Source organism: Centrocercus urophasianus, unplaced genomic scaffold, assembly GCF_019232065.1.
Source record: "Centrocercus urophasianus isolate 14NV4802_14NV808 unplaced genomic scaffold, USGS_Curo_1.0 seq_20, whole genome shotgun sequence".
Classification (NCBI taxonomy): domain Eukaryota; kingdom Metazoa; phylum Chordata; class Aves; order Galliformes; family Phasianidae; genus Centrocercus; species Centrocercus urophasianus.
The window spans coordinates 13173846-13245016 of record NW_024884756.1 but is presented as its reverse complement, the minus strand read 5'-3'; the positions used below and the strand labels follow the sequence as shown (position 1 = coordinate 13245016).

General features: G+C 41.0%; 2 protein-coding genes across 5 annotated transcripts in view; both read left to right on the top strand.

Moving 5' to 3' along the window:
- LOC122162162 (cytochrome P450 20A1) overlaps positions 1 to 6343 on the top strand; it is a 20099-nt gene extending 13756 nt beyond the window's left edge. The window contains exon 13 of the mRNA XM_042822223.1: positions 1 to 6343. This exon is cut by the window's left edge and continues 699 nt beyond it. The gene's annotated coding sequence lies outside the window, so the exon portion shown is untranslated.
- Positions 6344 to 14838: 8495 nt separating this feature from the next.
- ABI2 (abl interactor 2) lies at positions 14839 to 70777 on the top strand. Of its 4 annotated transcripts, XM_042822087.1 has the most exons (11): positions 14839 to 14992; positions 37469 to 37636; positions 45428 to 45604; positions 55559 to 55656; positions 56401 to 56547; positions 58016 to 58140; positions 59091 to 59270; positions 59973 to 60131; positions 63287 to 63373; positions 63701 to 63874; positions 64755 to 70777. In XM_042822087.1, the coding sequence occupies exons 1-11, from the start codon at positions 14876 to 14878 to the stop codon at positions 64928 to 64930; spliced, it is 1608 nt and encodes a 535-aa protein (XP_042678021.1). In that variant the 5' UTR covers positions 14839 to 14875; the 3' UTR covers positions 64931 to 70777. The 4 variants fall into 4 exon arrangements, with proteins under 4 accessions (XP_042678021.1, XP_042678019.1, XP_042678022.1 ...); XM_042822085.1 differs by lacking the exon at positions 59091 to 59270; XM_042822088.1 differs by lacking the exon at positions 63287 to 63373.
- Positions 70778 to 71171: the final 394 nt, after the last annotated feature.

Genomic DNA, 71171 nt, shown 5'->3' with positions numbered 1-71171 from the left:
AAGAAAGTGGGGTGAGAATTGCACCATCGGGTCTCATGCTACATATGTAATCTTCCTGTGCTGTAGGATTGCAAGAGGATGGATGGCTGAAAAATGCTAGTAAACGAGGAGGAATAAAATTGGTTTGGCCCCTGAGAAAGCAGAAGCATTAGTAATAACATAATGAAATGAAATAAAACCACAGAACAAAGCCCTGGGAAAGGGATTCTCCATCCTGACAGTTCAGAGAGCAGCGTCTAATCTAATCAGCATCAGAAATTGATGACAGGTGCTTGCAATTCATTCGTCACTCGGCCAGCAATGAGATTGGTCATGCAAGTACTGGAAAGGAAGAGTGCTGATTTTATAGGGCTCTGAATTAATGTTGTGGTTAATAAGTTAAAAGCCTTTCAAAGAACCTTCCTCCTCCTCCAGAACAAGTGCCAGCCAAAGCAGCATCACATGCCACTCATTCACGTGCTTTTCTGTGCTTCTTTCTTTCTCTCCTGACTGTGACAGATTTTTGAGCACCTTGCTGAATAGCTTTCAAGGCAGGGGCCTCTTACCCCTTTATCTTAGTACTAGTATTGCCATCTGACCTATTCAGGTTATGTTTCTTCTATTTCCCATTTTATATAGGATCACCCTTTATCTAATCTTGATCTTTTCTCTGTAAATGTAACTTCTTTGTTAGCACCCTCCCCACCCAAACGCTGTGTTGTGTAGGTGAATTGTTACTCAGCCTGCAGCTGTGTATGCCTGAGCTGTTTTGCACAGCTACTGATGCACCCCACAGGGAGGTTCAGGGATGTGTAGCTTCCATTAGAGCTACTTTCTACTGCCTAAGCAAACAGGAGATGCTTCACATAGGGACATGGATGTTTTATTTATCTGGGTAGTTGCAATCCCCAGTGCAATTCCCAAGTGCAAACATTGTTCCTTTCTCTGTCTCTTCCGGGTCAGGAAATCAGCTGCTCTTACAAAAATGTTTTGGCTGTTGGATTCCTGCCAAGTGCTGTTCTGAATGCAGTTCTGTCTGCTCTTGAAGGGTTAACATTTGGTGCCAGCCTCTGTGGGCACCAGACAAAGAAAATTCTGCTTTTGGGTTTAGTATGTCAGCTCTGCTTTTGGTGAAGCCATGGAGATTCAGATTCTCCCCCCACAGTGCAGCGTGTGTTGGGGGAACAGTAGGACATAGATGCTGTTGTGCTGTTTTTTGTCTGCTGGGCAGAAAAAGGAAGGTTGTGCAGTTCATCTTGCTGCCTGTCTTGCATTGATTTTTATAATGAACTGCAAAAAAGCTCTTGCTAATCTGACCTACATTTAACTGAAGGTTGGTCATTTCCCCAGATGGCAATTCGTGTTAGCCTTTGCTTCGCTGCTTATGCAAAAATGCCTACTTTTCTTGAAGATTGCAGATGTTTTTTAGGCCTTGTGGAGAAATCTGCGTGATAAAGGATTTTACTTTAAAGCATCCCTAGTGTACAGAGGAAGCAAAATGGAAAGGAAAATAATGGTAGAATAGCACTGCCCTGCTAAGAACCAGACTAGAAATTGCTGACTTGGTCACATAACAGATCTTGGTCACTCAATTTTCATAGAGCCATCTGGTAGGAATGAAGCTTTCAGACACCAGAAAAGCTTCCCAGGGGTGATTGTTCGTACTTCTTTTAACAGTATTTCTCTGCCTTTCTGGAGCTATATGGGCCAAGTGCCTTGCAGCAGTTGCAGGAATAAAAGGGAATAATTCTGTATAATTTGCTAAGAATTTTCAGTCTGTACAGGTATTGCATCCTAAAAGACAGTACTCAGTCTGGGCCATGTTTCCAAACATGCTACAGGAGTCTGTGGCTGACAGGAGGGAAGAACGTGGCCCAAAGTGGTGGACAAGGCCAATGATCAGTTTGTGTTTGCTCAAAACTGCTGCAGTCAAGAAAAGGCCCTGACTCATCATTTCAGGTTACGTTTTGAGCTTTGGAAGGAAGGAGAGAAGTGAGCATCTATCAGACGTTCCTTATTCATTGCTCAGAGTGACACCAAGGACATGGCCATATTGTTTGCTGCAGTCTGTAAGTTTCCATTCCACAATTTGTGACAATCATTTCCGACAGCCTAACTATCAAGGTAAAATGCACTGGTGATCAGCCAAACTGTAGCTCCTCCTATTGTGCAACAAAGACCCTTCTTCCTATGGGAACGTTCATGGATCAGTTCTTTCTCATAGGGTTTTAGTATGTTCCAGCTGGAAGCTTGAAATACTGGTTTTGTTCCATTTCTCCCCTCACCCCTTGTCTCATGTCAAGTGGTACTTTTTTGGCCTCTTTTTCTAAGGAAGATGTAGTCAGGTTTGCCTCTCACCCTACTTACGTCTGACCATTTTCTCCTTTTCTCCTTTTCCTACAAGAAGTAACTTCTAAGCCTTTGGATCAAATTAGCTGCATTTGTCAGGAATCGGGGTTTGAAATCTCAACAGAAATTTATCATATGCATACATATATAATACAGGGGACTTTTGCTTTTAATGCTTCATATCTCTACATCAGAAAGCTACTTCACAACTTCCTCTGGGTGGTTTTGAAGAGCATACAGCGAAGCTGTTATTTCATTCCTTGGACTATTACTGCAGAACAAGCTTTAACAGAAGGCTGCAAATTAATGGAAGGCAAGAGGCTAAATATATCTCGGTGCCTGTGCAACCTGCTGCTATCAGAAGTAGGCAGCCAGCACGGGTGCTGGGAGCAGTCAGGCCGTTGCAAATTGACTCTCGTGGTTAACAAAGGTTTGTTAGCCTCATCTTGGTGGCAACTGGTTAAACAGTTAACGTAACTTTGTGGAGTAGACAGCTTGTTGAGCTAGCTTCCTACTGCCTCCAAAATAACCCTGAGTGGCGTTACATCTAGGTTTTAATTAACCTGGGCTGCATGTAGAGCTGTTATTGCAAAGTAGTAATATGTGTCTCCTTTTCCCAGCAGTTTAAGGACTTGCTGATAATGGCAGTGGCATGCAGTGTAGGGCTGAGGGCTGTACTTTTTATTTTGTGCCCTGTGGAAAGGGTGGTCTTTGCAACTTCTGTCCTGTTTGCTGCAAATGTAAGTGTTGTTTGTTGGACAGAGTGGACATTTGGTGATTTAAAGTACCTCCTTGGGGCTGCTCTTTTGCCAGCTCCCCCATTAGCCAATTACATGAACTAGGGGATGCTGGCAATGCAAAGGTGGGGAAACTGCGTATTTATCTCACTGCATAGTTCATTCATCAGCATTTTGGTACTACTTGGTCCACAGTTACTTAGTATTGCCATCCTGCTATCTCAAGTGCTGTACACATTCTCACTGAAAAAAGGTCGTCTTACATCTCACTGGGGCCATGGCTGACCTTCCCAAAGTTTGTACTCTTGCTACAGGAAGGGCTTCCTGGCAGGCATCCTTGGATATGGATGTGTCTTGGTCAGCAGAGTGAAGTCTGCAGATTACTGGCTTACTTTATGTGCTTGGATCCTTTTGTAAGGCACATGTAAGTGGGTAGAGCAGTACTTTCATAAAAGTACTGGGAGCATACAGGACTTCACCCATTTCCGTATCAAGAGTGAGAGGAAAGGAGAAAAAAGATCTGTAAAGAGAACAGAGATGTTCATCACCAGTGGGTCATGCCACCAACAAGTGGAACTGCTGTAGTTACCATGGCAGCTCGTTGCTACTTTCCTCTTGTCCAAAACAGAAATTGCTGGAAAATATTACCGCCACCTTTTTCTGTAGCATGAGAATGTGCACCCACTTTGGCATCTCTCTCTAGATTAGCTCAGGACTGTTTCTTAGCAGGCAGCCTTCAACTGAACAAAAGGCCTGTTTGACATCTCTTAAGATTTGATGCCAGTTTTTTGGTGATAGCAGACGGAGAAGAGGAACTACCACACACAGGGGAAAAAAAAAAGATGAAAATGTTTCTCACATATGGAGGGTGGGGAAGGAGAGAAGATAAGGGTTTCCATGGCAACATTCCTTGAAGATAAGTATTTTTAAATCTGTGTGAATTTTAGCATTCAAAACACAGTTGAGTTTCCCACAAAAAGATTTAGAGGAGGGTGGAGCGTAAAGAATCTTTTCCCATATTTTTCAGGTCATTCCTTCTTTTGCTGAGGAGCCTGATCCCAAGATAAATGAAGTATATGCAATTGCTCTGATGTTAATGCTCCTGTTAAAGGAAAGTCTTTCCAAGGGGCGAGAAGTATTGGTCAAAGTTCTGTATTTGCACTGGCAACTCTGGCCAAAGCATTTGATCGTCTCTTTAATAGGAAAAGTAATTTAATTAGATCAGTGCTAGGCCAGTAAGAAGCCACAAGGACAAATTCCGGGTTAAATGCTATGTAATTCAGAGCATGATCTACACAGATGACTCTCAGCTCAGTGATAGTGATGATAGAGTGATAGAGGTCTTGGCCAAAGACGAAGGGATGTAGCAGAACTGAATGCAGAGGAGCCAGACGCAGTGTGTCCCTGGTGAGTGCCTTGTCTGCAGCAATGACAGTGAAACATCACTGCAGGTAAGCAGCGGATGTTCCTGTGACGCTATTAGGCAAGACATGTTTGTGCTGTTTATTGAGTATCAGTGCTGGGGTTGCTCCTTGAAGCTTTTTTCTTCCATCTCCGCGTTATTGAGCTCCTTGTGGGCACTGGCATGCTGTGCTCCCACCTCTCTGCTAACACCCAGGCAGGTCAGCTCTGTCACAAGCCTGGCAGTGAGACAGACAGCCAGTGCTATGCCTGCTTGGCTGCCAACTTTCTCATCTCACCAAAAAAGGCTTTTTTTTTTTTTTTTTTTTTTTTTTTTTTGACAGTCACTTCCAACTCAGTAATGACTCAGACACTGCAGCAAGGGTAAAATGATCATCTTCCCTTTCAGACTTTTACGGCAAAAGGCCCTGGGTGGCCTCTCTGAAAAGCCAGAGCTTGCTGGGCAAAGCTGTTGGCTGGATTCAGTTCTTTAATTTAACGGATCGAACTGATGCTCCTACAGTGCTGTATATCTGCTGGCTCAGAGTCTGTGCTTCAGCAGTAGACGAAATGATTCCTACGAACTATTTGTGTTCAGCAGTCTTGGGGAGAGGTGGCTGGGTGGCAAAGAATAGCTGCACATAAAGAGAGGGTGCTGTTAGCTCTCAGGCTCTGTCCCAATATGCCTGGCCATGAATCGAGGAAACAACACTAAAGAGGAAAGCAGTAAACCATGTTTGGGCACTTATTTTTTGAGGTAGCGAGGGGAAGCAAATAAGAATGTCTGAAAAAGCAAAGTTCATTTTGTCAGACTATGGAAATCAGCACCTCAGTATTGTTTTGTTTTGTCTGAGACCTTGATACAGAATGAACTCAGATCTAGGTAAGGCAAGTTATCAACATCCTTACATCTTCATTGATAAAGCCTAATGGGCAGCGTGGAAAAATCTGAATTTTGTCACTCTTGGATTCTCTATTGGAGTTCAGTGTTATCAAGTCAATTATTTTCAATTTTGGAACAAACATTCATGCCCTGATGTCAGCACTAGCATGACGATGCATTTGTAGTTTCTTGGACTGAAAAGCAGCTGACTTGCTGATGCAGGAATTACTAGCTGCAAGTTATTGATTAAATATATCATGTTTATTCCTTTGCTTTAGTTAAGGCTGCTGTACCTTTTGTGCTATACTGGTGCTCTTGTTCCACGCATTTGCCTTACAGCTGAACCCTGGAAGATGCAGAAACTCTGGAATATCTAAATAACAGAAGTGCAGGAATTTCAGTCCCTGCTCGGCAATCTTCAGCATCCAATGTGTCACAAGCTGACTCTTATTCATTCTCAGTTGCTTGTAAGTTAGCCTATTACAAAAATGGGTTTCAGGACACCATGGGCAGTAGATGGCTGTAAATGGATTGCTGCTGTGCCAGGGAGCAGTTCTCTTGTTGCACCACTTATGAACGTCCACACGTAGCTCTAAGCCCCACAAATAGAGTTTCCAGGCAAAAAGCCCTTCCTTTAGTCAGGCTGCCTGCTTGTGCTTGGGGAGAAAGATTGTTTGTTGCCCGCTGTGTGGCACATTAGCTTCTGACCACGTCCTGGCTCTGATGCGGTTGTCCTGCTTTTGCAAGCTCTTCCAGGAGCCTGAGTGGAGGAAAAGTGCCTTGAGAGAAGAACGAAGTGTGTGAGTTAATGGGAGCTGACAGGGATGCCTGCAAGAATACACCGTCGCGTATTATGAAAAAGCAGCTGAACCAATGGTTACAGCTGCCCCACGTTTACTGGTGAGCCGGGTATTTGCTAACAGAAAGTATTTGGAACACTCAGCATTTCCACTGTGCAGAATTGATATTAAATTTGTAGGAGTGTGCACCTTGATTTTGTGGTATTCTTCTAAAAGGAAGGAGCAAACTCACTGCTTGCTATCAGTTTGCTCTAAATTAACCTCCGGCATGGGCCTGAGCCTGCAAACCTTTGTATGACTGTGACTGTTATTTATGCTGTGTGATTGCACTGAGGGGCACTGACTATTCATATGTTAGCCTAGCATATAGCTGTGACTTTTACAAACCAAGTTTTTGAAATTGTTTAGGTGTTTGAATTTTGAATACCCCACTAAGCACTTGTCTGGCTAAGTGCCTAGAAGTCTCTGCAAATCCAGTATAGCAACAACGGAAAGAAAAAGGGGATGATATATAGTGGTTGCTGGATCAGGATTCTGGTTTGATATCCCAATAGCTGCATAGCAGCAATAGCTAGCTAGGGCTTATTGCTGTATATGCCACAGTTTGTAGCGAACCTCTTTTATGCTTAAGGAAGCTTGATGGTGACTTCTGCACAGTAAAGGTAAAAATACTGCAAACCTACATCCTGCATTAGCCTTTATGTATTTTATAGCTGTACCGTTCCGGTGTGGTAAACTGAGCGGAGCAATCACATTTTCTCAATTACCCTCAAGAACTGGAAATCCTTATCACCTCCCTGTTTCTTTCTCCCACTGCTGTGCTGGTCTCGAAATTGTCATCAGAGCTAAAAATCTTCATTCTGTAAATTCAACCGTGACTTAAAAAAAAAAAAAAGGTAACAGTGCAGCTTCCTCATAAAACTCCACCAAGTCTTTTGCTGATGTGACTCATTCAATTACTCATTTGGGCAGAAGTTCTGATAATAAAAGTAGTTAATGTAAAGCATTGAGAAATACTGCTGGTACCTGAGGAGGCAGGGGAGCAGGGAGGGAGGGAGGCCACTGTGGGCATTTTATCCGAAGAGCTGCTGAATTCACCAAGCTCCCAGACATTTATTTAAGTGAAGAATTTCTCTGTTGGTTTTTTTTTTCTTTTTTAATAGCTTGAAAAATCAAATTGGCTGTAGAGGAGCAAAAGTACACCAGCTGTGTATGTGTGTGTGCTCCTGTCCTCCCCTTCCTATGTACTGGAAATGATAGCCAGTCTGTGCCCCAAATCAATCTCTTTATCCTAGCAATGTATATACTTAACACTCAATACTCAGTAATGAGCTTTGGATTCCTGAATCAAGGAGCACAGCTACCAAGTGGCTAAATGAGCCCGTTGATTGGAGATGTTACCAAGGACCAGATTTTTCTAGCACAAATAATAGGCCACTGAGGTTTGGTTGTGTAATACTGCTACCAGGCAGACATTTCAGTGGATGTACACTGGAGGAATGTGGCATCTTTTGGAGCTGTTGGGACAGGAAATTATTAAAGAATAGTGAGATACTACATGAATGTGGAAGCAACCTTATGCAGTGAATTCATACTTGTCTCCTTGAAACCATCACACAGAATTAAGCCAAAGCTAGTGTACTAGTGGAAGCAGACAAACTGATTAGAGCTGGGGACTGGCTGGCATTTGCAGAACAGCCAGAAGAATTAATTTTTCTGAGGCTGCTAGATAATTGAGGGGGATGACACCCAAATGGCTGTGTGACCCCCTTTGGACAAGAAAGATGTGTTTGAAAATGGAGGGTACATGAGGATGTGCTCATTTCTCATGCAAGATGAGGTGGGAGGGAGACTACAGCTTGACTTGTAAGATAGAGCTTCTGGCACAGAGAAGCGTTGCATGGGTGTTGAGGCTGTGGACCTGAGTAAGTAAGCTGTCAGATTATATTTAGCAGATATGCACTGCAGAAAAGCGCAGAGAGAAGGAGGGGAACTAAAGCATAGCTGGGCTCCGTGGGTAAGCGAGCACACAGAGCAAGGAATGAGGCTATTTAGAGAATGAATTGCCTTGGTGCTCCTGATTCAAATAAATCTCTGTGTGAGGCCAGGGTTGTGCACAGACCTGTATGATGTCCCTGAACAGCAGAACTCAGCTTTGTTTATCCTTCAGTAATAGCTCAGCTACAGACGCTTAGATGAAGGGTGACCAACCCATGGCCTTTGAGCCGTTCACCTCTAGCCCCACAGGAGGGTTGTCTCCTGCAGCAATACCATTACCTGGATGTGGAAGCAGTAGGGGCTCTTGAAACCAGTGTTGCAGCTGCTGTACATCTCAACTGCTCACAGCGCTAAAGAGACAAATGTGGAAAAAATAAGTATCTTGTATGAGACAGATTAAACCCTATATGCTGGTTGATGTGTAGTAGTTGGTTGTTTGGATCCTGTTTTGTACTCCAGGACTACATTTTGTCCTGAATCTCTGCCTGCCCATGAGGTGATAGCACCGGTGCAGTAAGTTGGCCTGATGTGGGCTGCCAAAGGAAGGGAAGGTGTGTTTTTCTTGGGTATGTCCATCATAAAATCATAAATAATGGAGCTTTCTCATGATTAGACTCCTGCTTTCATCATGGTTCCAAGATGCAGGATTGCATGCACATGACTTCAGAAATCTGCTCATACACAGGGAAGGAAAAGAACTGCAGAGAGACAGCTTGTCTCATGTGAGAAATTTGTGCCAGATGTGTGCAGTGACCCTATGCTACCTGAGAATCAGGTCACTCCTTTAACTACGAAAAGCAACCTTATGCTGATCTGCAAGTAATGTGCAAATCACACCAATGCAGGGTGGTGCTTTTAAGTGCTCTGGTGGAAAAGCTGGAGAAACATTTTTTTTTCGTAGCTAGACAGGTAAGCTGATTTTGGTGGGGTGATCAGCTATCCACCAGTAAGGCTACATGCCCACAGAAACATTTAAGTTTGTATTCTTTTCAAAGAGTTAAATCTGAGCTCCTGTGCAAGACAAAGTGGTGGAAAGAGGAAATGTCTTCTTGGGACCTCAAGTAAAATGTTTTTAAGCCAACATACAGATGTCAGCTTTCATTGTGCAGTGTCCTGATCGTCTGTGGGAAAGGAGATGTGTGGCAGTCTGCAGCCAGAGAGAGGAGGACGAGGCAGAGGAGCTGTGTTTTGATCAGTGCCTTGTGGTTTGAGAAACAATGAGTCCAATTCATGAAACTTGAAAAGGAGCAAAACGTGTCTGCAAGTATGCTATTAAAAAATAATAATAAAGAAAATCCCGTAGCCCAACAAATAGAAAACTAAGTAGAGCTGTGAAACTTACGTGGATGAAGTCAGAGTTCCAGGGTAATAAGTAAAAATGGTTAGGTGGGGAGAAAAAGTTCACAACTTAGAGTTGTGGGAATGGTTTTTTTTGTGTTTGTTTTTGTTGTTGAAGAGTGCTAGTGATAAGGCTATTGTTGGAATAGCATGCGTATTTCACTTGTGACTGATGTTTGCAGTGCATCTGTCACACGATGTGCCTTGTTTTGCACTGCTATCAGCCAAAGCAGGCTGGCCGGGGGAGAGAGAATATCTCATTCTCATGCATTTCGTGTCTTTCCTGCATGCCCAGTTAGGAGCCCAAGTCCCATCAAACCAATGCCTGAACACTCAAAGACATTAACAAGGACAAAATTTCATCCTCGTAGTCTTCAGTGGGAGATTCAAATGCAGAAAGCAGAAATGGGTCATCCTCTACCTTTGGCTCTGCCGGCTTACATGGGGGAAGAATTTGGCCCCTTGTGTTCAAAATGATTTAGATCTGAAATACTTGTTTTTCTGCTACAGCTCAGCCCTGTGGGGATGCATGCTCTCTGCATGACTTGCCACATAAAGGCACAGAGTCTAGGGTACAAAAAAACCCCAGAAATCTAAAATGTAGATTCTTTCTAAGAGCATAAGAAGTTGCATCCCTGTTATATTTTTTGAGTCTTCATGAAGGAAGGAGTCAGAATAGATGTTAGAAGTGGAAAAAAAAAAAAAAAAAGATGAGAACAAAATTCTACTTGCAAGCCTGTTCCATGTAGCTCTGGATCCGTTTCGGAGAACCTGGAGACTGGTGACCAAGTGTTTTCTCATACAATGGAGAAAAGTTGGGCAGTGGTGGTCACCTGTGTCACATTCCTCTCAGGTTTTCCATAATCATGTGTGTTAAAGCCCCTACTGGACGATTCTTCTCAACTATGTTTGTAGATAACTGTAATATTCAGTCCTTTGTTGTACACGCATTCAGAAATGTCACTTGCAATAAGCATCATCCACAACCTGTCCCTGAGAGAGAGATGTAGAAAGAGATGGAGAGAGTGGGAGAGAGTGTGTGTGTGACATGATATTAATGAGCTGACAGCTATACAGCTGAATTTGCCTTACACCAAATCAGTATCAAACCTGCCTTAGTTGTAAGTCCTGACCCTTTGGTGTCTGCACCTTCAAACCAGACAAAAAGAGCCACTTAACAATATCAGCCTCTTGCTTGGCCCTGTCCACTGTATCACAGCCATGTTCTTCATTGCCTGGGAACTGTTGTTGTTCTTACTTCTGTTCAGCAGAACAAACCAGGGTGCTGACCTTGTGACTCTTGACTAGTTTGTGACAGGATGGGGATAGCTTAGACTGTAACTCTTTACTGCTGGAAACTCACTTGTGATTCAGAGATGTCGTGGATTTTGAGATAAATGAATTCTTTATGCTCCCCCTCAGAGACGACAACATGGGAAGGCCTGGCTGCCTTCTGCATATAAATGCTCTGTCAAACCAATTCCAGGCTGAGGTGGGGGAAGCTGATGGGGCGCCATCATTCTCTATCTCCTGTTAGTACTGCATCCCTGAGATGTGTGCTGTTACCATACAGTCTAAGGCACCTGTGGGTTCAGCAAGGGCTGGAATGATCCCTGGTGCTGGCTGGGGGCAAGGGCAGAAAGGATAAAGATGGAGGTGCAGATTGATGGCAAACAGAAGCTGTGCAAAGAGGAGCTGCCTTCACAGATAGTGAGAGTGCTTGACCAGATGTGTGATGGAAGCAGGAAGGATGGCTTCACAGATGTGGTTTATTATCCTTGCCATGCAAAGCAGTTATGCTCATTCAGATACAACACACGGTTGTTTGTTGGCTCCTATGAATATAAAAATCCCTACAAACTTTTAAAAGTGATTTATGTGGTTAAAACATGATTACAAACAGGACAGGATCAAAAAATCTCCAGGGGCCAAGTTCCCGGAGTTATGTGAGTACCTAAGAATCTGAACTTTAATTAAAACCAGGAAGAAACTGAAACCTCCAAGAATGTTTCTAACTATAGTAGCTGAAGAGGAAACTTGCAAGTATGAGGAGAGCGTAAGTAGGCCAGTAAGATCTGATTGAGTCTGTAGCAAGCTTGAAACAATAGCTGAGAGAGGGTGATTTTTCCCATGCACTGCAGTGGAACATTAACTGTATAATCAGCCCTGTAGGGTCTATCTTCTCAGTAGTCATGTCAAATGGACCAGGGGAATGCCACAGGGGTCAGGACAGGATGGAAAGGGACTGAAAATTGGCTTGGTGTCTTTGAGAAGGAATACGAGTAGGAAAGAAAAACAAATTGGTACATTTTTTTCTTTCCCTCCTTCTCTGAGTGCTTTGTTCTTTGAACCTTGAAAGGGAACCTGATGATCAGCTGTGCTTTGTGCTGGCTTGTCTTTGAGACCATTTGTTGCCTGTGTTCTTTTAAAGCTGAAATGTTAGGAAGAGATCATTATTTTTCCTCTTTAGCTTGACCTCTTCCTGCCTTGGAGAGTTTCTTCCCATGTACTGCCTCCCATCCTTCTCACACAATGCTATGTTAAAATAACGTTAAAGAGAAAACTTGAATTCCTAGGGAAAAAAAGCTTGATATTTAGAATGAGGTGAGTCATAGAACAGAAAGACAAGAGTGTCTGCAACATGTCCTGTGCCTCTCTGGAGGTGCTGTGAGGTGGTGGATGTCAGTCACACACTGCCTCTGTTTCTGAAATAGTGATGTTAGTGCAAACACTTCCATAAGATGTGAACTACCCCACGGGTAACTTGTGCCCTGTAAACAGTAGGCACTTTACCCGGCAGCAGTTTATCATGAGTAGAAAGGTTATCTGTGGTTACGATCTTGATTGCCCAGCAAATTGCTGAATGCCTGGGGAATTGGAGGAGAATGTGCAGCTGTAGGTTGTGTGGGTTCTTCACTGTTTCACAGCAAGGGCTGGCAGCTGAGTGCTTAAGATGCCACAGGATCCCAACAGTATTTGTTGCAGGCACTGGATGTATGAGCCTCATTCTGTACCAGGCCACCTTGAGGTTGTGGCATAGCCTGGAGTGTTAAATGTGCCGCTGTTCCCTTTGGGTGCTCTGCATTGTGAGGCTAGTAAAGATCTGCATCCAGCCAGAGGCAGATCAACGCTATCTAAACTAGCCAGGATGGCACAACTATGTTTTTATTGAGGGAGCAACAAAGTACATATTTCAGTTACAGATTATTTTTTTCATTACTCCTGTTTTCGCTCTTTCCCCCATCCCTGCAGTAAATGCTACCTGCCAGCTAAAGGGCATGGGCCTATTTATATGGTCAGTACACATGACCACCTGTTTGGTGTCAAAGTGCTTTGCCCTTTGTGCAGCTGCAGATCTGCTTGGCTCCATGTGATACAGTGGTGCAGGGATTTGAGGCTTTTGTTTCTGCTGTTTACAAAACATGAAAATTGTGTTGTTTTTTTTTTTTGTGAAGGAAAAAATGTTCAGAAATGAAAACATCATAAAACTATATCAGAGCTCCTTACACAAATTAAGTGAAATCCTGCAGCATGATGTGTCAGAGGTCCAACCAGGTCATCTGTCCAAATGGGATTAGGGATTGTGCCATTCTGTCTTCCATATAGCACGTTTAGCAAAGAAAATAGAAGAGACTTTTGATTGCAATGCCTTCCCATGGTGCCAAAAATAGCGGCCTCCAAGCTATCCCGTTATTACTTCTCTCTAATTAAGAATTGGTAATTCAGACTGTAGTATGTAGGACACACAGAGTGCCCAGCTGCGAGATTGCACATGACCAAATGATTTGCTTGTCTGGGCAAGTTTTTGTGCACAGGGACTCCCTTGGGTGATGGGCAGAGGTAAAAATCTGATGTGTGTGAGGGAGCTTGGAGTAAGCTAAATGCTTTCTTTTTCCTAGGGACTGTTTTCCCAGTGTGCTTAAGTGGAAAATACATTTACTTCCCAGTCTTGAAGCTGTTGTACCAAGGGAAAATATTGCACAAAAGAATTTTTAAAAATTGGAGAAGTTAACGTGGAATACTGTAATTGAGGCTCAGAGAGTGTAAAAACTTAAAATTAGTTTAGCACATCACTTGGCAGATGGGAAGTCGATTATGTAAATCTAGGAGAGTGGTAGTTGGATTTGGTTGGTCTAATTTAAATGCTGCTTCTAATCATTTTCAGTACGTGTACAGAGAATTATAGGATAACCATTATTCTGCCAAGAGGGCTCTTCGTATTTAAATTTAAATCCACGAAAGAGTACCCTATTAAACTGTAAACATGCTGTGATAACAAGCAGCTAATTATGCGGGCAGGTTAGTCCAGCTGCTCTGCTGGGCAGCTGTGTACACGTACTTCAAATGAGGCCTTTTCTCATATCCTAGAAGTCACTGGCAGGGTCACTGCGGGGTCAGGGGGTGCCTGGGCTGCAATGGGAGCTCCTGTGACTCCTGCTGATGCTGATCTGTGAGCAGGTGGGCGCTCACACGTTTCTGGTGAAGCCAGGCCCCGACAGCACCAGGAGCACAGCGTTGGCAGCTCTCCCCTTCCCTCAGCCTGGTTGTCTCCGACTGAACCGCAAACTCTGAGCAGCATCTTTGGAGAACCTTCCTCTTTGTATCTTGACAGCTTTCCTGTTTTGCCAAGAGGAAGATCATAGGGGAGCTGCCTAAATGACAGCTTGGTTTGATACCTGAGCAGTAAATGAAGGGAGAAGGGAAGCCTCAGCCTGGCCCACGGGAGCGTGGGTGTGAGCAACTGCTGGGGCTGTGGCAGGCGGTGTGATGGGGGCAGGAGGGAGATGGGGCCTGGTACCCGACGGTGGAGGTGGCACTCACCAGCAGGAGGCCATTTTAGTAGATGTGAGCCCCGTGCTGCCTAGCATCACTTTGCAGGTTGATGTTGGTTGGCTTTTCTTTCTTTGCAGCAGGGGCTCAGACCGTACCTCTCGAAAGGCGCGTTAACAAAGAGCAGGAGGACCGACGCCTAGGCTTTATTCCTTAAGTACAGCACAACCCGCGTGTTTGGATGCGGAACTCCTGCTTTACAGACGCTGGGGTCAGGAGGCACAGGCTGCTGGAAGCGCGAGAACAGCACTCGGCAGGCGCGCGGCCGGAGCTCCTACCCCCAGCCCGACCTGCGGCCCCCGGTCCCGCTCCTCTGGGCCGGAAGCAGGCGCGCGGGGACGGGAGGAGGGCGGCCGGGGGAGCGCGCGCATGCGCAGGAGCAGCAGCCGGCCGCGCCCCGCCCCCGGCGCGGAGGGGGTCTGGCGCGCTCCCTGCCCGCGGCGCGAGGCCGGGCCCGGCGGCGGGGAGCGGCGCGGAGGAGCGGCGCGGCGGGAGGGCGTGAGGGAGGGCGGGCGTGCGGCGGACGGTCGGACGGTCGGTCGGGGTGAGAGGATGTGAAGATGGCGGAGCTGCAAATGCTGCTGGAGGAGGAGATCCCGGGGGGGCGCCGGGCCCTGTTCGACAGCTACACGAACCTGGAGCGGGTGGCCGAGTACTGCGAGACCAACTACATCCAGGTGCGGCGGGGCGGGGCGCATAACGGTCGCCGTCCGCGCGACGCGGTGCTGAGGCGGCGGGCGGGCAGCCGAGTGTCCTCCCCCGCTCGGCGCCGCAGCGGGCCCGGGGAGTCTGAGGGCGGGGGAGCGGGCGCTGAGGGAGCGGGCCGTGCCGCCTCGTGCCCCTCGGCCTCGTGCGGCCGCTAACGGCGGCTAACGGCTGCGAGGCGCCGCGACGAGCCCAGGAGGCAGCGCTGTGCTGTACGTTCGGCGGCTGCGCTCCTTAGCGCTCGGCACGGCGACAAGCGCTCGGGTCGCGATCGCGTGGCCGAATGGAAGAGCGTCCCCCGATGCAAAACGGGATCAGTAACGGCCGAGGGTCGTAACGTCGTGGATTTGCGGTGTCGGTGCTGAGCCGAGTGCGAGGGCTCCCGGCGTTTGTGCATTCCGTCCCCGAGAGCGCTCGTGTGGCGGCTGGGGGCGGGGGGAGCGGCCGTGCCTGGGTGGGCGAGACGAGGGGAAGAGGTGTGCGTGTGGGGAGCGCCGGCGGTGTGCCGGGCGGGCTGCTGGGGCGCCGACCGACCGCTAGTGAGACATCGCTGCGGATCTGGGGTCATTCACCAAACACAGGGATGCAATTAATAACGTTTCAGCGTGACTTAGCTTAACTTACGTTCTGTAAGAGAAACGCAGTGAAGTATTATTGTCATAAACGGACATACGTGCATTTAAATTTGTGCTGTTTTAAGAAAAAGGGAAGGGATCTTTTTCTGGAAGCGGAGCATGAAAGGCAGAACTGGATAGGAAGAGGTGGATTTAGCTTGTTGATTTGCTCTTCCCATGACCTTTTATATTCCCTTCTTGTAAACCAAAGACTATAAAATCTGTATTGAACAGCTCCACTTTTATTGTTTCAGTAAAAACTGCAGAGCAAGATTCCGTGGTGTTTTATGCAGAGAATGAAAAGAGAGGGTTCTTCCCACAGCCAGCATACAGCCCATAAGGACAGCCTGAGCTGAGGGCAGCCAGTTGGTGAGGGAAAGCAGGGAGTGAGGCTTGGTTGGTCAGCCCACTGGGTTCTGGCTGCTGTACAGCACTCCGCGGTTGTTGGCAATTTGTCCAAGCATCACTGCAACACAGAGCTGTAAGAGGGAGGTGAGAATGGACGGCAGAAACTGTGCTGTGGTGCTGACTGTGAGGTGCTGTATGGGATCACAGATTGGAAAAATAAAGATTTTAAACAAATGGGAAGCGGATGATCGTAGCTGGGTGATAGCATTGGCCTTTGGAGTTGGCAGAGTCTGCAAAGTGACGTTGTTGCAGAGGAGTCCAACTTGAGGGATTTAGTGACATGAGCGTCCTTGTAACAAATCTGATGGAGAACTCACCCCACATTCTCCGTGCTGGAACTGCATAAACTCTTCATTGGGATAAATATCCAAAGCTGTTTTGTTTTCCTTCTGCAAGAGTAGAAATAGGTAATACAATTAACATCACTGGGGATTTTGTTTCCGATAATAGTAATTCCAAAAATCAATGTACCCAATTAAGTCTAAATTGTGTATTTTTAAAAAGCTTGGATTTAGTGAAGATGTGCAGGTAATTGCTTGGAGATGCGTGGGAGGAGTAATGTTCCAGAAAGTCAGAAAATCTTCCAGAAGATTGACTAGTTCTACTGTAATCTGTTCATGTTCCATTGTTGACAGAAGGTCTTATCGTGGATATTCTTGAGGCCTCCTGGCAGGGGCTCAGCGTATGACTGAGATCTGAGTTTGATCTGCTAGATGATAGGCAGCGCAGCAATCAGGGCTTGCAGGAATTGCATTGGCCTGTATTTGTCAGTAGACAAACCCATTTGATGCTTTGAGGTTATTTTATTGTCAGGTACATAAATTGTTGCAAAAAGCAGAGGCGTGGGTCAGTTTTTTAGAGAATTTGAAGTTCAGCGCTAAGGTGAATGTGTTTTATCTCTGCCTCCATTAACAATGACATAGCAGCTTCAGAATAATGGAACAGGTAATCTCTTACGTGTTGGGACTGACAGGCCATAGTCAGAGAGCTGTGGTGGTCACAACTCATTTGATTTCTACTTATGAAGTGAAAAATGTTCCTTAAATATTGGTGGTTTATTGTAGAAATTGTGATTGATACTTAGAGAGCTCAGTTACTTTAGCAACAAAAAATGTTCAATGAATTGTTATGGCTCTCTAAAGTCTGTGATACAACAGCATATCAGTGCACATCAGCTTAAAATTTTGTGATTAGTCACTAGGAAATATAGCAAATATGTAGTAAACAGAACTGCAGCAATGAAAGATGAAAAGCTACTTGTTTGGATTTAAAAAAAAAAAAAAGCGCTTTTTCATTCAATATCTTTCAACAATCAGTGTTCCTTTTAAAGCTTCTCTTGGGGTAATTCTGTCTCCCAGCTCCCCAGTCAGCCAGCTGCCTTGTGATGTATTTATCAACAGGCACTATCCAGAAATAGGAAAATAATTTGCAAGAAGAAACTTAAAGAATGGTTGTCACCTGCATAGTATAACAGTTAGTTCAGTACCTTTTCTGTGATTACTTTACTTTAAATAAGAATATCAGTATGTATCTTTGGAAAGTTTTAAGTGCACAAATCAGACAGTTCAATCTGCTTCTGTTACTACTAATATCAAATAACGTTGCTTACCAGGTAGCTCTTCTCATTACTGTAGAAATCACAGTTACTTCTCTGTGTACTTCTTAAGGAGGTGGTAAATATGCATTTTTATTTCAGAAGAGATTTTTGTGGGAATTGATACAATGTTAATTATAGGTTAAATTGTATACTGTTTGTATTTGTGTACTAATGCTGTATTCTGGTACTGAGTTCTCAGTGTAAACTGCAACAAAGTAGTTCTATAAAATCTGATTATTTGATGCACTTGTTGCTGTAAAAACATGTTTACAGTCTGTATCGATTTATGTGTCTTCCATGAAAAGCAGGAATGACTTAACGGGACAGTGCTCTGTGCTTACAAGATTTTCGTATTCCTGCATTATTTTTGATCAGGACTGTCCTAAAGAAAGTGTCTGGTTATGATGAAGTAAACGACAAATACCCTTTTAAGCACTGGTGTGACTTGCTTGGTTTATTACTGGTATACCAGTGTAAGTTCCAGCGCTGCATTGGCCTTTCCACTTTCTTTGAGCTTGTTCTGAGCAAGTCTATTTTGGGCTTATCTCTACCTTGTTTCTAATGATTGGAACTCTTGAAAATGAAATCAGTTTTTCACTTAATGCATTGAACTTTCTAGAGTAATGGAATGCTTGTGCCTGAACCCACTGTTTTGAAAGAGTCAGGAGGAATTCCCAGATGACTGTTTTTTGGCCACTGGATATCTGGCAGGACCAGATTCAGGGTGGTGGGAAGGCCCAACAGAGCAAAGCAGCATGCAGAGCTGGGTGAAAAGCTGTGCCCTGTCCGGCTTGCAGAAGGTGTGTGTGCTGTGTTCTCCAGATTCTTCAAACAGGACCTGCATTTCTTAGTCTTTCAAGACTATTGTGCTTTGTCTTCTGAAGAGGAAGAAGGAACTTCCTGTTTCCCCTCACTTCATGGCCCTCAGGTTGCTGTGGATATTGAGTCTTGTACATAGAAATACCTTTCTCGTATTTGGAGGGGAAAGGCTAGGAAAAGTATTTTTATTCCTGTTCTGAAGTATTTCATCCTTCTAGTATTAGAACTACCTGCTTTCAGACCTGCAGATAGCTGTATTTAAATAAACATAATGGTGAGAATTACCTGTTTCTCAGTAGCTTTATTATAGTCCACAGGTTGGTTGGTTTCTTTGTTGTTTTCCACATGTCTGTTTATTTTACCTGGTCCTGTAAAGCCAAACCAAGTCATTGTATCTTTAACAGCATCTTCTAGTAGGGCAAAGAAGAGAATGGAACATCCATTAACATAGAAGTTGCACTTTCTGTAATTATGACAGCTTGAGTCCCAAAACAGGAAACTTCTGTTTCTGTGAACTGTCAATACCTTATATACTTTTTGAAGTTCTAGAATGACCTTTTCTCTCTTGAGATACATATCACCTTAACAAAAGGTCACTATGCTGAAAGTATTAAAAAGTAACAGAAGAGCACTGCTTATGCATCTTGAAGCTGAATTTTCTCAAATAAAATTGTCAGGCAGTAGTTTGGCACACACTGTACCTTCCTGGGTTGCAACTATATGAAATGGTTGCATAAACTTCTCCAGCACCTCTCTGTGCTCAAGGCTTATGGAGTACTTGCTGGGAGGTTGGTGTGTTTTGTGGGTTAATCAAAGCATAGGATCAATCCTCTGAGTTTTCTTCTGAGAGTCAGAGTAGCTGCTAAGGTTGGTGAAGGATTTATGTCACTACTTCCACCTGCTTTTTGCTGAGAAAGCAAATTTAATTCATTTAATAGGGTCACGAGTTCAAACAGGGGCTCGGAAAGAGTGGAATTGATTTTTTATTGAGTAGTTGTGGTAATAGGGTGAGCCATTTTATCAGCAGTAACACGAGTTATAACAGTAACACTGCATGTAGACAGACTAAAACTTATGAAAGACAAGTTGCCATTAAGAAGTAAGTCTTGTATCACCGTTAGTTACAAGTTGTGTTTTTGTAGTTCTCTCCTACAGCTGGTTTTCTGATAGTAGTAATTGAATGCCATTAAATAAGATTGAATAAGAATTGTAATTCAGGGTAACAGTCTCCTGCATCTTGCTGCTAATAAGTTTGTTGACACTTGTTTTCTACTGCTTGTGTTTGATTGGAGTTTGCAGCCATTAATCTTTGTGGCTTAGCACTGTAGTTGTTAAGGACGAAGTGGTGTACCACTGTGGGGATGTACAGCAAGACCTCCAGTCAGTACTTGAACAAATGAAGTCTTACCCACTTATATTCAGCACATTGTTTCATCGAAGAAGAAAACAGATGAGTTTTATCTGCTGTGCTTTGTAACAAATGTTCAGTAGAAAGTACATGCCAAACCCTCATGGCCTGTTTTAGTGGGCTTTTTTTCCCCCACACATTCTGTTTTTCCCTTTAACTGTGCACCTGAAATTAACACATTGGTTAGTAAGCAAAGTTCTGTAAGTTTTGTTCAGTACCCGTGTTCTGCTCCCACCCCCCCCAAAAAAAAAAAAAAAAAAAAAAACCACACAAAAAAAACCAACCAGTTGCTTCTAACAGGCTTTTGGTGATACTAGGGAAAGTATTTACAGGTAGAGCAATAGTCCTGTTCAGAAAGAATAAAGGCACTCACCCAGCTGGTGAAGGGGCTCCTGGCCGTGCAGCACTCCTTAGTAACAGCCCAGGTCCAAGGGACGCCCTCCCTTCAGTGGCTGGCTCTTATAATGAGCCCAGGGGCTCCACCTGTGCCACCCCTCCTGGTCAGCTGGGGAGCACAGATGCAAACCATCTGCCTGTGCTCCCTGGGCAGACCCAGCCCTGCACCAGGTGCTCCATCACCACTTCAAGTCCTGCCCAAACTGGTTCCCTGCAGCTCTTATCTGGAATTTTCAGTGCTTGGACTTCTCGTGCTTTGTGAAGCAAAGCTGTGGATTGGGTAATGGCACATGCAAGGACTGAATATTGAATTTGGGTACGTTTCTTCCCATAAGGGCTTTCAAAGGTTAGTCTAGCAATTTTTTTTTTCTTTTTTTTCTTGAAGTGACTAAACTAATGTGTTCTTGCAAATGAATTTTGCCTGTTTTAATAAAAAATTTTGATTTTCTGGTTTCTAAATACAACTGACAAGTTCTATCAAATTTTCAGCAATATGCTCTAAACATAATTCTACACGTGTTTGCTTTTTTGTATCTTATTTCCCAGTGGGTGTCGTTGTAATATCTACTCTTAATGACCTTTCAGTTTGAAATACACGTGCTTGTCTTTTTTGTACTGTTGGCCTGCTGTTACCATTGTGAAGGTGTGTTATGTTCAACGAATTTCAGGGCGAAGGATGGAAGTTAGTAGATTTGGGGCTTTGTTAGCCTGCGTGTCTTGGTTATGTATACTGTCAAAGCTGGTTTTGTGCTGAACTCATGAATCAAGCATGTGTTTTTCCCTTAAAGTTAAAAAGTGTTATAAGTAGTTATGAATGTTGGTATTAGGATACTTTGTACTGTAGTTATGAATTTACTGCTTGAATTTGTGTGAACTCTGTGGGAGTTCTTGGAAATAACTCTTGGGCTTTCTATCTGTTCTTGAGCTGGCTGCTAGTTTAGCAAAGTTGATTTATACTGTAGGTTGTACCAGGTGTTTAAAGCTGTACATTTAGAAGATCAAACCGTGGCCATTAAATTGCTGTTGCAACAGATTTTAGGGAAAGCTGAGATGGTTTTGTTTGAAGATGCTAATTTCAGTCTGCGTGCCGTGATTATCAAAGTGCTTTGAGTTTGTTCCTTTCAATTTTCAAACTGATATTTACATAAATACTATTTCCTGTATTGTGAAGTACTGTTCTTTTGTATCTGTATGCCATCTGTCATATTATGTTGGGATTATGTTGGAAAATAGCAATAAGCAAGCTGATGGCCCTCTCCTTTTTTTATGTGTTTTTTGAAAGAAAATTGTTAGGCAACTTACTGGGAGGTTGATACGATTCATTAGATATTACATTACTAGATGCTATTTTCTGTTGTTTTGGCCAATCTTTTTGGTGAAGTATTAGGATAAACGTTGCAAAAATTTCTGTGAGGTTTTGTATTTTGATGTTAGTATAAATAGATTCACTGTATTCAGTGAAGAAAGCGGTTTCAATTTGCACTTCAGAGTTGAAGAAGTCCTTACTACCTAGAATGAAGTAAATTTTGCTTCAGAGTGGCTTAGGAGAGAGAAGTTTGGGGAATGTATTTACTTGCTTGTTGGTGTTGGATTCCGAGTTTCCCTGATGGAATTGAGGGTTTGAGACTGACTGCCCCGGTCTGTCCAGCAGTGGAGGGCAGATAGCAGTTCTCTCACGGCTCAGTGCATTGACAGCTGGTGGTGGCCCTGCGTTTTGTGCTGGGGGCAGGAATACTGAGAGGCTGAGGTTTGTGAAGGCGTGCCCTAGGCTTGTCCAGTTCTGAAGTGTTGGGGTTAAATAGGCTGCCTGTTGGATCATCGTCATGAAAACTGAGTAGCTGGGGCTGAACCTGTTAAACACGGAAGGATCATGGCGGATAGCCTTTAGGTTGTGTGTGACTTTTGAAAGCAGAATGAGGGCTTGTCCTTGTGTACCAACTGTGTGATAGAGCAATCTCAGTCTTCTTGAGGTACTGAATTTGTATTCTCGAGTCAATTTCCGAAGAGAAAATTTTAGTCTCTTTCCCAAACAGAGTATGCAAAGCCATTTACTAGTGAGAAGCCTACTGTCAATTCAAGGCACACTAGTTTGTTTCGATTTGGGTAAAGAACTTATAAATATTGTGTGTTTACTGAACGTACAGTGCTGATTCTCAGAATGACTTTGGAATGTGTCCTTTCAATGCTGTGAGTCTGAGAGATAGTGGATATTGCCATCTTTGCAATTTGTGCTGATTTTTGTAACTAGGTGGTAAGTTTGTATGTTAGTACAAGAAGTGGAGTGGTTTGTCTTTTGCCTGAGCAGAAAAGCCATAGGCCTCTGCATCTTGTGGGAAAGGTAAGTATGTGAAATATCCCTAACTGAATAGCTCTCTTCTATCAGTTAATGTACGTGTATCTGTCTGGAGAATGAGTTGAGGGGGCACGAGTGCAAAGTGCTTAGCCAAAAATACCCGTTATATAGCATATTACTAAAGATACCGTGCCATTATGGAAATTGTACAGTGTTGGTGGTTGTAAATTTATCTAAAAGGAGAAGTGGTTAAAACAAAAACCAACCTCTTATTCCCCACGCTGGTAGCAGCAAAACAGGAGGCTGAGGTGGGTGACACATCAGAGATGTTGAAAAACATCTGTGTGAATAGCACCTGTAAAACAGGGCAGTTATTTTAGACATATAATAAATCAAGGAGTCTGATTATAGTAATATGCAAATAAGCTTGTGAAGAGTATGAATATCGTACACTGGTTTTCCACTTTTCTTGAGTAAAGTCTCGGCTTGCGGCTTGGTTTGATAGGTAGTGAGTGCTGCTCAGTGTAAGCTGTGGAATTACTGCTACGGCTGAGGCGTGGTGTTTAATGGGATTCCAAAAAAATGGTAAGACATCTTAAATTATAAATAATAGATCAGAATAAAAGCAGTTTTATCTTTTGCTTCTGTATGTTTTTACTTTGTATTTGCTCTGACTTTGTCCACAATGGAGCTTTATGCCCATTATATGAAGTGTTTGCTGTCCACTGTAATCTCTTTGTATCTGATGCCCATCTGTAAGCAAACAAGTCTGGGTAGCAGAAGGTAGGAAGGTATCTGTGGACTGTGTACCTCTGTTACAGTTGTCTGCTGGTGGTGAAAGTTACTTTAAACCATCTCCAACTTGGGAGCACTTCTCAAATCCCTAAGAGACTTCATGGAGTGAGTTAATAGAACTGTTGTGATCTGCTTAAAATTTTAATATTGCATGTCTTTTATGGATATTATTTACATTGATTTTAGTAAAACATTTTAAAGAGACCTTGAGGTTTGAGGGGTGTGCATGTGTAAACCTCATGAAGCCCATCTGTGGCATATTTTGAAATAGAACTGTGTCTTACTGTGGCATTTCTTGAGCGGATTTGACATCAGCGTTGGGCCTTCTTGGCACTAGCTCATGATAAATGCTATGTTAAATGAAACTCACACGGCTAAAATTCTGTAAATGACACCTGTCAAATAGATAAATGTAGGGTGTTAAGCTGTAGAGATTGAAATGTGAGGAGCTGATTTTTATTTCTGATGAATGCTTAGAGTCTTTTGTGATGCCATTTCATTCCTTACATGCCTCCTCATGCCAAATCACAACTTGCACAGCCATAACTGGAGCAGTCTACTTTTTATTTATTTTTTTTTTTCCCCCCTCCACAACTTCCCACCCCCAACAGCTTTTTAGACTGGATCTTATATGCACTTGAGGCTGTGTTTGAACACAGTCCTTTAAGGATTGTTTTCATGTTTCTTCTAGGGAATGGGGGGGGAGGGAGGAAAGAACGATATTTTCTGTGTTTTAGGGACAAGCTGTTGAGTAAGATGGTTGGAAAACAGCGAGTGTTACAGAAAATCAGTTGTCAGCGTCAGGGAGGTGAAGAATTAGACCTCATGCAGTTGGCTGGGCATCCTGCAATATGAATAAGAAAATTGCTTGACTAAAAGCAGCTTGGAAATTCCTTCTACTTCTGTGCCTCTTTCTGTCTGAGTCTCCCTGTCATTTATAACATGAAACTCTTCTTTCCAGGATAGTTTCATTTATTGGTACAACTAGGTAGGTGTGGAGGTAATTTTATTTAAACATGTCTTGTCAAGTTAAAAGGTCATTTGTGCAGCTCTCCGATTCAGCAGGTTTTAGGGACAAGCTGTGTTTTTGCGATGGTAGTAAAAGTTGCTGATGATAGTGTTGTAACAGCCTATTTGGATAACTTGAAAACAAGTGAATTAACATCCAGAGAATGACAGAATGTGAAGCAAGAGAACCTTTTGTGAAATAAGGAAATCATTCAGCATTTGAAATGTTATCTCTTGTGTGGTTGCATCTCCCTGCTGTTTCTGTTTTTGTACTAAACGAAAGCTCAGAGCTACCCAAACAGTAATGTTGGAATTGGATGAGTAAACAAGTTTGAGACTTTATGTCAGAACTACGGTGAATGTAAAATCAAAGCTTGGGATTCTTCCGAACTGTAGTGAAACTGCTGAGAGAAATCTTGTGTTCTTTTGCTAGTTGGCAGTGTCACTGTTTGAAGTTATAGAAATGAAAGACTATGGGATGCCATGTCGTGCTGCAATACAATGATGTTAATTAATAACTACATTAAAATACAGTGAGAAGAGCCTCATGATTTTATATCTTCTTCTAAACCAAGACGTTGCTGGAAGACCGGTACCAGTAATGAACAAACCAGCAGTGATGCATGGATTCCTATCTATGACTTGATATTTGAGTGTGGCTTCTTACTTTTGTGGGTTGGCTTTGGCACATCACTGTGTGCAGCTGGGCCGTGCTGCTGGCTGCCACGTGGTCCTTCACTTTGGCATGCAGGGCATCTGTTTTGCTGTCTCAGATGCGGTAGCTCATTCTGCAGAGGTTTCTACTGGACTGCCTTTGCAGTGCTGTGAGTCACAGAATAAAAGGTGTTGAGGGTGAAGACTGTGTTTTCCTTAAGCCCAGATTCATTCGAGCAGAGATAGCAGTCCTGCAGGAAAAAGATTCTGGTGGCTACGTGAATGCCTGTTTTGTGTTATTGTGCTTTTGTGTTAGACTTTGGGCAGCTTGTTTCTTTACCTCTGCAGAGGTGTCAGAGCACTCTGGCTTTTACTGTTTGCCTCCTTCCTTTTGATGATTACTGTTTCCATAGCTCTACCAAAGATATGGAACCATTTGCCTGGGTTTAATACAAATATATAAATCTAAGTTGGTAGTGCTTCTGAATGCAGTCCTCACACTTGTTTACCATACTTAATTTGTTTGGCTAGTTCACGAGTCAGAGACAGCTCTCTTTGGATTTTGAGCTTGTGGGAGAAAAGTAGGCACACGTGCTTGTGAGTTGCAGGTGTGCTGGGGTACAGTTCAAGTAGGCTGGCTTCAAGGCTGCACATAATCCTTAGCAATGTGCTTTATGGCTGAGATCTCACGGTTGTGAGTTTCCTGAATGCATAAAAATATCTGATAATGCTGCTGTGATTGAGTATGATGAAATTTGGCCTGTATGGGCAAAAAGGTAGTAGTTCTTATCTATAGGATTAATGCTGTTCTTTTACTGAGGTATTTGTGACCTGATTTAGAACGTATAGCGGGAAGGAATTGTTTTCCTTTATTTGAGGCAACCATAATCTGTATCTGATTCTTCTTTGAAAATTGTATGTAAAAAAAGTATTGATTTTGGGGGGGAATATTGCATGTGAAAGAATTCATTAGTAGGAACTTAGGTGAAGAAGATAATAATGGATTCATTCATTTCGTGGAAATTCTGAATTGAAGTTTTATTGGACTAAGGATGTTCTGAGGGAAAAATAGCTGTACATTTCTTCTGCTGAGATGCATGTGACAGATGGTGTCTCATCTGCCCAGTATGAGTTCTTTCTGCTGTATAAATATTGATTGGAGGAGGAAAAAGGTGCTCCATAGCTTTGAAAAATGTATCTTTGTTGATGCAAGAGCAACTAGGGGATATTTGTACAGGACTTGGGCAGAACAGCACTGGTGCACGCAGAAATCACTATTTGAACAAGTCGAAAAGGCTTTGTAAAAGTCTGTCTCTTTAGTAGAGAAAGAGAAGAAAAAGAAATGTTTTTGGGAAATAAAGTAAACGTGGTCCCTGCAATGGCATTTGTGGTTTAAAAAGAAATTCTTCAGTAGAGGGTTGGTCTAGAACGTGCTTAGTTGCTTTGTAGAGAGATGGTCAGCTGCTCATCTTTGGCAGTGCAGGAGCTTTATGCTGCGTTCGGAGAGGTTTGGTGATAACCAGCTGCTTTTGTGACAGAATTGCTAGAAGCTCAGAACCTTGTGCTGATCCTAAATGGCTTGATCGTGTCATGCTTTTTGTAGGGTAGGTTGATAGAACCATGTTCTATGGCTGCTCTTTCTACAAGGTCCTGCAGAGAGATTTTTCTTCTGGATGTTGTCTGGAGCGTTGTTGAAATTGTATTTTTTCAACTCCATGCATATTAATTTTTTTAGCCTCCTGTGCTCTTGGTATTTGGTACATAACCCACACGCTTTGGGTGCAAGAATAGGACCAGCCATGTAGAATTCATAGGACTTCCACTGAAGTGTCTGTTTCTGTTATTTTGACCATCAGTTAATGCCAATGCTGTGGTTTTTTTGAGCGCTTCCTTGATGTTGCTGTTCTGTTACGTTTTTCCTTTGAATACAGAGTTGAATTTGTACCTTGGGTCTGTCATGTGCACCTTGCAACATAGAATTGCTGTCAGTTAGTGTCACTTAGGTACGGCTTTTGGAGATCTGCTCCAGATAGGTTTTCTTGGAGTAGCAAACCTGTACCAATAAAAGCACTCGGTTCCAAAGCATCTCCTCATGAAAAGCACTAACATGAAGTCTGCTGCTGTTTCTTTGGTCTAAGTCTGTCCTCTTTTCCTTCCACAGGGATTAGTGAAATATTTTGATAGAAGAGAGATCATGTATTGACCTGATTTTTTTTTATTTTCTTCTATAGAAATTGGGTAAAAGTAAATTTGGCTAATGCATTTTATCTTCAAATGGGTTTGAATTGTTTTGTGTGCTCAAACAGAAAAATAGGTGGGTGGGGATCAGGCATTTCTGAATATCATAAACACTGAGTAACTACTAATGAATTGGCAGCAGTCGTATTAAAAATTCGTTATCTGAAATCCTTGGTATTATTCTGAATGAACATTCGGAAAAGTGTAATCCCTTCATGCTCATCCGACTTGGTGTTCTTGGTAGCTGAGCAAGAAGCCCCTTGCTGCTGTTACATTTACATCTCTCAAGATCTGGCTTTTCTATGGCAGAGAAAAAATACTTTATGATGCTAGAGAGAAATTCTGAAATGACTCTGTGACCTGCAAGAGAATCTTTGTGTTTTCCAGTTTAGGAAATATAAAAATTACTGTATGTGGAGAATTGCTGCCCAAGTTACATTTGTTTACCAAGTGTATGGTTTTTTATACTGCAGTGTGACACTTGCTAATTCCTAAAAGAAGTAATGGTGTCTAATTTGCAGATGGAACTAGTATTGAAATTGTGTGGAGACGACTGCATTACAGGTATGCTGTAATTAATATGGGAGTTTAAATGCTCTTTGTTTGATGCCTGTAAAAGGCCCTTATACTACACTGGAAAATGGAGTTATTGCTGGCATAAAACAATCTCTGGGCAAGAAGCAATGTAATTAGTGTGAAAGTAGGTCATGCTTAGGAAAATCTGTGTAAAATACAGATCTCAGTGGAAATAATTACAGAAAACTTGATGCTGTGGTGTGGAGTTATATACTGCAGGTTGAATAAAGTCTCTGCTTGCTGTTCTGGAGCTACATACTAACTGACAGAAGGCTTACTTCTAATTATGGAGCACGTGGACCAAAGCTGCTGGTTAAATTCAGGGGAAAAAAAGAGAATAGCAGCTTGTTATAGTGCCTGCAAAAATGAGGGGTTGTTTGTGTGTTTCCTGCTTATCTTCCCAGATACTGAAATTGTAGAAGCATAGCAAAATTTGAATCTGGTTAAAATGGAAACTCTCCTGTGATTTTCTGTGTTGGCTTTTTTTGTGTGTGTGTGTGTGTGTGTGTTGATAACAAACACAAATAAAATGGAAGGAATTTTGAAAAATGCTTATTTCTAGGAATCTACCCTTGATTATTAAGCTGGGACTCCTCTCTTGCAGAGATGACTTAGTTTATCAGTTGCTCACTCAAGGACTGTAGAACAGATGCAGAGCTTGGCCCCTCTGCAAAAGGGACTTGAATCCCACTCTCACTCTGCCAATATTGTGTTTTTTCCAGTGCTATGGTAACAGGAGCAAAAGGTTGTGAAAACATTCTCTGCCAGAAAAGTGAGCAGATACAGCGCTGGGGGCACGCAGAGAACAAATCTGTTGAATAGAAGGGAGTGCTTTTGTTCAGCACTTTTTAGAGTGAACTTTTACTGACTTTGTGCCACTTCTTTTTGTTGAGGCTGGTGGTTAGATGTGATGCTTGACTCTTTGATGGCTGCCTGTCACTGAGTGTCACTGCCAGCTGTGGCAGAGCAGTAGTGCAACAGAGGTTGGCTTTACGCAATTGGCTGTAGGCATTGTAGACAAGTTGTTTGGCCTGTGTGCTGCATCTGCTCCTAGTCTGGTAAACCCTTCCAGTGGAAGCGAGGAAAAAGGCCTGCTGGTTGTGTGCACTGCTGTGATTTTTCAGTTGGACAACAGCGTATTTGTGTCTGGTCATGCATTGAGGTACAGGTGTGTGTTTTCAGTCGTAAGGCTTGGCACGCATGACAATGTAGCATTGGAGGAGATGGGGGCTTCAGCCTTTGGAAAGTTCTGCAGTAAGCAGTAGAGGCTTTCTGTCATTTTAAGACAGAGGAGAGTGGGGAACTTTTTGTGGGTAAACGTAGGGAAGCCTCTTGTTTTCTGAGTTCTCTTGTTTGTGTTCAGCTGCAGCTCTGAGGCTCTGGTAGTCCAAGCATATATTTTTGGGTGCTGGCAGTGCCTCTGCTGCCTTAGAGAGGAACATTGTATGTTTGTACTGTTGTGTGAGGGTTTCTTATTTTGATTTCTATTTTATTTTGAGAAGTTTTTTTTTTTTTTTGTTATTCTGCCAGCCTATGTATCTGATAAATTTATTCTTTTCTGTATGTCCAGGTCGGTAGCAGCTTTAAAATGTAACAAATAATCATTTCAAATTATTTTCAAGTTTAGAGTTAAACCTTTCCACAATGATCAGTTGTGTAATCGAAGCTCACTTATTTACTGGAAATGGAAGAGCACTCATGCAGATTCTGGCCCATGGTTAGTTTAAGGCCTGTCTTTCCAAAATGGCAAACTCCTGTCAATGCCTTATTTCTCTTATGGCACTTTTTAGCCACAGACACAAAGGTGGTTAATTTAAAATATGATAACTTCTGCACTGAAAACATTGGGGGGCCTGTTAATGTGTTGAGGAAGTAGATAGGGACCGTGGAAGCCAGCTGAGGGACTGTGTTCCTGGCTTGGCCGTGTGAGCAGTTGTGAGCTCATTTGTTGTGAGCAGGCAGCAGCAGCTTCCAGCAGCCTGCTCCTGGGGCTGCTTGCATCTTTTACAGTGCCCAAACACGTGGCACTCTGCAGCACAACTCGATGGCAGCTGGATGTAAGCTGTGGTAACTGATGTGGTTGTCATCTCCACCTGCCTCTTTTTTGGGATCTGCTGGCTGAATAGTGTGTATATCTTACCCTTACATGCTGCAATTACACTCTGGCAATTACAGACTGTCCTGCCATCTGACTAATTACATAGGCTGTAAAGTATGATGGTGGATGACGTGGCTGTGTCCTACTTAGCTTTTCTTGCTGTGAGATTGTAATGTCTGGCAGTGGACACTTGGAAGCAGAACCTGCTTCTACTGCCACATCTCTCTGCTTGTGATTAAAAATTAAAGCTGTTAGTTGACCTCAGTCATTGCCGTGTACTGAACCGATGTCAGAATTTAGTGTTGAGTGGAGAAACTGGCAAAGCTGGGAAATAACTGAAACGTTACATAAACCCTTATGATTGGATGAAGTTTTGGGAATCTGAAATAGGCGTCCTTTCTTAGAAATGGTTGATTTTTGTCAAATTTCTTGAAAGAGGGGGGAAAAACCTGCTTTGCTGATAAGCGCTAAGAAGGAAATGGTATGAATAACGTTTTCTGCATAGCGGAGTGGGATTGTGGTCTGACTCTAGTTTGTTACAAATTCTAGGGCCACTTTGATTCTGAAAAGTGATCTTTGCAAATGTTGCAATGATGTCATTATCAAGTAGCTGAAAAATGAAGTTTGAGCTGAATGGAATTAATCAGTGATTTTTTTTACCTGTACACTCATTGAAAATTAAAGCTTCCTCAGTGAGTGAACAGCTGTAGGACAGCAGGTGCATGAAACAGAGGCAAGCCTACAGAGCTTTGCTCTTTTTTTGAAGACCTTCACTCAACACATCTGTGTTGGAGTACTCTCTGATGGCAACAAATATGATGAGCTTGTACTGATACTAAAGCTGAAATTGGCCTTGTATTTGCAACTCTGATAAGTATGTTGCCTTATGAAATAGAAAATTATCCACTTCTTTCAGCTGTGTTATTGCTGGAGGGCTAACAGAGTAAGAGAAAGGATTCACTGACAAACAAAAAGAGCGGTGACAACTTTAAATACACATGGAGAATAGGTTTCTGTTGTTGTTGCTTCTCAAGGAGGAGCTACGTTTGATGCTGTAAGGCAGTTATGAGTTACTATTAATATAACTTTATTAACTGTATTTCAGATGCAAATGCATTTGGATGCTAGCATGCTGTTCAATTTCTAGCAATAAGTCATCTTAAATATATTATTTCTGTGTTGAACAGCCTTGTCCCCTAGATTTGTATGAATGCAGCATACTGAGGTTGTTTGTTGGTTTGTTTGGCACAAACAGGACTTTGGCTCTACTTACAAAGAATAGGAAGTTGCGAGTTTTGATGGGAGCAGGATATTTGCATGTGAAAAGCTTGCTTGTGACTGTGGGAAAATAAATTCTAATTTTGATCCTGGTGTCATTTAAGGGAAGCAGAGGACATTTATTGCAGTGGTGCTGGTGGCATAGAAACAGTGGTGCAAGTGATTAGATGTCAGGGAAGCTGTGCTTGTTTGCGGTTGTCATTTGTTACCATCTTTTCTGGATATGGCAGACTGATAGTCTTGTCAGAAATTTCAAACTAGTGGCTTAGTTTTGTCCTTCCTGATAGCCTTGAATGCAGTACATATTTTAAAATCTGTTTTCTCATCTCAGGGGCTAGTTAGGATTGGAGTATCGTTTCTTCCTAGCTACTAACCAAACCTATGTTTTGGGGCTTAATACCAAACGATTCAACTGCAATAGAACCAGAAGATTTTTACCTTAATGAGAATGACCTGATACTGACTATAACAGCTGTCTGATTCTGAGTTTCAGCTACCTTAAAAGTTAGGAAGTCACGTTTTTGATCAAGAAATTCTAATAATGCTTAGTGTATTATTAAATGTTTCATTAACCTGAAGAATGGAGCAGCTTGATGTCAGAGACTTTATGAATGTATAAGTAGTAAATTTCTCAGCTGGCGTGTTTTTATGGGCATTCAGATAAGTTAAACTAAATTATCATCATTTAAATATAAAAATGGAAATATGTTTGTATTTATAATCATATCGATGAAATGACCTTGCATTTGGAAATGGCTTTTCTTTTTTTTTTTAACATTGCATTTATCGCTTCCTTTCTGAATGTTGTTTGAATGATAAAATCTAACGGTGGGTTTTATTATATTCTTAATTATAAAAGCAGTAGCTACGGTAATTACTAAGTTTAGCCTAGATGCCAAAGTTCCTTATACAGCCTTTTAATGTACTTGATGTACTCTAAATTACTGTGTGATCTCAGATCAGAAGGTAATATGTTTGATTAGATTTAGAATATTCACAGTTCACAGTGCAATGGCAGTGCTTTTGTGGAAGTGTGTGCATTAGCAAGAGCTTCCCATTTGCTTATGTTTAACATTTGCTTGATTCAATGGGTGTGCAGTATGACAGTAAATGAGCAAGGTGGCTGTCACCTTGTTTTTAAACTAAAATGTAGATATTTCAGTAGACTCTTTGCTAAAATAATAGTAACAGTGATATTTAATCAAAATGCGTAAATCTGTAGAGAAAAGTGTGTATGTGTAGAGAGGAATAATTCGGAGATTACAGGATTACAATTGGCAGAAAGGAAAGAAGTTTCCCCAACTCCAAGTACTTTGGCATTCTGGGTATACTGAAAAATAGGTGAATTGGATTTCCTTCTGTGTTCAATGTATTAATAGAGCGTATGGTTCCTCCAGAACATCTGAAAAGGAGATGCTGAAGTTTTCTATTTGTTCTACATTATTAATTTTTTTAAGAGTTCTGGAAGATCTTATTTTGTTTTGTCTGTTGTGCCTCTTCTGCTTTTTCATACCCGTTTCACCTTGCAGACCAACTACTTACAAATTGTGAGATACATGCATTTCGTATAGGAAATAGGCAGATCTAGTAATGGAAGGGTAAGGCATGTTCTTTATCAAGTATGTGTTTATTGAGGTATTTTATTAAAACAAAGCTATTGTATTTTTCACTGGCAGTTACATAACTTTTTGGCATGACTCTGTGTTGTTATTGGATTAATGATGCTCAGTTTTCTCCTCCATCATTTTTTCTCACATAACGAAGGTCCTTGGAAAGCATTTAGATAGACTAAGCAAATACCATCTGGGCAGTTGAATAAACATGTGTAAAATACTTAATTACTTGTAGGGCACATTTTGTTCTGAATAACAAAAACTTGCTGAATGAACTCTGTGTTCTGCAGCTTTTGTTTTTGGGGCTTCTTGAAGCTGCTACAACCTAGAGAGAAACCTGAGGAGTTTTGACTGCTGGTCACAGACAGGTGTCCCTTTTGGGTTTTAATCAAGAGAAACCACAGCTGTCATATTGATTAAATGCAAAGTCTTATTCTTAACATGTATGAAGTATGAATGAAGTCTTTCACTAGCCAGTTCTATTTTGAATGATATCAAGGGATGCTGTGTATATCAGAGAAATGATTATGAGATTGTGGGTGTACTTCAGTGTAGTTAGTCCCATATTACAATACAGAGCCTCAGCTTTCCTTTTGACACTGAAGTACTGCTGTGTAAAGCGTTACACTGAAGAGAGTCTCCTTACCTTTAATTTAAAAATAAAAAATATTAAGCTCAGAACAAGAAGTTGAAAAAAATTGTCACATCGATATTAAAGGCAACAACTGGTGTTATGAGAATTGAACAGTTTATCAACTCGCAGGTCTAAACTTTTGGGCTCTAATAACAGAATTTGTTATGTAACTGTTGTTAGCCCAGCTGAAAATTTTGCAGTCCCAAGCTGATGATGGCCAGTGGTTGGATAGCCAGAAATGTTCGGTAGTAGGGGAGAAAAGGTAGCTGCATTGGCCAAATAAGCTACCCGTGTCTTTTAGTACTTCTTGTGATTACACCACTTTCAGACCTCTCTTAATTAGCTTTTTGTTGCTGTCTTTCTAAATTTTCTCCTGGTAGCATTTCTTGTTTTATCTAGTTAGGCTGATACTGAGTAAATCTTACTATAGTGCTCATGCTGCCTCCATCGTTAGTTTCCTTCTAGTACTTCTTTCTGCATTAGAGGCAGCCTTTATGCACAGAACATTCAGGTTCTTGCAGTGGCCTGGCAGATTTCATCACTGCTCTGGCTGATCACCCTTTAGGCTGGGAGGATGCAGTAAATTCTCAGATGTTTTCTGGTCTTTCTTTTTTGAGGTCTGTAGGCATTTAGACTTTCTTTTAGCTTTCATATAGCTTTATTATGTTGACATTTTCCATACATAGTGTAATTTTTTTTCTCACCTGTCTCATGCTTTCTGTTCAGTGTTATTTTTTTCTTCTTTGCAATTGTTATACTATTGCTTCTATAGCATAAGCGTATTTCTCTAGGCAGGAAAAAGGCCGTGGAGAGGTTTGATTCCTGAAGGAAAAGGATATCTTGTATAGTTAGCAGTTCAGGCCATTTTGTGTTCAAATCTGCTAATGTGATTGTGCTATGTAAATGGAAATTTCAGGGTGGCTCAAAAAAGTGATGCATAGGCACTGCATCCTGCAGTGAAAAACGGTCAGCTTTGCTCTTGCTGCTGGTTGAATTTCACATCCTTTCTACTGTTGTGCATTCTGTTGTACGCTCTGGTATGGAGGAAAAAGAAAAAGTATTTTCTGGTGAAGGTTTGCACTGTCATTCCTGAAGAGTGTTAGGCTTAGTTTGGACTTGCATATTGAAGTGGTAACTAGTAATGACTTTTTCCAAGCATGTACTGTTGCACCTTTGCTGACTGAATTTGTAATCTAGGTTGTAGCTCTGAGGCAATCCATCTCATGTAATATATCAAGCTTATAATTTTGTTTTGTTTTTCAAGGAAGCCAAGCAGTGTATTAGTAGTGGGTGCTTCCTACAAACTGGAAACTTTTTCCAGGGATTACTGGGCAGTGTTATGGCTGGGGCCTCGGTGCTGGGTCCTGCTGCTGCAGTGGGGCTGGTGGCTCTTGCCAGCAGGTGGCACATCCTTCTTGGAGAGCTCTGCGCTGAGGGAAAGCAAAGCTCTCAGGGCTGAGAGCTGGAGGGAGGTACACTGGTGCTATGGCTCGGGGGGACTGCCTGGGGTGGGGTTTGTGGGGGAGAAGAATGCTACCAGGATGGATGCTAAGCTGCTGCTTGCAGATTAGTGATGGCACAGCAAACATAGATGATCCAGAGGTGGTATCTCCTGAAGGCTGTATGTCCTGGTGATCCAGCTGTGATGCTCAGATATCTTCTTAGTACTGCTTGCGAGGTGAAGCTGGAAGTTCAAGGAAAGTTCAAACTTTGTGTGAGAGAACTGGGGACTCTGTATAATGGCATGTGGAGCAAATAATATTTGTTCAGATTATCAACCAAACACCTAAACGTGGCTCTCAGTAAGAAGGGATTTCGTGTGTATAATGGATCCAGATGTGTTTGTAGGTTTTCTTTTGAGAAACCATTTCCTTGTTGACAGGGTGTAAATGGAAGTGACTTGAATTTGGGTGTTGGGTGTACATCAGTGGAAGAACTAGCTTGGAACTTGGATTTGTTTGAACCTCCTGAGCAGTAAAACCATAGCAGAGGCTCATAATTTCTAAAACGATAGATTGCTTTCTTTTTGTTCTCAAACACTTTGGCTATTAATGAAGCAAATTGTGCTTGCTGGCTTCTACTCAGCTATTCTGGATGTAGAGTGTACTAATGTAAATCAGCAGTTTTTGCTTCTATAAATAGGCTTCGGTAGCAGCTGCAGAGCAAAACTGACACTCTTCTGGTCATTTTTATTATTGCCATTCAGAAGTTGTTTGAATAGCTGTGAAAATGTCCTGTGATGTGTGTGCTCACTGATGTGGTATTAGCAGGCTGAGCTGAGGTTACGAGTGGGAAGGGAGCGCGTTTTAGATGCTGATGGTGTGAGAATCAATGCAGAGAGTTCTGTATTCCTCTGTTTGGGAGTCCCTAAGCTAGGTTTGGAGTTCTTTTAGATAAAATATATGTTACCCAGATGGCTGAAAGTCAGCAATTCTTAAATGGGGTTTGAAGACTGTACTTTTCTAAGGGCTTTATGGCTAGGTGTGAGCCATTACATGCATCCTTGCTTGGAGATCATCATCATATTGTACCCTGAGAAGGCATGATATGATGATGACTGCCCCTTCTGCAGCCCATAGGAGCTCTGCTGCTGCTGTCCTCATTTTGGGAAGCAGAATGGAAAGTGGTACTAGTGGGTCCAGCAAGGAGGAGGAATGTTAGCAGGCTGACCATTGCCATGACTAGTTTGCGAAGAGTACTGAACATTTTTGGGCATTTAATTGAAGTCCTATGCTTGTGTTTGTATTGTGGTGTTGGTATTTATTTATTTATTCCTTGAAATCTTGCTTTTGAGGATCTCAGTGCAAGGTCTGATGAAATACTTCGTACTACAAGAATGACTTTCCTGTAATAAGGGTAGGGTTGCTTTCTGTGCCAACTTAAAGCACATGTTGTCAAATGGATGGTAGATTCAGCTTGTGCTGAAGCATGCAGAATTACTTTAATTTCCCTCTCTAATAAAAGCATTTTTCTTGAACCTTGGTACTCAATGTTTATGAAAAATATATAAAGGAAAAGAAATTGTAAGATGGAGTATTACAATGGCAGATGGGTGTATAGAGCACTTGTCACCTGCTACTTTAGCAACAGCATCATTGGCCTGTAAGAAGGATAAAGATGACTGAAGTGAAATTCACTGTATCCCTAGCCCTAGCAAACCAGGAACTGAATTTTATTAGTGTCTCATTTGGTGTGTTTTAGCATTGGTTTAAGCTGTATTCTTTATGCTGAGTTAGCTTCTACTGATGTTAACTAATTCTAGGAGAAATGCTTTGAGGACTAGGCTTTTAGCTCGTTAATTCTCATGGTATTTGAAATTAAATTTGTTTTTATATATGGATCCTCTGGTTTGACAGATTATATATTTTAAGTGCTCTTCTACTAGAATCATAGGTCATACAAATTCTTTGCAGAAGAAAATACAAAGTGAAAATGATCAAAACATTCAGGAGAACAACAAGAACTTACGTGATTCCGTTCATGTTTGAATTCAGCTACCACTTCAAGGGAATAGTAGTAATTAATTCACAGTGGCTGAGTGCCTCCATTTTTAATGACCATTTGTGGCAATAGTGGGGTCAGTGCGATTGAGAGATGAGGAATATGTACAAAGTTTAAAAGGGAGCCTGAATTCTGTAATAGGAATGTTTTCTTGTCTCATTGGAGAAACAAACCAAATTGCAACTATGATGAGCATTAAGTATTTTGGAGTGATTTTAAATTTTTTATGGAAGAGTGATATAAGAAGTTGTGCTTTAAAATATTAAAATGTTCCTAGAAAAGATCAGCATGTTATATATGATCCTAATTCCTTTTATAAAGTCCTGAAACAGTTAACATACAAAGTTAATGTCTTTTGTGTAGTGGAAAAAAATGAAAAGCTACCATTTTTCCTCCTTTAATGTACAGTTAGTTTGAATTCTGTAATTCATTGTCCTTTAAAGAAAGGCAAAATGAGTTAATTCCATGAATCTTTGTGTGAGAGACTTACTGAATAAACCTTTTATTTCTGCTTTCAGTCAGCAGATAAGCAGCGAGCCCTAGAAGAAACCAAAGCCTACACAACCCAGTCATTAGCAAGCGTAGCCTATCTGATCAACACTTTGGCAAACAATGTTCTTCAAATGCTGGATATCCAGGCATCTCAACTTCGACGCATGGAATCTTCGATCAACCATATTTCACAAGTGAGACTTCTTTCCTGATTTTTCTTGTTGTCTTTTCTTGAAATTATACAGCAAGTGAAAACTCACAGTGTGCAACTTACCTGACATTTTGTGAAGAAGAAAAATGGTTAGATTTAAAACTGGGGGATGCATTTCTCTTAGTATTAAACCTAGGAATGGTGTCTGTGTGATTTTTTTTTTTATTTTTTATTTATTTATTTTTTTAATGCTTGTATTATTGTGAATATTTTACATAGGATATGTAGCTGAGGCCAGTTTATTGTTTGGAAATGGGTTTGTTTGTTCTGTGTATAAAGTGAAAAGCACAGGTAAACAGCTAATGGAAAATTCAGAAAACTATGCTAAGAGATGGATTATCCTTTCCAACTCTTGTATTCCTGTATGTGGTATTGAATAGCAGCAGATTTTTAGAATAAATTTTAAAAAGTGAAATAGATGGTGGAAAACAATACTTGTCATCTTTTCCCTTTACCTGTTGCTGTCATACTGGTGGCATCTGATGGTAAAAGCACATGTGGCTTTTCATAATTTGTAATGGAGCAAATAGATGGCAGAGTTAACGTCTCAAGTTTCTGTACGGCTACAAAATGCCTGTCATTGCAGTTTAACAGAGCAACAATAAAGTGGTTTACTGTTATCAAGAAGCCATGTGTGACCACAACACTGATGAGGGAGTTTTGATAACAAATCTATAATTCCTTCTCAGTTTATTCTTGTTGGAGGTTTACGTGTCCGTGATGGATTAAAAGGAGAAAGAGTAATGATACAGAACTTTCTGTTTTTCTACTTGTGTAGAGTTACTTGGTTTCCTTACTGAACTGTAAAAAAAACACCCAACGGATGAGTGAAGTTTATTTTTATCAGTAGGTCAGTGAGAGTGGGTGGATGCAATCTATTAACAAGAAAATGTTGTAGCTGGCTGCCCTGTTCCTTTATGGTTACCTTTTCTCCACCTGAGATTCATCTTCTCTCTTGTGGATGATCTCTCTTATAGTTCTCCAAAAGTTGAAACTCTGTCTGTAAAGTGGATTGAGATCTGTTAACTTGCTTGTGCTGGAAGGGCTGCTAAACTGGTGGAGGACTAGACCAGCAACATTTTGTGCTCTCTTAATGAGCCGAGTTAATTTTCTGAGGGGTCAGATGAATTGCAAGCAGGTGCAAAGAAAGGGGCAGCCTGAATTTTCCCTCCTGCTGGTGGCACACTACTTGATGGCTTCAGCCATCTCATGTGGCTACATCTTTAGAAAAAACCTGAGAAGTTTCATTTCTTCTGCTGCATAGTTCTTGTAATCCTTAACTCAATATATATATATTTTTTTTTTTTCTCCAGAAAATGTCACAAGTTACTCTGCGTGACTGTATGTATATGGGCTGTGTACATGCTGTGTCTGTCTATGCTGTGTATTTCTGTTAGGATGTCAGGAAGAAGTCTTTTACTGAGAGAGAGAGATGAGGTGCTGGAACAGACTGCCCAGAGAGGCAGTGGGTGCTCCATCCCTGGAGATGTTCAAGACCAGGTTGGATGGGGCTGTGGGCAGCCTGGTCTAGTGCCAGATCTGGAGTTGGTGGCCCTGCCTCTGGCGGGGGGGGTTGGAACTTGGTGACCCCTGGGGTCCCTTCCAACGCAAGTCATTCTGTGATTTGGATGTGTGTATATACTTCTGCGTGTGTGTGTGGTGGGTGAGCCTGGGTGCATGTATACAGTTCTTAGGAGTCTAGTGTCAGCTGACAGGTATTTTGGCTATTTGAGAGCCTAGCATGGAATGCAGAATAAAACTACTTGAACTCAGTGGATTTTCTATTTTAGAGATACATGAAGTATATTTGTCACACAGTTTCTGTAAAGCAATTCTGGGGAAAGGTTCGTGGCATTTTTAACTTTTTCCTTCTGAGAACCTGGATTTTATGCAGGTTGAGATGTTTAGATAGCATGTTTTTGTCTCTTGTAAAAAAGGCATGGTTACTAAAAATGGAATACTAAGTTATCAGTACCTGTTACAGTCTGCATTTGTACAACCAAGCAAAATTAAATTTTTCTGATTTGTTTTTTAAATATCTCTGTAGAATTGAAAACAGAAGGTTGTTTTTATTGCCTTTTTTGTTTGTTTACTGTATTATCCATATATAGGGTGCTCCCCAAATCTTTATGGAAGAAGTGATATCAGAACAGACACTTATATGAAGTGTGCTGGTCCTAGGAACTTAAGACTAAGTTGTATTTAATGCCCTCAGAAATGGGTCCATCTGACAATACTGATGTTGTGTTATATTCTCTCTTCAGTAGTTACTTTTCTTTAGAAAACTTATTTTTGTCACAGTTGCTATGTAATAAATAATTTCAGTTCAGTAACTTTGACTGTACTCCTGGAACAAATCAAACCTGTGAAAAATTTCTGCCATCTTTTTTTTGTTGTTTGTCAAGTGACATTAAACATTTCAGGGTATAATAATACCTCATGGCCAAATTATCATTTCTCTCTGACTTGAAATGATATCAGTAACATAGGACAGATTGGTGACTACCATCTGCTCACATTTGGCAGCGCATTACTGCACTAATACTTTGGTCAGTACACAGTGAGATTTAAATTTAGAAAACACTAGTTCAGGTTATGATATGTAGTTGTGTAGCCCTGCTTTTGGCTCTCATTCAAAATCCTGCAGGTGCTCCAAAGAGGGGAGCAAAACCCAAGTCTTTGGTGTTTTGCTAAAAGTGTTTGGGTTTTAGTAAAAAAAAAAAAAAACAAAAACAAAACCCAAAACTTTTTTCAGAAATGCTTGTTTTGCTTAAATGTAGCTCCAACTCAGAGTCGCAATAACTTCAGAGGATAAAGCATTCTAGTTCTCTGCTCGTACATAGAATGCAAATTTATGTCACTTTTTGTATTTCCTCATAAATGTCAACTTAATCAAAGAACCGAGACAGAAACTGATGACCATTTGTGGATGTTCAAATTGCATGTAGGTCCTCCATAAGGAAATCATTTTAATGAAAGTGATTAAATCCTGTTAGTCTAAAATCTAGATTACTTTGTTTTGGTTTGAAGCCTGATGAATCTATCTGTTCTTACTTGCTTTCTTGATCTTTGTCCAGTAATAGATAATATGCATTGTTTTGTATTTGAATAATTTCAATCCTGAATACAGATCGTCTGTATAAATATTTATACTCGTTAGAAAAATTCTGTTAAAATTTTTTCAAGTTAGCAGATGCTGTGAAACATCATCTCCAAATTCTTTAAAGTAACTTTGAAGATTTTCAGGTTTTACTATTCGTATGATTTGGTCAGATTTAGTTATAAAATACTCTTAGTGAGAAAGTTGAGCTTTAAAGCTATTCTCTGCAGGTAATTATATAAACAAGTGTTCTGTCACAAAGAGTTCAAATATAGTAAGAGTGATGTGTTGTCCCCAGTGGTGCTGTAGGATGGAGAAACCTGCTTCATCCTCTTCTTGTAGAATTTGTCTCCCATGGTGCTGCCAGTCATGAACAGCGAATGGATCACAGGCTGAACTCTTCTGTAGTCAGCACACGGTGCTTGGTTGAACTGCAGCAGTGTGCGTGAGCCAGGTGGTCTCTGCATGGAAGTTCCCTTGGATCTTCCACTGAGCTGTCGGTGAAGGCTGGTAACTGTTTTCAGTTGTCTTTTTCTTGTGAATTACGTATAGCCAGACATTTCTAAAAGTGGCAAGTTCTAAGAATAGACAGACTTGTCTGAAAATGGCATTGCAAGTCTAATTTTGCACAGTAGATTTTACCACTTAATTGGGTAGGTAGCTCTTCAGCATCTTAGTGTCATTATGACCTCCTACTGTGCAGAACACATTTAAATATGTTGAAGCAACAAAGATGTCACATTTCTGATGTCAGTTCTTCATTTTAAAGTAATAGTCCACTTTTCAAGCTAATTTGAAATAAGATAGTTATATTAAAAAAAAAAACAACTCACCAAACAACTTAGCATCATTGTGCTTAAGCAGCCTTTTCTCAGAAGGTGTTTTTAAAGTGCATTTTAAAAGCCCAAACAGACTGACAGTATATTGATAATTGAAAATTAGGATGTTTTGAGTAGTGGAAAAATTGAAGGCTGTGGAGACTTTTGTTTCTGAAATTTGACAGCAGATTGGGCTTCCAATGTGCTAGCTTAGTATTCTGGGAAATTTCATTCACAGCAATAAATATATTTTTTTAAACTCTGACTTCTAAGTAAAGTGGTGAATAATATTAATTTTGTTTTTCTCCTTAAGCCATTGATTGCCTTTTGCAGATGTTATGGAGGGTATTTGGAAAAAATGGTAATGATGAGTCTAGCCTTTAATGAACTTTCTATAATGTAAGTGCATTTGCCTACTGGAGTGATGGGGGGAAAACTGCATAACACTGTCAGGAGTTAGAAAGTTTTTATCAGACAATAATATTTTAAATTATGGAAGTACAGAGTGTATCCCATCTGCTGCTCCTGCTGGACTTCACAAGTTCAGTGTTCTGCTAATCCAGCTATAACCCCCAACAATGAAACACACTTTGTCATGTTCTTGGAGATTTTCTGAAGAGAATCATTTGAAATTGATGCTTCTCAATAGAAGTTTCTGTATCAGTGCATAAATATTCTTTTGACATTTTTCTTAAGGGATTTATGCTAGTATTGGAGACAATAATTATCTGTGCTGTAGATAAATATTTTGATTTGTAGTAGCAGGTTAATCTTTGTTGTTTTTTCTGCTAATTAAATAGCTTAATGTTCTTGTCTGCTATTACACAAATGTCTTAAGATCTTATAATTCCAGTAGTCAACTAATCAAGAAAATGAAATTTTTTGAAAAACCTTCCGACACAATACAATTTGGGGCATATTTGCCTGAAGTGGATGCTGTTTTAATGAGCTTAGTCAATCATCCCATTGCTGCTAAAGATAAAGGAGATGTTCTGAATCATAACGCAAGAGAACCTCTGTTAGATGAGCTTCAGGTTGTAATCAGGTTTTATGCTTTTTGTTGCTTGTTACTGAAGTCGTGCCTCGTTTATCACAGTAGTCCTTAAGGAAACTGAATGTTCTTACAATTCCTACTTAATTATTAATAAAACCCTCTCATAATTCATGGAAACAAGTTTCCACAGTGCCAAGACGCTGTCTCTACAGTAACACGTGCGTTAAATATCTTCATTCACCTTATGTTTGTAGATAATTGTGTAATATAATACTAAAAGTGCATGATTAAGTTTGCTGAAGGGATGCACTTGAAATGCAGGGTAAGAAAAACTTCCCAGCGCTGCGCTGAATTACTTTCTGTGTTTTGTAGATTGAAGCCAAAGTTCTAAGAACATAGCATCTGAGGTAGAAATAAACTTTTGATTCAGAGCCGCAGGACTGTGATGTTGCTGTACATCTGAAACATTATATAGCAATTGAGAGGCAGTTGCTCCGGCAGCTGGGGTTGTTTAACTTTTCAGCAAATGTGGTCAGAGGCCCATGAGACAAAGAACATAAAATGTTTCTGCGCTTCTCTAGTGTCACGTCTAGATCACAGATGAAGTCTGAGATAGCAGTAAAGAATGGAATTCTTCTGTGGTATTAAACGTAAAACTGTCTTTCAAGTTGTTACAGATGCATGCAGTTAGATTATGAAAACCAAGATGAACAAAGCAAACAGACGAAACAATTTGTGCTAAGTCCCCAGCTGCTGAGGCAAAGTTTTTGTAGACTACCTCTTGCGTATAATGGTGATGTGAACCTCTCCCTTTGCTGAACTGTCAAAGTGAAGGTTTGGCACAGGGTAGGGACTAAAATACGTCAGAAGATGAATAGTAGATTTTACTGTGATGCAAAATGGTACTTTCTTCCTGTGTTGGATTGGAACATATGCATGTGCTGTTTGCTCTGGTGCCATAAGCACTGTATGAGACATGAAGAATCTGACTCACACTGTTCCCTTGGGGGATAGTATCTAGACCTGGTCATCCCAGGAAACTTCAGAAGGGACTTTGGCAAAATTAGTTGTGGAGCAGCTTAATTCTTAAATTAAGCTTGCACAAACTGAATTTCTGCAAAGGTTCATGTGTTAACCAGATTTGGGTGGGTTTTTGTAAGGGTGATGGAGAATGTATCCCAAGTAGTTTAACTGCCCTAATAGATTTCCAGTCGTTACCCAATCAACTTGAGCTTTTCCAAAGACAGGATTGCCAACATATTCCAAGATTAAATAATCTGTTTACTTGGTAGCTTTGTTCGAAGAAATAGCTGTGTAGCTTTGGTAGAAGCTTTATTGCTGTAGGCAGGTGGTACCAGAAGTGGCAGAAATGGACAGGACAAAGCTGTATTAATTGATTCAGTTTAGCTAAGGTGCAAGATGTTGAAAATAAGTTGCTGGGAAATAATAGGTAATCTTGATAGATCGTAGTTTAAACTTGCACATTGTGCCCTGAACATTTGGGGAAATTCTTCTCTGGAAAGAGTTTGAAGAAACGGCTTTTAGGAATTGTTGTTTGTTTATTGTGGTGGGAGTTTTGTATGTTTATTTTGTTTGCATGCTTTTGTTTGTGGTTTTTTGTTCATTTGTTTCATGTTTTAGAATTACTTTCATAGATAATACAGACATACAAGATTGTTTTTGCTGCTTCTGTTATCGTTGGCTCAAGCAGAAGTGTAAAACATTGTAGCCAACCCTGCTGTTCCAGTGCCTGCCCACAGAAAAGTAAAATTCAGAAAACTTTTGTTATGAAAATAATTTCTCATTTGTACCTGTTCCTTCATAATTGCTACAGAGCGTTTGTGTTGGCTACAAGAAGTCTCTCTGGTACTGTTCACGATCAGAAGAAATTTTATGAATGATTAACAATATTAATGATGGTAGTTCTGGGTGTTTTCTCACTTTAACCTGTCACTAGAATGTTCACATCTGTGAAGTTTTTTGTAGGCAAAGTTGTTTTGTCAACAAATGATGATGATGATGATTTTTTTGGTTAATGCTGCATGCAACTCTGTGCACCTTGCTTTAAGAGGGTCGTTTTTCTCCCTGCAAGAGATGGGTTGGTTTTTTTTGATAATGTTCTCTTTTTCCTTCTCCTATAAAATAAATAAATAAAATGCAAGTACATGTTTTCAAAGAATGAATTTTCAGTAGGACCTTGTTTCTGAGGTAGATATTTTCCGGTGGTACTCATGGTATGATTTTTGTGTTATGGGAGGGATGGCTTTTCTGTGCAGCCTTACCCATTCTAAATGAAGGCACTGGGCTTAACGACCTAAAATTTCACCATTGCTTTTTGATAATGAGTTTGTAATGATTGAAGCACCTTGTCTGATCTGTCTGAGAGAAGCTGTGTTCTGCTGTATAGCTACCAGTGCTAGCTTAGCAAACTCTCTTAGTGTGAGAAAAGCAGCTTACAGTTTGTTTTTCAGGTTGTAGAAGTTCAGGTTTGGGAAGATATCCTTACGCTTCATCTCAATGGAGGGTATTAGAAAGACCAGCCGAGGAAGCATTTGTAGAATTTAAAAAGATAATTAATAGAATTGTATAAATCAGTGTCAGTAAATTCATAGGAAATAAAAAATATTTTGCTCAATTGTTAAGAATGAGAGTAATAGAAAATCCAAAGGACTTGTGGCCGTTAGTGTAGGTTTGGAGGTGACAGGTTCAACAGTAAATCAAAGATGATGTAAGCAAGTATATATAGTGATATGTTTAGCTCAGTATCAAAACATTGGAACTGGTTTAGAGGTTTTTTTTTTGTCTACTGACTCTGTATTCAAATGCATACCACTGTTAGTAAATACACTGCGTCTTTTGTAGACGGTGGACATTCACAAAGAGAAAGTTGCTAGAAGAGAAATTGGTATCTTGACTACAAACAAAAACACCTCAAGAACTCACAAAATCATTGCACCAGCTAACTTGGAGCGACCAGTTCGCTACATCAGGAAACCTATTGATTATACAATTCTAGATGATATTGGACATGGAGTGAAGGTAGGTGATATTGTTAAAACAGCCAAACTGCAAATACTTTGTCTATGTGTATTTACAAAATAACCTGATGTTTTTCATGGTAATATACCAGTTTCTTCTTGCCCGGCCAGTGTGTCTATAGGTGTAAGAGGAGTTCTGCAAGACTGCAGTTACTTTTTCCCCTTCCTTTTCTCCTTGAACTTCACAGCTCACTGAATCTTGTTTCTGGGGATATTTGGGACTGTACATCTCAGCTTTTACAGTGCTTCTGAATGTGTTCTTGTGTGATGCTGCTCTTACTATTTGGGTCAGTTGTCAGGATATACCTGAGTAATGAAAGGTTAATGACCATCTCTCACTTTTCTCTCTGAATTAGCAACACAGAATATGATCCAGCTTTAATTGGAAGCTCATCTGAAGAAAGTATTTGCATAAGTAGTACTAGTTGCTCTCTTCTCTAACTTCTGTCAATCTGTCTTGTAATGTGCTTTGCTAAAGTGAACTCTCTACAACTTTTTTGCCACACAGGGTTTCAGAATAGTGGTGCCAGGCTCAAAGCCGGCTGATCCTGGTCTTTTAAGACTAGGATAAGTGAATTTCGGGGTAAAGATCAGAACAAGACACAATTGGTGGCTGTTCTGTACAACTCTTAGAACAGCACAACAGCAGTCATGTCAAGTGTGGGATTACATGTATGTAGATTTTTTTGAAGCATTTCCTGAATGCAAGCAGAGTTTCAGCAGGCATGTCATTGTCTTGTTAAACTGTGCTGCCAGGAAAACAAATATGGAAATGAGAACACTGACAGGGTTAAAGTTCCAGGAGAAGAAAGGTAAATAACACAAAGCTGTGTCATTTGTATGTGACAAACCTACAAATCTATAAGCCTCTGCATTAGCGGTACAGTAAGATGTTTCTTCCAGTCAAACTACACAAGAATTTCTTTTTGTTTGATACCTACCTGCATTGGATTGTCTGTGATGTTCAGTTCAAACTGTCACCTTGGATTTAGATGACAGCAAGTTGCTTAACCTTTTAAAATTCAAATTTTAAAATTCAAATTCTCAACAGTCCTGTTTAAGTATTTCTTCAGAACAATTTTACTTAGTCTTCTTCACATCCTGTTAGTCAACTGAAAAGATTTTTCACCATTTCTTACCAAAACATTCAACTTCAGTTTGTGACCTTAATCAGATTCTCAACAGACAAGTAACTCCTTAATTTAGAGAAAAAATATGAACAAACAAAGAAAACCAAAATAACTCCTGCGATATCAGTAATAGCTCCTATTTTGTCTAGGAAATCATTATAATTCTTGTGTTTAAGATCTACTACCTATTCAAATTCTGAATATCTGCAAGTCGACAGAACTCTGTCTGGATATTGTTCTTGATAATATATATATAATTATGATCACTTTAATGAAATTATTTTAGAACTCATTAAAAAAAGTTTTAATTGCTCTACAACACAATGTTACTTCCCACTGGCTTTAAACCCTTATAGTTGCTATTCTACTTACCTCAGTGTAGCAGAATCAGACCCACTGTGATGCAGTGGCTGATGAGTCAAATGTGTATTGGCATCCATTTGTTCTGCTTGTGATATACTTGAAGCAGCATCCAAATGTACTGTTTGCAATGTACTGTATTTATCTAGAAAAGAATGTGAAAAGCCTTAGAAAAGCATTGTGTGGTTAGTGAAACATTAAGCAAACATTAAGATACGGATCCAATGCTGTGTTCAGTGCTGAAGAAGGAACCACCCTCTTGTTGGTAGGGCGAAAGTGTCCAGTTGTGTTATTATGAGCTTGTTGATTTTGTTCTGCTTGACTAACTGCAGAGTAGTTTACTAGATCTCCTGCTGGACAAGAGAGAGAAAAAAGATGAAAGTTACCTTTAAGTGTGCTTATTTATAGTCATTTATTGCTTGAGCTTAAAAGCAATATTGCAATTGAGCATTTTCCCTTAAAATGAGTACTTGACAAGTTAGTGAATAAATAGTGTTGAAGTTCTAGTTATTATTAATCCTCTGTCTACTTTCCTGCTGTAGGGCTTTCCCTCTAGCACTGGGACACAAAGTTATTTATTATCAAGACAATGGAAAAAGTAGTGTAGCATGCATTCATTGCGGTCCCTGAAAATGATTGTGAACTGGACTGAGAGTAAAATAAAGGGGAAACAGGAGCATCGTTGGCCAAGAAATCCAGCATGCCAAGTTGAAGTAAATAGTTTAACCAGTTTATTAATGAGCTGTGTCACTTTCGGAAGTTCAAAACATTGGTGGGTGATTTCTGTGGGGGAAGGTGCTTTACAGAATGATGGGAGAGAATTTAAATGCCACTATATCATTCTAAGTGGTCCCTCATCATCTTGCTTCTCTGAAGCCACAGTGCTGCAAAAATACAAAGAACTTCTTATCTGAAAGGGACTTGCTTTATTCTTTTTGAATGTTTCTTGGGTTACAGTCTTCTGCTTTTCCTTCCATGAGGTTTTCTAGTCAGGAGGATGGAAAAGAAAAAAGTTTGATCCATTTGAAGTGGTGTGTAGTTGTATTAAGGTTCTGCAATTACCAAGCAGTACTGCTGAGGAGAGGATCACCCCCTCCTGGACCCTTTCATGGAACTGGCAGTCTTTTTGGCCGCTACAAGGACACCTGGCTTTCCTGTGAAGCAGTGACTTTTTTGGTTAATGTCAACATGGAATTTTGAACTTGAAGGCTGCTTTCTAGTAAATCAGATTATGCTTTCTTTGCTACATTAGGTTCTTGTTATAAGCTAAGTGAATGAACCAGATTGGTCCCAGCTGTTGAGATTCTGCCCTGTTTTACATTTGGTGTTACAAGAAATTGAAGAAATATGATGTGCAATGTGTTCAGATCAGCTGAACTGAAAACAGATCAGAAGATATTAAAATGGGAGGATTACTTGTACTGATATTTTTATTATGGGGAAAGAAAATATATGGTATTATGCCAGTGAGATATTGTGTGACTTCATGCCAAAAGCACAAGGCATGATGATTTACTCTTGGTCTTTGTTCAGGAGATTTCTCATTGGACCAGATTAAGAGTTAACTACTAGCATTGTCTAGGAAGCAGCATGTATTAGATCAGTATTTAGAGGTTTTTTTTCAGCTGGTTGTGAGTATGTTAATGCAGGTAACTGAATTCAGTTGAGCTCAGGGTATTGATAAGTCCATTCTTTGACAGCTCCAAAAGATGATGACTTCCAGTTAGTACTGTAAGAACTCGAGTGAACAGTGTACTGATAACTGAGCTTTAATTTTGAAGTGTTAATGTAAGGGCTTTGTGATCAACATATACTGAAAGTTTCAGCTTGAAAATCTTTTATTCATGACACATTCTGCTTTAGCCACTCTTTCTATGATCTACTGATACATTATTTTGTTGATGCTGAATGCTTAACTTTTTTCTTTCTTTTTCCTTTCTCTTCATATCCTGAAGTTCCAACTAACCTTTCAATGCTTTTTTTCCTTACCTCTTTTATTTGCTCCATTTATGCATTAAGTGGTTGCTTAGATTTAAGGTAAGAAATCCCAGGGCTGGATTCCCATTCTTATTCTTCTGAGACTATTACACACGGGGAAATGGTTATGTGAATGTTACAGATTGTTTAAAGCAACGTTGCTCTCCTTCCTGTGTATCAGACAATCTGTTGAATGATTTCATTGCAGATAAACATTTTGTGATGGAGATTGACATATTTGCATAAGGAAGCTAGCAATTCATTTTAAAAGCTTTGTGGCAAAATATTGAGTATCCTAAATGTATCTACCAGATCATTTATAGAGGAGGAATATTGTGCTAACTGCATTTTAAAAAAATTGTGACTACCTAGCAGCTGGACATGAGCCTCCCCCTGTGTAATATTCTTTTTATCCTATATACGGTATGAGTTATTATTTGATTGGGATTAATGTTTCAGCTTAAGCATTGCTCCAATAAGGGGGCTCTAAAGGTGTGTAAAATAAAAGAGTAGTAATAATTGAAATCTGTAAATATTTTTTAAAGTTGCAGTATCCTTAATTTTTTCAGAAACTGGTAGCAGTATTTAAATATGAAGAGCCACTTGGTGACTGGTAGGCTATTAATTGACTAATGTATCAGAAATTCAGACTGGAGTATGGCAAGTTGCTGAGGATCTCAGAGATATTCAAACTGTAGTGTTAGTGGTTGCAGTACTAACAGCAAAAAGCCTTAAAATTTGACAAGAAGTGGATGAAGTTGCATGATCCAGCATTGGGATGCATTAAGTAGTAAATAGGCTGTAGCCTTTATTGAGCATTTTGGCATTGTTGTCTTGAAGTGCATCTGGTTTGGGGATTTGGGTTAGAGGGAGTGAAATTTCTTTAGTGGCAGCCATGGTTTTAAAGAGGGAACTGCATTTGAAAGCGTAGAATACTAAGACATCACATGGAAAATATTAATTAAATGAAGTTCCAAGTTGATGTGAAATGTTTTTCATTACTAAGTATTTCCTGTGGCTAAAAAGCTAAAAGAAAACCCTGCACATTCCTGTTAAATAGCTGCTAGTGTAGATATCCTAATGATGCCCCTGTGGGGTTGACCAGCTGATACCTGTGGTAAGGTATTGCTGTGTATGTGGCACATCTGACTGCAACGAACATTTTCTAGTAAATAAAAGGAGACTTCTCATGTCAGTGTAAGGTGTAGAGTCGTGTAGTGTTTAATTGTTTTTTGAGGGTTATAAAATAGATCTCCTCCCTGTCTGTTGCTGTCTGTCTGTATGAAATGGATACTTCTGGTGCTGATCAGGCCTTATTCTGCCTGCAGACCATGCTAGATGATGGTTTTAGAATGGGAATGGGCAAACTGTGGGTTCCCTGTGTTGCCTTCTGCAGTTATGAACCAGTAATGACCATCCTAGAAAAGTAACTACAGATCATGCGTGAACTGCCATTATCTGTGCATTGTCTGCCGTGGTGGAAAATCTCTTCTACTTGTCAGATTTTTTTAAAAATTCTTTTTATGGGTTTAGAATGAAAGTAACATTATTCGTTATAACACCAGCTGAAGTATTTATCCATTTTATTGGTGTGAACCTGATCATAAATTCCATTTGGCAGCTAAAATGTCAGGCATCTCCTCATTACCAAAACTGTGAGGGTTTAAAAAGAACCCCATTAGTGGATGTATGTTACTCTTCAGGAGTCCTTATAGTCGCAGTGCATCAGCCTGAAAGGAGAAAACTGAAAGAAGGCCACTAACTGTAGTTCCATGTGGATATGAATTTTACTTCACTTGAGAGATTTCATATGAAATGTTTGGTCTGTATTTATTTTTTATGGCTACAAAGAAACCTTAGTCTTGGCTGAGAGCTCCAGCATTAAACTGACTGATGAGGCAAACCTTGCTTCTGTCTGCATAGCTTGCTTTTAAATTTAAGAGACACTTTTAAGAAAACTACAGCTACCAGTCAGAGGAGTAGTATCTGCACCATCTCCTGTCAGCAGATGAGTTTAGAATGACATTGTTGAAGCCTTTTTGTTCTTATTGGACTTGGTTCTTCAATTACTTTATGTAAGTAAACATAGTATAAGCAGGTAAACTTGTTTGCTGAAGCTTTTACTTGTGGTTGTTAGCTAAGACAAGGTTGAAATATAGACTTTCTCTTCCATATCAACTTGTTTATCAACTGATGGATGTACAGCTTAATTAGATTTCCAGAATAACTACTCAAGTAGTCAAGCCCAACCTGGCAAAGCGTTTACTCTGAGGGAGCAGATGACAGGCAAAAAAGTGTAGTCTGTCCTCTCTGGACCTTTCACAGGATGAAGTGAGGCATGGGAAGTTTTTGTTCAGCATCAGGTGGTTTTTGCAGTGCCAGGTATTGAATTGCTCAGGAAGGCTGGATAGCTGCTTGGGTCTTCGGAATGTAATCTGTGGAGCATCACTATGGGGACACTTTATTAGATTTGCCAAATCTTTTGCTGACCTTAAAGATCTGGAAAATTTGGCTTGACAGTAAAGCAGCTCTTAGAAAATTTTGGGCAGAGTCCAACTTTAGGTTTAGTTCTTCCTGAGGTTTGGAATATAGGCTCTTCAGTCTTTAGGGGGAAATCATTTTATCTTGGTAGTGAATCTAACAATGAGATGCTTGGCCGAAAAGTGAGTGTGTTCTGGATTTGAATCTTTGTTGCAGTGAAGTTTTTTGAAGCTGTGCGGATCAGCCATATATCTCTGCAGTTCTTGTTCAAGCAATAGTGCCTTTTTTTTTTTTCTTTTTTTTCTTTTTTTTTAACAGAATGGTCTGTTTCAGTCACTTGGGGACCTTTTGTTTCTTTAAAGTTTGTTTTACTGCTGTTACTGTGGAGCTGAGTCTCAGGGCATCCTCCAGGATGTGTTGCTAGCAAGGAGCTACTTGTTTTAGGTTGTTTATGCAGTTTCTTCCTCAGCAAAGCATCACATTTTAGATCCAGCACTGCCAGACTTACAGCTCTGGTCCTTAGAACTTTTTGGTTGTAGCCCTGTAGCATGCTACTGCATGTTAAAAAAAAAAAAATAAAAAATTAAAAAGTAAAAAAGCTTCTGTAAGGTACCCAGTCAAAGAAATGCTTTCTGAGAGTACTTGTGTCCTCTCCCTAGAATTATTTGGAGTCCTTCCATGTAATTCCAATGGATGATGTTTTCTGTGTTTTTGCCTCCTTGGAAAGAGGCAAAACATTGAAAAAATTCCTTCATCCATTCTGTGTAGACCACGTGCAGTGCTGCTCTGGGTTCACAGGATTGTCTTTTACCACAGTCAGTGTTTTTTTCCAACACTTTGTGCCTCGGTCATTATTGCCTCTCTTAATTTTTTCTCATTTTTAGCCCAACAGTGAGCTGCTTTGTGACTTTGGTTGCAGGCTCTGTTTTGCCATGCAGTTTCCTAAAAGAATTTGCAAGCTCTTAGATCTGTGGTTGGTTTGTATCTGTGGAGACCTGAAGTTACACAAACCACCAGCAGGCAGATGTGTTCCTTTGCTTTTCCCTCCAGTAAGCTAGTTGCAGATGGATATGTAGAGCTGTGTGGAACCAGGGGAAATGTCATCAGAAACAGTGCAACTTTTATCTAGAAAGCTCCAGCTTATTTGGGAATTCTGACTGGAACACTGATTTTTGAAAACTGACAGCAACTGTAAATGTGACCACGAGTTCTGGAGCTTCCTTTGGATTGTAGAATCATCTATGAGGGATGATTGTGGATGAGGTTTTGTCCCGAACTATATTTGCAACCATATATGCAAAATGAGAAAGGCAGTAATGATAAAGATTTGTTAGGGTCAGGGGGGTGTTAATACCTTTATTAATAATTATTCTTTTTGCCTCTTAGTCAACAGGGGAAAAATTTAAAATCTGACAGTGTTTGTATCTCAACAGAGGTTACCTATAGTACGGTTCTAAAAGTGATTCTTTTTATTTTCTTGAGTTAGTCTGTAGCCTTTCAGTGTCTTGTGTAATAGCATTTCCAGAGATCTGTCCATTTTGATTGCTGAAATAATTTATTTGGCTCTAAGTGAAAGGGGATTTTATTCAGATGGAATTGTCTAACTTTCAGTAGCTGGTCTTCAAGTCATCAGTCCTGGCAGATTTGAAGACAGTCCTGTAAACTTCGTTTTCTCAGCATTTCAGTTTCAACCGTGAAAAGTCATTTCAAAGAGCCTGAAACTGAGCTCGCTGTCAGTGCATTTCCCCATCTTTCAGCTTCTTTCTGAAGAACGGAGTCTTTGTGACTGAAATTCCTTGTCTAACAAAGGGTCACTTTTTCTTCAGCCATGTTTTCTGAAGCTTTCTTCCCTTCCTGTGCCAGGGATATCTTTGTTAGCGGTAATAACAAAAGCAACTGTCAATAACTGGAATTGTGCATCCATCAGACAAGTATTGCTTCTGCTGACTGCTGGCTGTGCAATGTCGCTGTAGTCTCTAACTGCGCTTTCCTTCCTTTCCCATGTTACTGTAGCCCAGTGGAAGACTAACAGTTCACTTCTTGTATGCAAGTAATATTACTTTTGAAAGTAAGGTTACATACTTGGGATGTTCTGTTAACTGTAAAGTGGTAGTTGGTGCTGGCATTATGTAGGGAGAAGCCAGAGTGGCCAGTTGAAACACCTGCAGGGACTGCTGGGATGCACGTGGGTTGGGCTGCTGGCTGTCGTCTAAAGACACCTTTAAGCCCTGTCCTGCTGGGCCTAAGGGGCTCTTTGGAAAAGCTGTAATGAGTGATGTTGCGGTGACTGGGTTTGTTTGTTTGTTTGTTCTTCTACAACTGAAGTAGGTGGGTGAAATAGGTGTCTCTAATGAAAGAGGAAATACAAGGGCTGCTGCAACTTTAAAAAAAAAAAAAAAAAAAAAAAGATTTTGTGATACCTATTAATATTCCGTGTATAGAATAAAATATCCTTCATTTTACACTTTCCATCTTCCCTTCAAGTAATTGTAGTTCAGTGCTTACCCCATTCCTCACTTGAATTAACTTTAGAGTTCTTGTTGCTTAGAGTTGGCTTAAAGGACTTTATGATGTTGTTTAAAATACTTCTTTCTTAAATTGATGTTGGAAAGCACTTTTGCACAACTAAGTCCAAATGTTTGGTTTTTGAATCTGACACACAAAACAGAAAAGTCACCAAGCTTGCAGTACTTGGTTTTCTTTTCCTCCCAGGAAATTCAAATTTTGATAGAGTGGGGTTCTTTAGAGCTAGAAAATCAAATTTGAGAGTTAGAATGCTGAATGTATTTCTCTTTATGCTGTCTCAGTATTTATAAGTTTAAAAAAGCAAGCATTGTTAGTGGTTTAATGCATTGTTATGGACAAATTATGAAGGAGTAATTTGCCTTTTTAATAATATTTGCAAATGTTCCTAGTGTGTTGATCACTGTGCTTTTCTTTTTTTTAATGGGACATTAGACACGATTTACCTTTTGGAAATGAGAAAAACTATGAAATCAAACACAACAGGAACAAAAGAAAAAGAGACATAAACGTATTTAGTTTGTTGAAAATCTCTATATCCAAGCAATAGTCTGAGCATTTGTAGATCAAAAGCTGTTTAACACAGACTTTTAAGAAGGCTGCATACAGATTCCTATAATGGTGAATGCATTGAGAGAACTGTGCTTGGCTGACAGCATACAGGTAAACAAAATGCCATTGGTGGTATTTGTTTATGATACCGAGATTGAGCGGTCAGCTAGGAACGCAGATGATTTCTTTTTCTCTGGAGGTTACAGTAAATTATTTTATATAAAAGTTTCTTTGTTAGTAATTAAACCTGAAAGAATGGGAAGGGGTGACTACAGTCACATCACACCACTGCAAATAATTTTTCTCCGCATACATTCACTTATCAATTATTAGAGATTAATTTGCTACAAATATGATGTGGGAAAAAAGTGCATCTTTATTTTTGTCTATATAGCTTTCTTTATAATTTTAAATGTGTATTGGTAATATTTATAATAAATACTACATTAAATAAGTGAAAATGTTAAAACATTAATGAAACATATTGGAAATTATGTTGACTGTTGTGCATTTTGTATTAATATACTGAATTGTGGCCTACTAGATAAGCTTTAATAGTTTTAAAGAGTACTTAAAAATATTTTTGGAAATTTACTACTGAATAGGGCAACATCAACTAACTGCCTTTGTTCATAAAGGTTGTCTGGGAGGTTTAAGCAAGTCAGATACAGTGCCTGTATTGTCACTGATTTAATGTTTGTGATAGCCTAAAGGCAAATTCACTCATTTTTGAAAACCCTGAGAAATAAAGAGTCCTTTGAGCACAACTCTTGACTTTCAGCAGAGTGGAAATTACACATAGAATGCATGGCCTCTCAGTTGATCTTTTGTTTGTTTAAACCTTCCCTTACTTGGAGTTAATTGCTGAAGGCATCTCTCCCCCAGACGCTGCGCTTAGAGAAGGCCATTTCTCTCCTCGTTCTCTCATGCAGGTCAGCACACAGAATATGAAGATGGGTGGGTTGCCACGTACAACACCACCCACCCAGAAGCCACCAAGTCCACCAATGTCAGGAAAAGGAACTATTGGGTAAGTGCAATTACCAAGCATGTGAAGGGCTTAGGTGAACAGGAACAAAAGATGATTTTCATGTGGTGTGTTTTGATTGCCTGGTTCTGCTTTAACCATCCACAAAGGTCAACAGGTGGTACATCAGCATCTTGCACTGATCACGTCACTGGTTACATACTGTTGAACACATTTCTGCCAGAATAGGCATCATCAGCCCTTCCCAACAGCAACCTTTTTGTATCATTGCAAAACACATGAACATGCTTTAGAGAAGAATCATCAGCTGTGTGGCTTTGAGAGGTGATGCTAAACAACTGGAAAGTTGGTACATGGCACTGTTGATTTGTGCTGTGTAAGAAAAATAATTCCTTTTAAGACTGTGAACTTGAATTTGACCCAACTTCTATAGGCAAAGTCCTTAGGAAACTTGCTGTAAGCAGAAGGAACGCTGCTTGCTAGTAAGTGATTATGTATGTATGTACAGACTGTGGTGCTTTACCTTTAAAGTAAGATACAGATTACTTTTAAAACAAGAATGGAACATGCATCTGAGCTTATGAGTAGGAAAACATCTGGAAATAGAACTACATGAAGAACATTCTTAGATGTTTTTGTCATCCTCCAAAGTAGGTATCGAAAACTTACGGAATAACTTTTTTAACTCTTGATACTGATTAGGATGCAGCTAACTTTTTAAAGACCAAAAAGTGGCTTTGCCTGTACTATCCGATTTGCTTCTTTAATATGCTTGTTGTTGTGTAGGCGTCACTCTCCTTATCGTACGCTGGAGCCAGTACGTCCCCCGGTGGTACCCAATGACTACGTGCCTAGCCCGACGCGCAATATGGCTCCCTCACAGCAAAGCCCTGTTAGAACGGCTTCTGTGAACCAGAGGAATCGCACATACAGGTATCTAGCGTAGTCCTGAGCCAAGCGTGGCTGGTGTTACAGGAGTGTATGGATAAAAATGCTACAACTTGAAAACCATTTGCGCCTTGAAAAGCGAAGCTTTTTCTAATTCATGATATGGACTGGCAATGCCATTTGGAGTGGCAAAAATGTGCTCTAGTGAAACCAGAGTAGTGAGTTGTGTTAACATTGTTAACATAATCCTGTGATTACCTTGATTTTAATATTAAAACATAGTGGTAGCACTTAATGTTTTACTAAAATTATGTACTGTTTCAAGTAGGTAATTTGCAATATTCTATTAAATGTTTAAAAACTGGGAAAAGGCTGGATCAAAAGAGACTTGGCCAGCAGATTGAGGGAGGTGATCCTGCCCCTCTGCTCTGCGCTGGTGAGTCTGCACCTGGAGTACTGCGTCTAGATGGGGAGTCCTCAGTACAGGAGAGACAAGGACCTGTTGGAGTGTGTCCAGAAGAGGGCCACAAAAATGATCCCACAAATGGAACACCTCTCTGTGAGGACAGGTTGAGAGAACTGGGACTGTTCAGCCTGGAGAAGAAAAGGCTCCAGAGAGATCTGAGAGTGGCCTTTCAGTATTTTAAGTGGGGGAGGGGAGCGGGAGATCTGTAAGAAAGAAAGGGACAGGGTCTGTTGTGATAGGACAAGGAGGTATGGTTTCAAACTAAAGGAAGGGAAGATTAGATCGGATATAAGGAAGAGTGGTGAGGCACTGGCACAGATTGCTTGAGGATGTGCTGCATGCCTCATCCCTGGAGATGTTCAAGGTCAGGCTGCACGGGGCTCTGAACAACCTGATCTACATGCAGGTGTCCCTGTTCAGAAGAGTTGGACTAAGTTGGACCTTTAAAACGTCCCTGTGAACTCAAACAATTCTGTGATTCTGTGAAAACTTGTGTCCTTCACGTTGAAGGACCTTGTGTTGAATTTATATTTCACATCTCTGTTTGAACAGTTCTTGATATTTTTAGATTGAACAGTTGAAAAAGAGTGTTGCATTTTGAGGATTCTGGTAGTGGCAAACAGAATGAAGCTGAGCTGTGTTACCAAAGGTTATGGAAAAGGTTGGCCTTCTTTCTAGGATAGCAAGAAAAGTTTCTTGACATACTAGTTCTTTTGAAATCTTTCTGTTTTGAACATCATGAGTACTTGATGCTAGTGAAATAGATGAGCTTAAAGCATAAGAAAATCTGACTTTACCATTTTAGAATTTTTGTATTTTCGTGTTTTATTTTTGGGCAAATTCTCTAGGACTACCTGGAAAACATTCTGCTGTGATCAAAATGAAGAGGACTTTTTGGAAAAGTTAGATGTATATAGGTTTATAACATCATTTCTTTTTTCTTGTTTCCTGTTACTACTCTGAATTAGCAAAGTGCTTTCTGAGGCCTTTGTGTTTCAGCATGTAGAGCAGCATATTCATTTTGTGCATTACTTTGGTTTCTTACAGCAGCAGCGGGAGTAGTGGAGGAAGCCACCCAAGTAGTCGGAGCAGTAGTCGTGAGAACAGTGGAAGTGGCAGCGTGGGTGTTCCTATTGCTGTTCCCACACCATCTCCTCCCAGTGTCTACCCAGGTAAATGGAAACTTGCTGTTCCTCCTTCTGTCTCAGTGTTAACTTCAGCATTTGCAGATGTGATGAGGAAGCCTCATGAGGAACCTCAGAATTCATTTTCCAGGAGCATGCAATCATTGAAAATTGCTTGCTATTGGTAACATGAATTTGAATAATGTAATGTATTTTCTGAAAGTGTGTGCGGCACTTTAGTGTTTATTTTATATACTACTTGACTTCTGAGCATTTTTTGCCTGGCTGCCTGCTTGGAACCAGATAGGAACAATATCTTTTTTGGTGGGTGGGGAGAAACTTACCCCTTTTAAGCAAATTGATGCTTTTTCATCGGCTGTTCATGCAGATCTATAGCAGCTTGCTTTTAGACAATTAGATTAAAATAGAGGCAGGCAGAGAGTAAATCCTTAGTACACAATGCAAGCCTAGCTGACTTGTCATGAAAAGGCGTTCATTTACTGTAACTACACTGGTCTTCCCAGAAACAGGAAGTGATCTTAGTACTCCTTGCTCGGCACTTTCAGTGAAAAGGAGCATATCGTTTTGGCTAGCTTTGTGAGCTGAAATACATGATGCTTCTGAACCAAAGAAGCACTTTTGGCTTTCCTCTTTTGTGTATTTTCTAATTTGTGCAAAAACCCAATGTAGCTATGCTACAGATTGCAGCCTAAATAACAAAGATTAAAGACATCTTTCAAAAGTAATGGCTCTCCCTGGAAAGTTCTAGGTTGTTACCTTCAGACCTGGAAAGAAGCAGCAGGTTTGCTTGACCCTCATGAACTGTCTACGTAAGAATGAGTCTTTCATTAGTAGCTTCATTTTTCCCTCATCTCCTCGTGCATTCTAAAATACTATGCATCTAGTAAGTAGCTAACACTGAAGAGTCAAAGGCTTTCTCTAATCCTTGCTAACATATCTCCTTATTAACTCCACCTCTTCCTCCTCTCTTCACTTAGCCCCTGCTGGCTCGGCTGGCACTTCTCCCCTTCCTTCTACCTCTGCTCCTGCCCCCACCCCTCCTGCTCCAGCCCCTTCCTCCTCTACCCCAGATGCTGCTGCTGCTGCAGGAGCCCAGCCCCTTGCTGATGGCTTCACCTCTCCAACTCCCCCTGCTGTTTCTTCCACGGCCTCTACAGGTGAGTGTCTGCTCCCTTGTGCGGGCAGATGAGCCCAGATGTGATCACGGTCCGAGGCTTTTCAGAGCAAGTTTTCAAGGAGTTGCTTCAATGGGTAACTCCTTAATAACAGACCTTTGAGTTTGATTTCATTTATTCCATCCATTCAAGCAGTTTCTAGCGTTCTCTTCTCCCCAGATGATTCTCTGTGTATTTCATGAGTAGCAACAAGATACTTAGTACTGTGTTTTTCTTTGAATAAGAGCAGTTTGTACACGTTGTGTTGCTTGACAGCTGGAGTGCAAAGTGATATTTTTTGCAGGTTTATAAATGAGAACTTCTTATAAATTCAGTTATTATGTTTTATAAAATGGGTAAATTAAAATGATTTACTTTGTGTATGTATATATATACGTATACACATATGTATATATTTATGTCTATGTACCTTTGCATTTTCTTTTTTTGCATGTGTGATTAGTGCTGATTACAGGCAGTTGGAGGAGTGTTTGTTTTTTGTTTGTTTGTTTTTTGTAGTGTTGTTGAGACATCCAGTGTTCTGGCAGCTGCGCTGGCTGCTTGTAGGATGTAGATTGACTCTAAGAGAACAGAAACTTTTCCTAGCCTTTGAATTTTGAATGGAGCTTTAAAAAAAAAAAAAAAAAAAAAAAAAAAGGCAGGCCTAATTCTTCCCTTGGTAACACATTTCTCTTTCTAATCCAGGCCACCCAGTTCAGTTCTACAGCATGAACAGGCCTGCGTCTCGACATACACCACCAACAATAGGGGGATCTTTGCCATATCGGCGTCCTCCTTCGATCACATCACAGACGAGCCTTCAGAACCAGATAAACGGAGGACCTTTTTATAGCCAGAACCCAGGTAAGAAAGGTTGCCTGCTGTGATGGATGCAACACAGGGCTGAATTGACTGGCTTTCAGATCTCTGAAATCCCATGTTCTGTCTTCGGTGCAGCTCTTGCAGTCAGTCTGAGGTAACTTCCAGTACATTGCTGGAAGCTGTGCTGAAGCGGAGGTGTGAGCACAGAGCATGCAGCTGTTGTTGTGGCATGCAGCTTGGGACAATATGGCTTTTGTTGTCAGATAAATTCCTTTTGATCTCCCAGGGCTTGCAGGATCTGTTGGACAAACTTCAGTCCTTTACTACACTGTGTGTATCAGGTAGCTGCTTTGGTGTATAATAGGCATTTGGTTTTGCAGCAGAACGCTGATTCTTCATTAATCAGTCTGTGTGCTTGCGTGCTTTTTCCTTGTGATTAACCACCAGTTCAGTAAATTGCTTGTTATATAGAGGTAAGTGTTAGAGATTTTAGACATCAGTGGTGCTTGGTATAATGTGCAGGGAAGCAATCCTCTGTGAACTTCCATATGTGATGGAAGTTATCCTGTTGGCTGACCTGTCCTCAAACGCATGATGAGATTTTAACAAGCAGTATTGTCCTGTATGTTGGGGAACTCAGCAGCTGTTCATCTCTGGTGTCCTTCTCCCTGAGCTTGTGAGGGGAGGTGAAGGTATTGATATGAGAGTAAGGGACGCCTTTTCTTACAAAGCTACAGAAAGATGCAAGGGACGCTGTAGAAGTTCCTTGTTAGCAAAGGCCCTCTTAAAAGCATGTCTGAAAGTTGATTTGAAAGTACTGTAGTGCTATTGTGGGGGTGTTTTTGTTGGTGATGATTTGTTTGGCCTTGTTTTAAATGAAGCATTGAATCAGGAATTAGGTTAGCTGCTACAGTTTGTGTTTAAAGGATCTGGTCGGGTCCAAATATTACTCCTTGTGAGTCAGTCTGCAAAGAGATGTGTGCAATTAAATTGAGAAGAAAGCGGATGGTACTGCTGGGGGCAGAGAGGGTAGAAGAGTTTGATCGAGTGAAGTGCTGCTCTGTTGCTTGGAATATGTGGCATTTGTTAGGCACATTATATGCATATTGAAATTTGAAAGGGAAGGAAGGGAAAATAACTATAAAGGAAACATTTCAACATTGCTTTTTGCAGTAAAGAGAATTTTCACCGTATTCAGACATATATGCCATTTTAGACAGCATATATAACAGTATTGCAGGTAATAATTAAGTTACCAAATAGACTTTACATGAGTTGCATAACTGCAGTTCAGTCTGTGGACCCAAAAGGAAGGTAATGATTATGGTTAAGATAAACAAGGAATGATGTCAGCTAGTGTTAGCATCACCATTTTGATTAAACTGCGTGATCCAAACAAAACAAAGGGATTTTTGTTGTGCTTGCCTAGAGTGCTTGTCTAGGGTGATTTGTCTTTCTACCTGGAAAGCCTTGTTATCTCCTTCAAGGACTTGTATGCAGAACACAACTTGCATAGAAGGGACCCAGGAGACCAAAGCAAGTCTCATATGGTAGATAGGAAGTGTATGATTTCATGTGACTTTGAATAAAGGAAACATTTTGAAATTAAGTATTTTTATAGTATGTGTAATTAAAAAGGAGGCAACTTCATAGTTGGACAGGAACGCTGTATTCTTGAATGCTGTTGCATTTCATTAGTGTTTCAAATTCAAGTTCCCTTTTCCTCTTTGAGAAATGCACGACCAGATCTTTTCCCAGCAGTTGTGGTTACATTTGAAGGAATATATTCTCTCCAAGGTCACCTCACTCAAGTCAAAGAAGCTGTAATTAGAAATGTATTTTAAATTTTCTCAAGAAATACCAGTTAAGTGGTGAGGTAATGGAGCCTGCTTTATATGGAGGTACACGGATACTCTTGCAACAAAAACAAACGTTGCTCTATTTTGGTTTTTGTGTGTATTTGTTGTTTGTGATGTGAGGTAGAAAAAAAAGAAGGTGGAACATGACTGGGAGAAGAAAATTAAAGTGCTAAATAGAAAATAGTTGCTAAATGAGCAAACAGTGTATTTTGAGATGTGAATTTGAAATAACTTAGGTTGTTGTTTTTTTTTTCCATTTGCTGTGATGAGGTGTACTAATTCTGAATAATGCTAAGTCATACATTGCAGCTGTGGGACTAGACTGAAATTTAATTAGCTCAGCTCGGTAAGGTAAATAAATGTACTGGTACATGAAGTGTAGATTTTTTTTTATTATTTATTTATTTTTTCCTTGGTATTCTCTTGGACATGATTAAATGTCTGTGTACACCACGCTAACAAGAAATGGTTGTGCTTTTCCTGAGGTGTGCTTTCTGCAAAATATTCCAAGAACTTTCTTAAAAAAAAAAAAGAATTGTCTTGCATTATCCTTACAAGGTCAGACTACAGTTTTGTTAACTAGAATTAACTAATTTTTTTGTACTTAGACAATACACTTGCTTATCTAATTAAGTGTAAAAATTTGCACATCTTGTAGAAAGACAGCACTTTCATTAGCAGTAAGCCAGCTGCTCAGAGTTCAGTGTTTTGCAGAATAAGGCAGAAAGGGAAGGCAGCACATTGGACTAGTCTCTGCTGCTCTGCAACAGCAAAGTGTGCTTTGTACTACCAACAAGGCTTCTGTCTGGAAGTCTAAAGTTTCTCAAAGGTATCTTTCTGTTTCACCTGAAATTGCCTCATTTAATTAATTTTCTGTTTTATCTTTTTGCCTGTGTTTTGGAGAAAATTAGCTATATCTATTTTCAGGAATAAGGGTTTGTGGGTGTTTTAATAGAAGAGACATTCAATTTATAAACATAAATCAATTTAAAAGATGGAAGATTACAGGGGTGAAACTTCTTGATATCTTTGTTAGGTAGGCCAGTTTGTGGAGTCCTGTGCTGCTGTAAAGAACTTGAAGGAATCTTTTCATGAGATCAAACTTCTGCTTCAGCATAGATTCGTGATCTTAGGAAAAGAGTTAAAAATGTGGGAATATCCTTGAAGTAAGGATTGGGAATGTGCTTACACGCCCTAAACTATTTTTTGGTGAATGTTGTCCTTTTTATCTCAGCTTCTTGGCAGCGTGCTACATTGTCTGAGTGTGATGATGTCTACTTTCCTGTTTGCTGCTTTGTGTTTCTAACCAAATGCCTCTTTTTTTAATTTCTGTGGCAGCATCCCTTGCTCCTCCTCCCCCCTCCATCCTACAGGTAACTCCGCAGTTACCACTAATGGGATTTGTTGCCAGAGTTCAAGAAAACAGTAAGTGTGCGCTTTCTTGTGCCATGATTCAGTTCTGCACGTGGCTTTTGTTTTGAGTGGATGAGATGTGTCTGTGTGCAGCCAGAATTCTTCGCTGTCTGCAAATTTGTCAGAAGTTCCAAAGAAGCAAGGGGGAAGGAAATACTTTCATTGGTTTCACTGCAGGAATGTTCAGTGAGTTCCTTCATTGAACTTTATTGTCTCTAGTGTATTTTCACCACTCCTTACGCGGGTGCTGTAGCCACTAGCCTGGATGTGAAGCATTTCTTTAACCTGCAGCCATGGTGGTAGGGGCCGTTTCCCAGGTACAGGGCTGCTCCATTTCAGTTTCAGATACTCCTCCCCCGCCCCCACCTGTGGATGAGCCAGTGTTTGATGAGTCTCCGCCGCCACCCCCACCTCCAGAGGACTATGAGGAGGAAGAGGCAGCAGTGGTGGAGTACAGTGATCCATACGCAGAGGAGGACCCTCCCTGGGCACCGCGTACCTACTTGGAAAAGGGTGGGTTTAAAGTTGCAAGGAACAGTGCGATTCTTTTTGTACTGGCAATTTGTACGCATGGCTGTTCAAACTGCTTCTGACAGATGCGCAAAACTGGTGCCCCTCTTCCTAAGGGGCAGCCGTGTGACTCTTGACACTAAGACAGTGGGCGTGCTCTCTGCTCACTTACAAGGGGGATGAGTTTAACTCAGGCACTTATCTTTTAGAATCATGCCTGTGCCTTAGAGACCTGCATGGACCCCTGGTACAGGGCCTGGGAAGTGCACCAAGAATCTTAGAAACGTGTGGACGTGCAGCCTCTTATAATGGCCTCATTACAAGGGGTCAGTAAGCACAGCGTCTGCAAGGCACATGAGTTCTTCCTTTTAGTGGTGTACGTACGTGATGCATCTCCTGGGTATATTGTATATCTTCTTTTGTAGGCATGTGCGTATGTAGATATGCTGTATGTATTTATGTATGTAGCTACTTATACGTATGTATATATAATTTTTCCCTATAAAGCTTCTTAACAACTACACAGGCAAGACTGGAAAGTTCGCTGTATGTGATGTGCACGGACCTTCCGTGTTTGGTATTTGCCAATGTTGTATAACTGCATTTCTTTGACTTTCTGAAGCAGCTTTCATCAGTTTAGTAAGATAAAGTTCTTTTGTTCCTGTATAAAAAAGATGTTGATATAGTAGGCATGCATTTTATTTTAGAGAGAGGCGCTGCATTTTTTTTTCTATTTCATAATTTGTTTTCACTTACATTGCTATTACGTACCATGGGAATGACATTAAGTAAGGGAACTGCATTTGAGCACTGTATAGATCTAAGTGTGGACGTGACTGAGGTATGTACTTCTTCTAACAGACCATCCTCTGTTCTTTTCTAGTGGTAGCCATCTATGACTACACGAAGGACAAAGAAGATGAGCTCTCATTTCAGGAAGGTGCCATCATTTATGTCATTAAGAAGAATGACGATGGTTGGTACGAAGGGGTCATGAATGGAGTGACGGGGCTCTTCCCAGGGAACTATGTGGAGTCCATCATGCATTACTCAGAGTGAAGACTAGAGGACAGAGCGCTGCATCTCCTGCTGCAGGAGCTGTCAGGGCTTCCTCATCTCTACCAGCCTCTGGGGCCCCATCCAAAATAGCAGAATGAAGGATAATTGTAACAACCACTCATTTTTTTTATTTTTTTTTTCCTCCTCATTATAAAACAGTAGTGTTTTGAGTTGTTTGAACAAACGGCTCTTCCAGTTGCCAGCAGAGGCTATCGTGAGCAATCTGATGCTGAAGTAAGCTGACCCATTCAGATCTAACAAACTCATTGATTAGCTATTATGTCCTTCACTCCCATTCTGACTTCTTGACAGGCTCTGGGATCTCTCTCAGGAATCCTGTGCACCATGGTGGCACTACATTTGGCAGCAGTGCCTGGCACTGGGGATGTCCTGGATGCTTGTGGTGAAGGGTTGCTGGCTGGTGGATGTCCCTTCTTCTACACTACACTCCTGTGCAGCTGGAAAAATGCTTGTGTGTTAGCAAACACAGGGATTTGTATGCAAAGTTGTTCATGTATCTGACTTCCTTACAGTAGGTTGCATCTTTAGCAAAAACACTTCTGCAGCTGCTCTGCTTTTATAGGCTGACACAGGTACGCAGAGCTGGCTTTGGTTCACTCACCCTTTAGTTTAGAAAATTCTGATGGCTGCAGCCCAGAGGACCCTCGCCCCCATTTCCTCATCTTTTGAATGCAACAGGTTTGGTTTTGGTCATGCGCTGATGTGAATGTGCTGCTCCACACCAAGCTACCTGCCATGGGTGCTGCTGGGTTGTTCGGAACTCACAGATGCCATTGACAGTGAAGGTGAAATTTACAGGTCCTCCTGGGGTCTGAGGATAAACTCTAGGAGCTGCGATCTAAGGTTCAGATCTACTCACACCTGCTTGCACTAGAGAAACATACCCCCAACTTTAGTCTTATGCACAATATAATCTTAAAAATCCAATCAGGTATTGTAAATTGGCTTTTTTGTACTTGATGACTAGATTTGCATATGTACTTTGAGAGCCCTGTGTGAAGGCAGGACAAACGGCAATTGTCGTCTTCATGTCTATTGCCAAAATCTCTTAAGTGGAAGTAAAAAGGGCTGTTGTTGTGTACTGGTTTCCCATGGAAATCCAAGCAGTAACTAGAAGTAGTCCTAGCTCTTCTCCTAGTCCTCTCCAATGTTTATTATGAAGAAAATAGGTATTTTAACTGTACTTGTGGATCCAGGGTGGAGTAATAACAAGTGGAGGCCCTGGGCTGATAGTTTGCTTTTTAAGTCTCTGTTAAAAATGCTGCTCGGTGATCGTCAGTGTAAAATGATGGCTATGCTAGTCTGCCCTCAGGAAGGACTAAATGCCTTTGGTTGAACGTCATGCATTATCAGGACAAACCGATTAAACCTCCTGTTGTAGTCCTGCTGCTCCACAAATGGAGCTGACCTCTGTACTGCCAGAGCCTCCTGGGCCAGGGACACAGTCCTGACTGACATCTGACCAGGTTCCAGCCAACACTAACTGTCAAAGGCAAGGTAGTGCTGCAGCTTTCTTCTGAAGCCTGTGTGTAAAACAGCAGTACAGAGAGCACTGCCGGCGCTGAGTTTGTGATGATATTGGCAGTGGGGCTGGGTACTTGACACGAGCCCCCTGCCCCTCCTTGGTAAGCAGTGCAGTGCCAGGTTGGAGGCACATGTTTGGTACAGACTCGCTCAGGGAGAAGCGGTAGCTGCTCAAGGGGGAAGAAACAGACGGCGTGCTTGTAGGAGGTGAGTGAATTTGATCACCTGCTGTGAGCTTGCAGAAGAACGTGTTAATCCTGTGACAGTGAGTAAAGCTCAGTGGAAGCCTACAAGAAGTACAGCTTTGAAGGAACCTGTGCAAACATAGAAGTTACCTTCTCCCCTGTTCAGTCCACAGCTGTGTAGCCAAAACACTAGTCTTTTCTTTCTGGAAGTTGGCAGCATTACTGTTTGGAGTAGATGTTAGCCATCTACTTTCCTTTGCAAAAGCTTCTGTCTTATAGCAAGATCAGCAGAAGAAGCCACGTTCAGTTCCTTCAGCCCATCATTTCTCTAGGAGCACACCTACAAACACTGGTTGTGCTGTAGCTGGGATGTGTGTTTCCAGCATCATGGGACGTGCCTACACTTTTTGCACAGGTCAGTGGTTCTTGCAGTCTGGCTAGAGAGTGGGGCGACTGCACTGCAGCAGTGCTCCACAGCCACCCCCTAAGCACCAAAGAATTGTGTTTTCCAGGACCGTCAAAGCTTCCCTGGCTTCTTCTGTCCTGGTTGTGTTTTTGGTGATGATAGCACACAGTGCTCAAATGTACTGAGTTATGGCAGCCTAATGAGTTACTACATGACAGCTAATATTCTCTTCTTGTGCACCCACATTCCAGCTGGGAGGTGATGAATTGGTGGAATGTGTCTTTAACTCAGTCTGTCAAGAGCATGTGCTTGTTGAATACTTCTGACAGACAGGTGGTGGCTGTGTGTACTTGCATAGTGTGTGATACACTCACCTGGTTGTGTATCATGTAAGTTTCGTGTGTTGAGAGCTGCCAAAGCAGAGCAGTGTGAACTCCAGAAAGTGCTGCATATTTGTTGGAGCTCAGGACAGAAGATGAAACTGCAAAACCTTGAAGGTGAAATGTGGGAAGCTCCATGGAAGGCTGGTTTTGAGAGGTTAGTCTGGTCTCTGTTGATAGTATTTAGTTTTTTGTTCTCTAAGAGCTGCTGTGGATGGAATTTCTGGGTCACCTCCTGCTGGTTTTATGCTTTATTATGCAGTACTAATGCAAAGAAAAGAGTTTTATGCATACTTTTTATTTTGTACAGATCTTAATTCTGTAGTTTGTTTGGGGATGATGTGATGTTATGTTCATAGACCAGGCCAAGGTAAACAAGCTTTTTCTATTAATGTTGCCTAGACTGCATGCTAGCAAAGTCAAAGTCAGTGAGGGTTGTGTTTTTAATTTTGTCCCTTGTACATCTTCTTTTTAGAAACCTTCCTTCCCCACTTTCTTTACGTTTCCTTCTAAAACGGGGTTGAGGGAAGTGGGGAAAAAAAAAACAACAACACCCTTGTAGGTGCAAACTTCTCTTCATTGAGTTCTACCACACCTGGAGATGTTCAGCATCAGCTGTCAGTCAGAGCAGAGGGTATGCATGCCAGAGAGCTGGCAGAAGGAGACACTACACCGAATAGCCCAGAGTGCTACATGGCCAAAAGGAACATTTCTCCCTTCTTGAGAGCTACATTGCCTGCAGCCAGCTGCTTTCATTGTGCTTAAACAGGCAGGACTCTAGCTGCAGCTTCTGCTTTGATTTGCTCTAGCAGAGATATTTTCTTCCTTGCTGTCTCTTGGGACAAATCTATTAACTAGAGCTGCCCCTCTGACATGTGCCTGTGTGGAAAGGATGTCACAGACTGTCCCCAGATAGTGCAGAAGCAGGCTATTTTAATATGTGTTCAGCATCAAGGTGGCTAAAGTTGCATGTATCTCATCCATTGATTTTTATCTTTTTCTTCTTTCTCCTTGTCCTTATCATCTTTGTTTCTTCTTTCTTTTTTCTTTGTTGCCCCAGAGGGGTGAGAGGGGCAGGAAAAGCAAGCAGCCTATTTTATGGTTGACATCCCTATGGTGCTTCTATGCCCGCCAGCTGGAGCAGGCACCAGAGAACAAGCACTAGGAGCCATTCCTCCCTGTGAAGGACAAGAGGTGGAGCATGGCCCTGGGACTCAGCCTGTCTTTGTGGTATGCGCTAGCAAGGAAGCAGCTGAGCTGGAGGTTCCTTGAAATGGCTGGAGATTGCTGCTGGTTTGCACCTCAGCTCCTGCACAGTCCACGGAGGCTCTGGCAGGATGGCTTACCAGAGAACTAGTGAGCACTCGCCACAGCGGTTTGTTCACTTCTCACACCTCCTGAGAATTTTCTTTGCTGCCAAGGGCTCTCTTGGTGCAGTGCTTCTGTGACTAAGAGGATGTGCATGTCTTCTACTTGCACCAGCACACTGGTCTTGTCGAGGTAGCCCTACCTCACTGTTTGCAAGTAGGCAGAATGCTTGGCCCCCTGCCTGGTGTGGTTCTCCAGCACTTTTGTGACAGCCTATAACCAAAGTTCAATTGGCAACAACGCAGCTTCTGCAAAGTGGCATTTTTATTTAGGGTGCTTTAGATGGGCTTGAGAAGAGAAGCAGTAGCAGGACTGATGGTCTTTTTCTGGCAGAGGGTGTGCTGCCTGCTGTTCGCCTGATGGAGGAAAGTTGTGCTGGTGCAGCCTGCTGTGCTTCTGTGCTATCTTGTGCCTATGCCAGAAGGCAGGTTATTGCTGTGCTTTTCCCAGCAGCTTCCACCAGTTCCTAGCAAATGCTGCAGATGCACCTCTTCCCTAGAAATAAGCTTCAGACGTAAATCAAATGCAAAATTTTTACCTTTTCCTTCTGGCAAGGACAGGACTTTTTGTTGATTGGTACCCAGCAGCAGTATCAGTACAACTTTTTTGGAAGCTGTTAGAGGATGCTGTTGGAAAGAGTGTAGTGCTGTGGCTTCAACTGGGTTTGCTGAGTGTGGAGGACTGCAGTATTTATTTAATGAAATGTTACAAAATCCATGCAGAGGCTTTAGTTCCTATGTTGACAACAACAGTGGCAGTGGGAAACGTGCAGAACTGTTGCATTCACAAAGGCAAATACTTCATGTTGAGAAGAGGCAGTGTTGTAAAATAAACAGCATGGGAAGGTAGGTGATGGACTATAGCTTAGAGGGAGCCACGTTCAAGAATTTATTGTGCTTACGATGTATTTTCCACCTACCCCACCCTTTGGCATCACTCAGTATTAGGCACAGCCACATTTTGTGGCTAAAATGGTATATTATACAGAGGTCAGAATAGGGCAAGAGGGAACTTTTTTTCTTTTCAATAGCTGGTTGGTGCGTAGCAACAGTCATCTTGATTTTTACGATTGTGCAACTAGTGTGACCCTCATCTCCTGTCTGTGGGAAGGTTTGCTGAGCATTTGATGCAGCCAAGTTTTGTCAACTGCTGTTGCAAGTAATTCAAACCATGATGTTCTGCATTAATTCAAAGCAGCAATGTGTTTTGTGCAACTTTCTGCAAATGCAGGAACTGTTTGTTTTCTTTGGTGCTCTGAACATCCTCATTAACACCTTTGCTTATTCCAACATGGGTTGCAAGAAGGTAAAAAGACAGCAGGAGCCTGTTGGCCAGAGGTAAGCCTACACCCAGCATCCTGCTGGACAGGTATGTGGTGGCAGTACGTTTCCTGTTTCTCTTAAAACCTCAGAAAAGTCCTTCTATTTACAAAATGAGGAAGAGCTGTGTACGAATTCATTTCCATTACAGCGCCTTGCTAAAGTGCTGACATCTGAGTTTTGTTTTGGTTGGTTTTTTTTTTTTTTTTGGAAAGCCCAAGTGCTTCTTTTCACATTTGAAAAAGTGTCTTTTGCAACTTGCATGGACAAGTAGTTTCTATGAATTCTCTGGAAATGTTAGTGTCTAACATGGATTTTTTTTGTCCATGTACTTTTCTGAAAGCAGAACCCCCCCCCCCCCTCACACACATCTGGGTTGCAGTTGGAAGGGAAGCACTCTGTGCTTTTTGATTTTTGGTGCTGCTGATGCAGTGGAGAAGTGCAGAGCCCACTGTAAATGATCGAGCCTGCAAGAGTGGGGAGCTGCGTGCTGCCGGTAACATTTTATTGTGTGTGCCATTTGAACCATCTTCCAAGTGAGTGCAAAACCCAATTTTTAAATTTTTTTAATTGTACTTGGAATTAACTGTTGCTGTGTACTAAACCCTCTTGTTACAAGCCCTGAATAAAAGGAACAAAGCACACACTGTGTTCTGTGAATGTGCCACCACTGCGTCACTCTCCTTCTCTTGTTACAGGCTTTTTGAAACGTGTTGAGGGATGGGGAGACGTGGCTTGTGTATGCAGGAGCCCTGTTCATACAAGGTGAGCTCAGCTCTTCCCCCAGCCTAGGTTTGAATACTGGCATCCAGCTGGCAGCCTTCAGCAGCTCATGTCTCCACTTCTGTGACTGTATTTCCTGTAATTGGCCAGTGCTAGGACACCAGCTTCTTCTTCCAGCACGGATGCCCATGTTGCATTCACAGCTCTGAGCTGCTGTTCGCTAGTAACAACTTTACTTTTAGGCTAAGATTCTTTTGAGCTGGCTGGAGTGCTCTTGTTCACCTTTCCTAAACATCACTCTGCATCTCCAGCATT

Coding starts and splice junctions, on each gene's coding strand:
- ABI2 (XM_042822087.1), top strand. CDS start 14,876: ATGGCGGAGCTGCAAATGCTGCTGGAGGAGGAGATCCCGGGGGGGCGC. Junction 45,605..55,558: donor ATATTGGACATGGAGTGAAG/GTAGGTGATATT, acceptor TCTCTCATGCAG/GTCAGCACACAGAATATGAA. Junction 60,132..63,286: donor TTTTTATAGCCAGAACCCAG/GTAAGAAAGGTT, acceptor TTTCTGTGGCAG/CATCCCTTGCTCCTCCTCCC.